The sequence below is a fragment of the Zerene cesonia genome, chromosome 2, assembly GCF_012273895.1.
Source record: "Zerene cesonia ecotype Mississippi chromosome 2, Zerene_cesonia_1.1, whole genome shotgun sequence".
Taxonomy (NCBI): domain Eukaryota; kingdom Metazoa; phylum Arthropoda; class Insecta; order Lepidoptera; family Pieridae; genus Zerene; species Zerene cesonia.
Genome location: NC_052103.1, coordinates 4679028 through 4751116, shown reverse-complemented (window position 1 = coordinate 4751116; position 72089 = coordinate 4679028). Strand labels below are relative to the sequence as shown.

Genomic DNA, 72089 nt, shown 5'->3' with positions numbered 1-72089 from the left:
TCCGTCAAAATAACAAATGCAGAGTGAATTTCGGAGCAAGTTAAAGTAAATATCGCCTCTACGAATGAATTGAATATGTATTGAATGTAGAAAATCCCATAAACATATACTACAATATCTAAAATATAAGTGTTAATGCAGTTTCAAAAAAATCAGATAGTTATTTTGTATTTTTATAACTAGTGACTAGAGGAAAATATTTAAAAACTATGTATATGAGAACGGAACGGCAAGAATTAGGCCAGCTTGCACCTGGCACCACACCAACTCAGAAAACCGTGAAGCGTGAAATAGTTTCATGCCACTGTGTTTCGTACGGTGAAGTTGGGAACCGGAAGCCCGTTTCCTTTTCCTCACCCTGTCCATTCCTTATTTCCAGTTATTAATCCTTTGCTTATGCCTTGCCCTCTAAAAACCGGGCAGCTCATTCGGATTAGCAAAAAGGGTTACAGCTTGTTTAGTATATAACCATTAGGGATGAATAATGTGTGTATCATAAATGACGTACCTTTGTGTTGCTCGTCCTGCAATTCTGTATAAAAACTAAAACACAGAAGATATAAGTGTGTCAATAATAACACAACTGTCGCAATAATTTTCTTCTTCTCTTGGGAATGTGTTTTATTCATATACAATGTACATTCTTCCTTCGACATTACTGATTTCGTTGTCTATTTAAAAAATAAGATTAAATTGTCATATTAAGCATTTTGAAGTAGAGTTGTTGGGTCTGAATAGAGCTTCATATTCAGATAAAGGTCCATGTTACTATATGATGTTTAAGCTGTATTATTAGAATAGGTTAAGTAAACGAAGAGATAAATCTGTTATCGTTCCAATAAACAAAAACTATTTCAATTCCTTATTAAATATACCTATGATTTAGAGAATACTCACAATAAGTAATCAATTGCTCTTTATTCGAGAACATTGAATAGTAATTATATTATTCTATAACATATGTATGTATAATGTATGTGTAATGTAATCTAAAGAAACACACCGTTAATATGTTGAAGTATTTACATAACATTTCCATGTGCCTTATTGCATAGTAAGCAGAAATCGAATTGCCTAATGTTACTGGTATAAATTCGAAGATGTTTAGGAATACCGAAACGTATGTTGCTAATTTAATGTAATGTTCTTCGCAGAAGTAATATTCGGTAATATATCCAAGAAGGCCGATTACGTCTGAAACAAAAAATACTCATAATGTACCTATTATTATTATTTTTTTATAAGAAAATTTGAGACGAAACGAAAAACCGAGGATGGAGGGTTCATAATTATCAGTCCATGTATGTTCCCACCGCTGAGACACAGGCCTCTTGAGGGTTTAAACCATAATCCATCACGCTGGCCAAGTACGGGTTGGCAGATGTTACATGTCGTCGAACTTTCAATTCTCACACATGCCAGTTTCCTCACGATGTTTTCCTTCACCGTTTCAACCATGGTAACGTTATCCACATACACAGATAAATTGAAAAATCAATTTATTTCCTGCACCCTCGCCTGTTCTCGTACTCCGAACCCCCGATATTGATTTTAAGTCCGAGGAAAAACCTATACCAGATGGAGGTTTTTAAGAAGGGTTCATTTGTAAACACCCTATTTTGAAAAGGGTGACATCAATCACACTAAGCAAATATGGTTAGACATGTAGGCTTATAAAATGTCACGTCCTAATGTATATTTACATAATCCTTAAGTACTTATGCGAAATTCAAACTAGCCTTATTGTATCATACAAATGATTGAGTTGTGACATTGGTTTTGAAATGCTTTAAAAATGTAGTTCTCTTTAGTAGGAAATCTTATAAATGCACATATAACCATGCACTAGAACTAAGAATTTACATTATTCCATTTATTTATGTTTTTTTTATCATTATTAAAAGTCTTTTAAACATTTTGTTAATAGCAGCTCCAATATAACAAACATCCCTGAATAAACTAAATTAGCTTTAAGGATATGGGGAAGGATTGGCTGAAATAAATTGAGGTATTCTTGCTTTAACGAGATCCATAATTATTTATTACTGTATGTGGTCTTTAAGAAATTGTAAATACTCTTTATTTTCCACCAGACTTTTAACAATGATCAACTTTTGATCCATTTTTATGATTATTTATTGATCTTACATTACATGTTTTATACTTGAGAATACTTACTCAAAGCCGTAACGACAACATAACCATAAATTGCCAAATCTCGGCGTATTTGAACGTGATATCCATCCCGCACGCGTAAGAGTTTGACCGGGGCCATCCCAACTATCCTGGCCATCCATAACACCTTACCCATAGCCATATTTACCACGAAACTATTCGCTTTCATTATTATAACCCTCTTTTGATAGATATCGCTTATTACACAAGTGGTATAACTGTTCGATGTTCGACAGCTTGGAGGAAGGAAGAAAGATAAGCTTATTCCACCTTTAAGCACATATAACATATAAAACTCTGCCAAAAAATAAATAAATTATAGCAGTACTAAGTTGCAGGTATAGTTATAGATTATAATAGAAATCTTGTGAAATATTTTAAACGGAAGTGGATGTTCCAAGGCTGAAACGACGAATAAATTATATCCGTTGTTGCAACTAGGATAGTGTTGAAGTGTCGATACAATCTGAATTCTTAAAGCATTAATGGAACTGATTAGTTCAGCCAGATATGCTTAATGCTTTTTACATATTTGTGATTCCTTATCTAATTATTACATAATGTACGAGTAGCATATTAATGTGCTCATCGTATCAATCAAATATTAATGTACTAGATTTTAAATGAAGTATCTAAAGCATTGAAGTTAGAGTTGAATTTGCTTTGAAGTTCAGTTATTATTTTTATATAGTAAATTTCCAAAATGACTACAGTTTCCTATCAAACGCAAAAAAAACACGTCAATTTCTAAAAAACCTACTAAAGTATCGAGTAACAAAACCAAAAGCTTGTTGTATAAATATATATATATCTTTTGTACCAGCTTGTACTTGCTTTGATAAACAGAGAGAGAGATAGAGAGAGTATAGATGGCTCTACTATGCAAGCAAGAAATATGTTTACTCTTCTATAAGCGCCGGCATTTCAAATTCATTTCTATAATGAGCCGGGATGTACCCCTAAAAGCGTTATATAAGTTATATATTCTCAAAAAACTGTGCAATGTTGGAATCAGAGGAAAACTGTTCAGATGGTTTAAGTTCTACATTGACAATAGATGCCAAACTGTAGTGCTCAATGGATTCTCTTCGAGAGCAGTTCTCGTTAGATCCGGAGCTCCACAAGCGCCCGACCGAGTACGGCCCCTCAGGCCCCCTCCCTTCATGCGACAGCCCAAGCCGAGGTTCGCGGTCCCCGACAGGGGGGGACGCCCTTGAGCATAAATAATACTGTATGCTGACGATATGAAGATATTAAAATCCATTAATAACGAAAACGACTGCATCGATCTTCAAACGGACCTTAATCGGTTTACAGAGTACTGTTTACGTAATAAACTTGATCTCAACGTCTCCAAATGCTATATCTCCACCTACTCCAGGAAAGCCACCACTATCTCTTTCCCATACACTCTTAATGATACCATTTTAACACGTGTTTTCTCAATAAAAGATTTAGGCATAACATTTGATTTAAAATTTATTTTCGATCAACATATAAACGACATAGTCAAAAAAGCATCTAAAGCCTTAGGCTTCATAATAAGGATATCTTCTCAATTTAAAAATATTAAAACTATTAAAATTTTGTATTGCGCTTTCGTCCGTAGTCATCTCGAATATAATTCACAAGTCTGGAATCCCATTTTTAATACATATATAGACAGAATTGAAAACATACAGAAGAAGTTTTTAAAGTATATACAGTACCGCTCAAAATGTTTTCTACCAGACTACACCAGCCGTTGCAAAAAATTCCACTTCCTGCCGTTATATGAGCGCAGGCGCATCGCTGACGTAGCATACTTGCTACGCATAGTGAACGGATCGGTCGATTGCTCCGAGTTGCTAGGCGACATCGGGCTCCGAACACTTCCCAACTCCGTGCGAGACCCAAAGCTACTTTATATCCCCCCCAGTCATTCCAAATACCGTCAAAACTCCTTCCTAATCCGTTCAAGTAGAAATTTCAACCTTTTAATGAAAGGAATGAATTTCGACCTTTTCAGTACCACAGAGCATCAATTAAAAAAACATATGGCTAATGCCTTTTTCAAGCATTGAATCTGCGGAATAAATTTAAACGACGTTTAATTATAATGCACAATGAAACGTAAAACGAATACATGTGAAAACTTGTAATTGGCCTTATTCTCTTTTTTCATTTTACTACAACTGTACTTATAGCTGTAAGTTTTCTTTTTATTAAATAAATAAATAAATAAATATTAATTTTCAATCCTTGCATGGAAGTTTTCCAGTACTAAAGTAAACCGTAAACGTAGTGAATTATAACAGTTCTGAGACATTTTAATTTGTAAATAACTTTTCAAACTCAGTTGACTTGGATGATAAAATTCAGTACAGATTCTTACTTTTGGAATTGAATAACTGTTATAGTATACGTGATCACAATACCGGTAACCTGCGAAGAAAATATTATGAGTGTAGGAAAGTTTAGTATATAATTTATGAATTTGTTTCATTTCTAAAATGAGTTATTAAAATGTCTTCAATTAGCTTAATCTATACTAATATCATAAAGCTTAAGAGTTTGTTTGCTTGTTTGAACGCACTAATCTCAAGAACTACTACTACTACTACTGGTCCCATTTGAAAAATTCTTTCAGTATTAGATAGACCGTTTATTGAAAAAGGCTATAGGATAAATATGTACCACGGACGAAGCCGGCGCGTACCGCGTATTACATAGAATCTATATAAAAAATCGTGCATCTATTCTATCGATTGATGATTTTTTTTCGCATTTAATCTGCAATCAGCGTTATCTATATAAGAGTGTAGGCTGGCAAAGAATGACATTTAGACCGAGCCTTCCAATGAGGACATGATGTAATTTCTTTTAAGGCGTTTATTAATTAAAATAAGGTATCTCAACGCATACAAGTATCGATAAAATATGTTGAACATTAGATACTGAAGGCATAAGCACCCCTAAATCAAGTGCATATGAGTAATAAGACGAAAAAATTTAAGTCCTAAAAGCGTCCAAGTTTTTAGTTGATATTTAAAAATGATATATTACGTATTTACCGTGATCATAAGAGATCTTGAAAAGGTGAAAATTCCCAATGGAGAAAAACTTTGCTCCACTAAGAGGAGGCTCTTCATAAATATATTTAGATCTAGTGGCATTTCTTCATCGATCTTCACAGATTTATACGCCAATTGACATAGAAGATTCTTCAGAGTTGCTATCTAAAAAATTAAAAGTTCATTAAATTATGGAAAAAATGGGTCAAATGTGAGTCGGACTCGCAACACTGAGGTTTTTTTACAAATAAGATAAAGAGCAACTGCGAAACAAAATTCCCACCCATCTAATTTATGACTGCGCCAACCGTTGTTAAAATTCGATTCATTGTTGTTATAGCAGCAACGGAAATACAAAATTTGTAACAATTTCAACCGTCACGGTCAATAAGATACAGCCTAATGACAGATAGACGGTTAGGCAGACAGACAGATGAACCCTAAAAAAACTAGGAAATGCAAAGATAAGTTAGCTTTTAAGGAATTTATTAAGTTATTTTTGGTCGTCGTTGCAGCCTATTAGGACGTCCACTGTGGGACATAGGCCTCCCCCAAAGATTTCCAAAACGACCGATCACCAGCGGCCAGCATTTTTGGTTAGGCTAATGATAAGATTTAATAATTAAAACAAAATAGTAAATAAAAATCTGCTATTACATACACTCACCTCTTTGGTGACTTTTTGACAGGGTTCGATGAAAACATATATTCTAAAGCAATGAAATATAGCCCATTGAAATTGAATTGCCACTCTCAAAGTGTTTTTAAGCTTCCCTTCGTCTGAGAAGATAGTAAATTTCTACAATATACAACCTATAATATACCATATACCATTGCAGTTAGGGTCTATTTTAGAAATGCAATGCCAACATAGATCAATCTCGTAAATTGTAGCCAGTATTTGCAATTAAAGCGTAAAACCGTATTATTAAATACAAATTTATTCTACTAAAATTCGTAAACTGTATTTAAATTTCCTCATAAATAATTCAATTAATTCATTAATAATGTACTAATGATCACCGTAGTTCCATATAAGACTGATGTTAAAAAAGTTGATGATCATGGATATCACAATAGAGGAGAAGATTAGAAAAGTCAAACAACCATATCCCTTGTTGACCTCCATGATACAATGACACAATGTTATGTAACAGCGGTGTGTTTTGCGCACCACTAATGATCCCTGTGATGACTTGTATGACCAACTCTCATCTAAAAATTCAAGAAATAAACTTTTTTATCGTTCATATTTTTTACATAAAGCTCTTAATGTACAAATTTGGTTAATAAGCACATTTTTGAAATAGCGCCTTTTCTAAATACAAAAAAAAAATTATGGAGGTCATCTCAATTTTAGTGATAGCGACTTTCAGTTAAAAATACAATATTAAAGTACGGGGTGGTAGTCTGAGGCTTCCAAAAGAAGGTTAGCAAATTACAATTTAAGCCAAGAAAATCTTATTTTACCTTTGATAATTTCCGTCAATTTATCCGTGAACATAACAAATGTAGTGTGAATTTCTGAATATAGTAAAGAAAATAGTGTCTCTACGCATGAATTCAATATGTAGTGTATGTAAAAAATCCCATAAAACCACACTACAATACCTGAAACACAACAGTGTTATTTAATGCAGTTTTAAAGTCACTGGATCCAAATGTTGCTTTGACATGTTATGTTATTTTATGTTACAGCGGGAAACCGAGCTAGTGGTACGCCTGATAATAAAGTATCAGAACCGCTCATGAACATTTGTAAAGAAGAGGCTATTAATTGAAGAAAGTTATGCTTCTCGGAATTAATTCAATGCGTAGAAAATCTCATAAACACATAATACAAAACCTATAATATAACAGTGATATCTAATGCAGTTTCAAATAGCTAAATTCAAATAGTTTGGTTGTGAAACAGGGCAAGAATCGAACTTTGTATTGACCTGTTATGTCATGTTACAGCAGGCAATCAATTCTGTGACACGCCTGTCACTACCAATATTACTATCGTCCCTGCACATTTGCAGAGGATAGACTCTCGGCGCATTCATTGCCCACTTTTAAGCGGTAAAGGTAAGGAAAGGATTGACGAGGGAAATAAAGTAACGGACTGGAAGGGTGAGGAAAAGGAAACGAGACCCGGATCCGCCACTCACCGAACGAAACACAGTAGCATTCACATGCTATTTGACGGCGATTTGATTCATCTGGAATGTGGTGCCATCAACGGTGCGAGCTGGCCCACTCGTGTCGAAGCGTGCTCGACTCCCAAATACAAAATAGTTAAAAATATGTAATAAATGAGGTACCTTTACGTTTATCAGACTGTACATCAGTATAATAATTGATACCCAGAAGATAAAAGTGAATAAAAAGAAACAAAACGGTCACAAAAATTTTATTCTTCTCTCGGGAATGTATTTTGTTTGAATGAGATTTACTTTCTTCCTCTGACAGTACTGTTTTCGTTGCCTATATAAGTGCATAAAATATTAAATAATTATTAGTGACCATTTCGATTTTATGTATGCTTGTTTTTTGAGTATCTATTACTGATGAACATTAATTAATTGAATAAATACATATTGAATGCGAATTTTACTATTATATTAAACTAGCAGTCCGCCCCGTCTTTGCCCGTGGTACATATATAACCTATAGTCTTCCTCAATAAATTGGCTATGTAACACTGAAAGAATTTTTCAAATCGTACCAGTATGTCCTGAAATTAGTGCGTTCAAACGAACAAACTCATCAGCTTTATAATATTAATTATAATTATTAATAAAGATGATATAGATAGTACATTAAAAGAATAACAATACCTTTAATAAATTGAAGAATTTGCTAAACATTTCCATCTGCCTTATCGAACAGTAAGCAGCAATCGAATTGCTCAATGTAACCGGTGTTAATTCCATAACGCTTATGGAAATCGAAATTAATGTTGCCAATTTAAAATACAGTTTTTCACTGAAGTTATATTCGATAATGGAGCCAAGAACACCGGCTATGTCTGAAAAAGAAGTATTTATTCGCTACTTTTAAATATCTATTAGTACTATGTATTATAAGGAGGTAAAATTTATGAATTTGTGTGTTTGTTATTTATGTTCATGTTGTAATCACTAGATCTAATTGAACCGACTTGGAAAAAATCTATACTCTTAGAAAGCCCCGCTATTTGTGAGTGTCATAGGCTATGTTTTATTTTCTTTAATAATTTTATCTTCTTATAGCGGGTCAAGCTGAGCGGAGCCGGGACGAGCGGCTTGTGTTTATTACAATGAAAATTTGTGACAAAACGATACACAAAGAAAGGCGAAATATTATTAGATATAAGTAGTATTACTTACATACACGGTTAAATATTAAGGAATTGTAAACAAAATATTTTTGGAACGAAGTTCCTTATCGCGCGTTGTGAAAGGGGGCTAAACGGAAAAAATCTCACGAAAAGTTGTAGCGACACTTTTTCTATTGTAAGCTGTGCGGCGTGTAGCGCCCGACCGAGTACGGCCCCTCCGGCCCCTCCGGCCCCCTCCATTCATGCGACAGCCCAAGCCGAGGTTCGCGGTCCCCGACAAGGTTCCGTTATCAACCCTCAGTTCACCCACGCGTCCGTGTTAAGATGTAGTAGCCCTTCAGGCTGGCATCGAGAATCACCACAAAAAAAATATGTGCGGCGTGCGCATCTCTATCTGTTTCTCTATCTGTTTCTCTATCTGTTTCTCTATCTGTTTCTCTATCTCTCCCTCTTATAGAATCGAAAGGAACTTCGTCCCACCGGGTGTCCCATGACACCTCTCAACTTTTTTTTCAAAGTACCATAGGGATGGGACAAAATTGTGTACACTAAATATTTTAAAAGACCTTTAAAGATACTGCGCTTTTTATTAAAACATAGTTTTCAGTTTTCTAAACTTAATATCTAATATATAAAATTCTCGTGTCAATGTTTTCGTTGCCATACTCCTCCGAAACGGCTTGACCGATTTTGATGAAATTTTTTGTGCTTATCCGGTATCTATGAGAATCGGCCAACATTACATTTCAGACCCCTAAATGATAAGAGTAAGGCAGAACAGCGTTTGCCGGGTGCAGCTAGTATTATATACTTACTTAAAGCAGTTACGATAACATAGCCATAAATCGCCAAATCTCGATGTATTTTAACGTGATATCCATCTTGGACGTGTAATAGTGTGACCGGAGCCATCCCGACTATCCTGGATAGCCAGAGACCTTGTCCCAAAGCCCTGTTCACCACAAAACCGCTCTCTCTCATTATTCAATTGCACTTATTATGGTGTGGACGTTGGAGACAATCTCAGAGCTGGATAACCCAAGCCTGAAATTTTGATTAAATTATGCCTTTGGTATTATTAGTTTTCGATATAATATGATAACGAAGCTGTAATGAAACCGCAGGCCTGGCATGCGCTACGGGATATATCGTGGAAGAAAAATCGTTACCGATAGCGTTCCACATATAAATATTACATTTGAAAAAAAACCCAAATGTGAAATATGTAAAAATAATTAATATGAAATAAATTTCTCTGATAAAAAACTTTAAGCCACTATAACCAATACCTAGTTTTAATTTCAGTAAATTTTATATAATAAGTGAAAGAAATTCATAATTAACCACCGCTACTAACCCACTTACAGCCAATATTTCCGGACCGATTATTATCGTAGTCTAGACCTTCAGTACACAAGGGGGCGTTGTCAACAACTTTGAAAAGGACTGCGTTGTTCATTAGTTTGTATTTCCCTATCTTATTATCTACGTAATATACGAGTAGCGTATTTACAGACTCAACTTATTATTAGTGTTAGAGTGCTAGAACTACTATTATGTATAATTTTTAGTTTTATAGCATTGAAATCCTATCCTATCCTACTATCTACTTCCTACTACCTATTATAAATGCGAAAGTTTGTAAGGATGTGTGTGTGTTTTTTACTCTTTCACGCAAAAATTGCTGAACCGATTACAATGAAATTTTGTACGTAGACAGCTGGACAACTGGAATAACATATAGGCAACTTTTTATCCCGATATTCCTACGGGGTACGGACTTATGCGGGTGAAACCGCGGGGCGCAGCTAGTTCTTTATGAATGAGAAATTTTGTAAAAGTAGAAAAAAATCGACCACGAGGCGGAATTTGAACCCGCCTTGCCTCTCGGCCACCCGTGATCCCGTCACAGTAATCGAATTTCTTCTACTACTATTAATACTACTATTATGTACTACAGACGTGAAATTATAGTTAAATTTGCTTTTTAATTCAGGTGTTTATTTTTGGATAGCGAATAAAAAAACATTTATTTCATTTAAACTATGTAATATTAACAATACAAAAAAAACCATAAGTTTATCTTACTACAGCAGATTGTCTCATATCCTGATTAGGATCGCCAAGATTTAATAATTTCCGTAATTGAATTAAATATAAGAGTAATTGAGATGATTCGGTGATTGAACGAAGCAGGAATTTTACCTTTTTCAACTATATTTTAGAAAGCATGACTTTAACACTAGTGAGTTCTATGTTTACTAGCTTTATTATTTTATTTGAATATTTAGCCATCCAGTATGTTTTCATGTACATCATCAATATAGAATAATATTGTTTCATACTTCGTACGAATACAGATTAAAATAATACAAAATATTAGTACATTCGAATCATGTTTATTTCTAACGTTTTATATACATTACCCGCATTCAATATATTTTATTATTAACCTCTATTAAGCAATACGTTACTAATTTATGTAGCACTCAAGACAATTCCTTAAACATTGGCAAACAAGTCCATGCAATATCATATGTTTCACGACGGCTTTTCTTCCTAAATTTCCATCGACTTCGCTCCGTCTCAAGAAAACACAACCGCCAAAATGTCACGTTGACAGCCACGCCGCTGCCAGTTGCCGTCTATTACGGTGTTGCCAACAAATTGTATACGTTTTCTCACATTAATGAGCGTGAAATGCATCAAATTACTATATAAATAATAATACACTTTTATCGATACATTCGTTTTTAACAGGAATTCAATATTAGTGCGTAAATGTTATAATAGTGTCGAATTATTATTTTTTGTACTATTAGTTGGCTGTCTTGGTTGCTTAAATAATTATGTTACCATAGCAACCGAAGTATGACATGACTATTGTATAAAGGCGTCTTCGTGGGCATGCATTTGAATAGAATAGTATAAGCGTTCAACCATTCATAAATCCTCAAAAGTTTGTCTAACAGAAGCACAATCTTTTCATTAAAAAAGAATCATAATAATCGGTTCACCCAAATAAAAGTTCTGAGGTAACAAACACAAAAAATATACAGTCGAATTCTTAACATCCTCTTCTTTTTCTGGCTGAATGACGTATTTCATGAAATAAAAAACAAATATTTGACATAGTAAATTTATTATTTTAAAATACAATTTTATCTTACTCATTAAAAAGCTCAATCATTTTAAATCCAATGAATATTTACCGACTTAAAAGCTTATGTGCCATAAACAAGAAACCAGGCAATTATGAACACCATCCTCATTGCATAGACATCACAAACTATCGCATGTGTAATATTAGTAGGTAGGATTCCATTCGCCTATGTCGGTACGAAGTGTTGCCGTTGTGAAAACCCCTTGGAACTATATTAAAACTGCACTATAATAATGAGATATGTTATCAATACACCCAAAGTCTGAAAGTAAAAATTATTCCTGCAATTACTTCTAAATAAATGGTTCTATAATAATAAATTCAAAATAAACACTAAATACATGAAGATTGTGTTATATTAAAGTCATTATAATATCAATTTTTTAATTACATTTGATACATTTAATTTAAAAATACTAGTTACAGTTTACAATAAAGAAAAAAGTGTATAAGCCTTTTCCTTAGCGTTGCTGTTAAATCCGTTTCGCAGAAAAATTCACAAAATCCAAAATTCAAGATTTATCATTAAAATGTTGGAACCAAACCTGAGCAATTAAGGATCTGTCTATCGTTATCAATCCCATTGGTTTAAAAGAAAAATTGTACTCGCATAGCTCCATATAAAGGATATCTAATTCAGGATAATGTTGTAGGTTCAAAGTGTCTTCGGTTATAAGATATCCTAAGATCAGTTTTATCTCCGCAATCTAAAAGATAAAAAACAATAACTTTAACTCGGGTAACATATATAACACAACACATTTGCTTCGTCGTCCAACTATAATATAATACTAGCTGTGACCCGCGGTTGAAACCGCGTAAGTCCGTATCCCGTAGGAATATCAGTATAAAAAGTGCCTATGTGTTATTTCAATTGTCCAGCTATTTACGAAGCAAAATAGTACTATTATTCACCAATAGATGTCAGGAAAAAAAACACGAATATGACATTTTCTAAAAAAGATTCCTAGCTAGATCGATTTATCGCCCCCGAAACCCCCTATATACTAAACTTCATGAAAATCGTTGGAGCCGATTCCGAGATTCCAATTATATTCAAGAATTGCTCGTTTAAAGGTATAAGATTTGTGCTATTTTTCTATAAGTAATATTTTATATTGCATTTAATCACGAAAGTAATTTAAAATACAATTGAGGAATAAATAAATTATTACAAACTTTGATCCAATTGTATGCTGTCGAACACCTTCAATATGAAAATGATCATAGTGTATATATTAAATGTAGTATAGTATAAATGTAGTAGTATAGTATAGTATTGATGTAGTATATAGTATAGTATATGTTTATTTTACTAGTCAAGCCCTTTCATTGAATACCCATACTCATACATATATAATTAATTCGACATTTGTAGCGACCGCTGTCTTAGACCGATTTGCATCAAACATAGCATACCACCGCAAGGAAACTGGCTTTTATATAAAAAAAAACCGCATCGATCATAGATCGAATCGGTCCATCCGTTCGAGATCCACGATGTCACAGACACAGTTCGACTTATCATAAAGTTATAGTACTTATGGCGTAGGGGATTAAAATAGCGGAGTTTTGACTTCAAATTAAATGTCTGCAAAGTTTGATGCGATTGGGTTATTTGGCATTTTCTGCAAATATACTTCCTTGAGTTCCTTCCTACCAATATTATAAATGCGAAAGTTTGTGAGTATGTGTAAGTGTTAATCTTTCACTAAAAAATTACTGAACCGCTTGAAATGAAATTTGGTACGTAGATAGCTGGATAACTGGAATAACACATAGGCAACTTTTTATCCCGATATTCCTACAGTATTCAGAGCTTGCAAATGTTTATGGGTAAAGGTCCCTTACCACCAAGCGACCTGACCTGTTGCAAAAAAAAAATAATATGTTTGTTACCTTTTTATCAATCCTTACAAATGGTTCGACCATTAGCAACATGGACATTATGTGGTGCACGAAGATAAAAAAATTGTACGACGTCGCGAAACTTCTCTCATATGTTACACCTTAAAAAGCATTTAAATTTCAAAAAGGCCAAAACCAAATGTACATTTCACACACACAAACGAAACAAAATGGCACTCATACACACACGCGCGCACGCACGCACTTACTCGTACGTATACACACACATGCACGGGCACGCAGACACGCAGACAAGCACAATTGAACACACACGCAGCTTTATTTCGGGTTCAACTTTAGAAATAACATCGAAATCCGTTTAGGAAATTGCGTTTCCACCAGTCGGCTTTTTGTTTCAAGATTTACTTATTACCCTCATTTAATTTTATTTAAATTTTATAACCGCCTTAAATATTTGTATAATCTTTTGGCAAATATTAAATACAACTAATATATTGAATATTTCAAGGTATTACCGTTTTCAATACGGTTTACGTTTATTTAGCATACGTATAGCAAATATTTAATATTTTGCGAAATCCGTTTAAGTGTTACTTTATTCTGTTTTTAGCATTCAACAAAAATTCATCATCTGTGTAAACTTCAACTGAACAACTATCAAGGCTACCGCAACAACCTGGTGATAGACAATCAGACAGGCTGTTGAAGGGATAGTGGGCATTTTTGTAATACAGTAGTACCGTTTTACCCTTTATGTGAGTAAGTGTAATCCCGAGTCCCCTAGTGGGGTATGGGGCGGACGATATTCATCTGTTTCACTGATCGATTTTCTTTATGGACAAGTAGGATCAGTCTTCTGTGTTCTGCCAGACCGAGACATTTCATTTGTGTGTCTCCACCGGTATTTGATCCCAGGACCCGGTTCTATACCAATTAGGCGGCAACCCTTTATGTAAGGAACAAAAAAAACCGTACTTACCATCAAAGAAAACGTCTTTCGAAAATGTACAATGTGTAAGTCTAAAGAGAATACAAATATACATTAGAATCACGGACACCTCGTTCGACTCGTTTATTCTCCAATAAACATCGCTGAATGAATTGAATATGTCTTCAATTGTAACTAGCTTTCTTCTCAAAGATCTGCTGTATACTATTGTTGAACCTTAAAAGATAATTTCCATGTACCTATAAGCTCAAAGCGATAAAGCCCATAGTTAACTTCATGAAAAGAAGAAAAAAGCGAGGAATAATTAAACCTGCAAATTATCAATATATATCAAGAAAACTGTGAAAAAGTCATTCACGAAATGTGACAATCGTCATCAAAAACAATAAATCGTTTTCATCAAATTATATTTACTACTAACTGTGCCTCCACCTCCATGTTATGTCTGTTCAAAACAAAAACATCTTCCTTTGGATTATCACGTTGAAACTAACTTTCAGACTTACATTATCAGTATAGATTAATGAATTAAAATATCAAAGTACCCGGTGGTAATAAAAAATTAAAAAGCGATACTTATTACCATTGGGCTTCATATTGGCGAGTGCTTGCAGATCATCTTGTACGTATTGCAAGATTGGCAGTAACTCATAATATACCGCAAACATTTGGATATGTAATAGGGTGATTGTACTACATAAGAAGTGGATACTTGCGTGGTAGTACAAAGGTATGTCTGTGAATATATAATAGCGTCATTAGACCACATATTGGCAACCGAGGTTTCCAAAAGCGAAGGTTCTTAATTCGATTGAAGAACTTTTTAAGGGTTTTCAACTAATTTGTATGATTATTTTCGTGCTTGATAGGAAGTTGTCATTTGGTCCCATTTTAGAATTTGGAGCGGCAATCCAGGGAAGACAGTGAGATTTTTGTAGAAAATAATTGTGGTAAACAATTGTTACTATAGCACAGGGGCAACTTTTATAGTGGGAGTCGAGCACGCTTCGGCAAGAATTGGGTCAGCTCGTAACGGGGAAGTACCACACCTCCAGAGAAAACCGGCGTGAAACTGCGTTTTGTTTCGTTGTATGCCTCTTCACGTAATATATATAATAACATCGAGTTTTATTAGCCGATTTTGATGATTCCTTTTTTGTTTGAAAGGAAATACTCGTGACAAAGCGTGATCGACTCCTACATAAAAAATGGAGGCTAATAAAAATACAGATAAACAAAAATGCTACTCACTGTAAATCCCATAAATCTCGAAATGAACGTATGTGGCATAAGAATCAACGAACATGCGCGATATAGATATTAGAAGAGCAGCAGCCAAAAATTTTTTCTCATCTTCATTTTTCTCGTTGCCAATACCAATCTTTATCTGTGAAATAGGTATAGATAGAAATAAATATTAATTATTATAAATATACTTAACCAGCTTCAAGCTTTCAGCTTCGTCAGTACCTACTACACTATATTGAAATGTATTACTCCAAATTTAAATGTGATCACATGGGAGGCACTAGCTTTAAAATAAGAAAGAATCGTTAAAATCGATTAATTCGTTCGAAATTTTTGTGGTAACAAACATGAAAAATACAGTACAATTGAGAATCATTTCTTTTTTTGAAGCTGGTTGAAAAAAAACATGGATGTGATAAACCAGGGGAAAACTGAAAATGTAGTAAATATAGGTTCCTAATTAAACATAGTTTCAGGCACCAATTCAAATATGTCTATTTATCCGCAATAATTCAAATATAACAATATCTGAATTATTGTGTTTTTTTTTATCTATTATTATGTTTCTCTCTTTCATAATGCTCGAGTACCACCAGAAGACAATACCCGGTCCTTATTATTATGCCTCCAGCAGAAAGTTCAGAAACTTGCTGCCAGATTTCATTCAGTCCATCTGAAGCATTGTCCAGTATGTTAAGAATAACATCGGTACTTACTTTATTAATAATCATCATATGCTCGACCATTATTTCTGTTCGCTTAAGATTATTGTAATATTCGTAGCCCACGTAAATTGTTAATGCAATTAAATTAAATATCCATACAAAAGTGTAAACGTGTGATATGTTATTAACCCTAGTATTTACAATGGCTCCCCAAGTATCATAGCATATATCTGCTACTGTAAAGATATCTGAAAAAACGTTGATAAATATTAATGAATCATTCGTTTTGTAAATTAAATAAAAGATCTTCTTTATATTTATAAAGAAGACGGCATATAAGTATAATATTTTAATATTTATTTATTTAACTGCAAAGTTGAGTTTGAATGTGAAATGTGATCTATCTAATGAGATAACTGAATTATGCAATTGAATTTGTTTGTTTTCAACGATTCCCGCCACAACATTGCCACAAATATTAAAAACATAGCTCACTCAAAACTGTATATAGAACCCATCCAAAAACAGCATTCAATCGGGACACTCGAATGCGGTATCCATCATGCTCCTTAGTGATGGTTACAGGAGCCAATCCGATTAGTCTTGTCACACGTAATATTAGGGCCAGAATGCTCCGTACTACGCAACTTTTGGGCTGCATAGTCAATCATCTGATATATAAAGAATCAATTATTACTTCTTCTTCATATGTGGATGAGGTGGATATATATACCGTGTATTACCAAATCTGTGTTCACGTTGAATAGATGAAAATATAAGTTATATGCGTTTTGGAAGTCATGTGTACACATAAATGCGTTGACAATTTCTAGTTTTTTTGGTGTCTAAGGTTACTAAGACGAAAGAATTGACAAGCATGAACATTTTAAATTAAATTATCATTTGTTATATATACACATCTTATATCGTTGTTATAGGATATGTATATTTGAGAAAACAAGATGTGCTTTTTTTTCAGATTTATGATCATAATTTATATAAATAAAGCACAATTATTGACTCGATTTTAAATAATTTATAAATTTTACTAGCACAATCTCGTAAAATTTGTAACATGCTTTGAGGGCTTCTTTATTTCTATTTCTCTCAAATTAATTTTAAATTATTTAACTGTTACCTTAACTGAATATTTCTTTTCGTTTACAGTTATCTGCAGTTAATAATAAATTGTTATTTCTACATTTTCATAATATAAACACATTACAGTAACCATGTATTTACGTAAGTTCGATTTAAAATCGATTATTGCTTTCTAATGGAGATTACAAAATATGATAATATAGCATGCATGATTTAAGATAGAGATTATGAATACAGTTTTATGAGTCCCGTAGAATATTACTTCGTTATTGTTTAAAGTATTTGATATTATGTTCCTTAATAAGCTTAGTTTACGCAATAAAGTAAATAAAAACAACATAAAAAATAGTAAAACCACAATCTAATAACACCTTTTTAACCGACTTCAAAAAAGGAGGAAGTTATCAATTCGACCATATTTTCTGTGTTAAGCAAAAATTTATGTTATATGGTAGGCAACACCTCATAACTTTTTATGGGATAAACCGTTAAACGATTCTCATTTTGAACGTTATTTGATTATTACATTCGTAGGTCTTTATAAGGATTTACGTGATTAAATTTTTACATATAGTACTAGAAACACAATGCACTTAGTTATTATCTTATCCATTTATCATAATAATATGTAGCTCTGTACATTATATGGCTTTTATAAATGTGATTCATGATAGTTAAATATTGTTAGGTTATATAAAAAGCCGGTTTTGTTTAAGTCGAAATGGCGATATTAATGGTACAAGTAAGCTTAAGATCAACTCCCAAAAAAATTTTCATCCGTCCGTTTTGTGACCTTGCCAGCCGTTGCTTCATCTAGATTTTTTTTACTTGAAACGCACATATGTAAACCTTTATAATGAACATGCAATTATACATTGCTTGCAATACATAGGCACCATCTCGTACTAAGCTAGCGATCGCGCATTATACTGCGTTCACTGCGATTCAGTCGCGAGCGCCGAATTGCAGTTGTATTTTATGAAATTAGCGGAGACTAATAAAAATACGGAACCATTTGCTATCTAACCTCTTCTGCTGTTTTGGACTTTTGTTATTATTTGAGCAGGGTATTTTCGTTAAGATGATAATAACGTATAAAACGAAATGTATTTTCCTTCTAACAGTTGTCAATCCTGTCCATATCCCGTTCGCCTTAAAAGCGGGAAGCGCATTCACAGAGGCACTACTTCTGCTCATGGGCGGTGGTAACCGCTAACCATCAAGTGAACCACCACCTCAATTGCCCGCTTATGACAAAAAAAAGGATTTAAAAATCATGTATTTACTTTTATCCAAAAAACTGAATAATAAAACTCATAAAATCACCTTCAAAACATTTGCAGGATATTCGAAAAACAAATGAAAAAATCATCACCAGTAAATTCATATTTGTTGTAATATTCAATGTGGATAACTTTATCATAATAATTAATTCTAAACAAAAACTATAAATTAAATACTAATCAAGTAATAAATTTTCTTGATGTTTTATTTTATCTAAATTGCCCTTATTTATTTGAACCCATCTAGTAATACTCGTCATTCGATCGGCAATAAGTTTCATAGACTCTTTCGTCTGTTTATTAACAAGTTTAAAATAATATTAAAATGGTTGAGCATACTCTCCGACCAGATTATCACATAGGGCATGTATTAGTGAAAGCAATGCAGCAACATTCGGCGTTGCTTTATCAGGTTAGTGGGTACATATAAAACATTGACCTTTAATCATTTTGTATTAATAAGGTTTTTTTACATACATATTCATCTGCACACAACTAAAATCCCATAACAAGTAATTCAGTATGAAATTATAATAACCATTCGGCCCTTACATCGCTGCGCGGTATAAAACAAAGTAGCTTTCTGCCGTCTGTGTGTTTGTATGCTTAGATCTTAAAAATTACGCAACAGATTTCTTCTTTCTTTCTTTCGAGCACGCTTCAGCACGAATTGGGCCATGAAACTACCACACCCCCACAGAAAGCTGGCGTGAAATATTAGCATACTACTATGTTTCGTGCGGTGAGTGGGGGAACCGGAGGCTTTCGATCCTTGCGATTTCCATTCATCACATTCCTCCTTTTCAGTTGTCATTCCTTTCCTTATCCTTTTCCTCTTAGAAGTAGTGCCTCTGCGAATGCGTTGCCCGCGCAATGTTCTTGGTGATCGATTACCATCAGGCGAACCACGAGCTGGTGTTGCCTCTATGACAAAAAAAATAAAAACCCTTTCTCACTTTTATGTACAAGTTGAAGACCCTGTAATATAATAACAATAAATATATAAATCCAGTTTATGAATCTGAACGCCTCCTTGGTACAGTGGTAAACGCGTGAGCGTAGAACCGAGGGGTCCTGGGTTCGATTCCCGGTGGGACAATGAAAAAAATAATGTCTCGGTCTGGCAGGACACAGAAGGCTGATCACCTACTTGTCCATTAAGAAAATCGATCAGTGAAACAGATGTATATCATCTGCCCCATACCCCAGTAGGGGACACGGGACTTCACTATGAATCTGAACGAGAATAAATGTGTATGTTTAACAGGAATAATATTTGTTTAATAAGAAATAATCTAATTTTTAGTAATGCACAATACTTTCCTTTCCTATCCACAACATTTTGTCCCAGATTGATGGAGCAACAGGAGAAACAGAAACATTTGGGTCTGTTCTAAGCCGCTCTATTCATTTGTCCAAATGTCTCCGTAACTTTGGTCTGAATGTTGGTGACGTGGTGGCTGTTGGCGGATGGAATCACTTGGATATCAGCATACCGATTTACAGCGCCATTTTTAATGGCATGATTAGTGTTGGTGTTTCGCCATATTACAAATATCGTAAGTACATTGTGAGAACAACTTTACGACACTTATGTTATAGTATTCAATAATAATATTCAGCAAAATTTAACATGTGTGTATTAAATCTGTATTTGTGGAATAATGGCGCCATCATTCAATAAAGATAGACTTTATAACAGAAATAGAATTTTAGATATGAGACCATTCCAGGTGCGGTCTCGGCGGATAGCGCACTTTTTTCTTCTTTGTGTTTAGTTTTGATAATATCGTTATATCATGAAGAAACAAACAGTATGAATAATTTAAAAAGTAATCTGCAGCTATCTATTAAAACAGCCTTGAATATAAAGTAATTTATTTGGATAAGGATAAATTGAACATGTAAAGTACAATACATAGCCTACAAAACTACGACCGGCATTTTAATTGACTTTTCAATCATAAAAAGGAGTTATAATGACAAACCTATAATATGAAGATATGTGGTGTGGAGGACTTTTTTGAAGAAACAAAAAACATATGGAACATTCATTTTGTCAATTGTTTTTGCAGCGTACGACAAACGTCATTTTTCAAAATTCATCTTCCTCTCAGCTATTTAAGCGATAGGCTTAATAGGGATATTAAGTGATACCTTTTTTAACAAGTTTTTTATTTTTCTGAATATTTATATATTTCGTAATACATGTTATTGATACAAAGAGATTACAAAATTTTTGATTACGAAATATATAAAACTAAGCAACCCAGGACTAAAATCTTACGTATATGTAAATTCGGTATTTAATGATTTAGAAAAGGATGGCCATGTTATTAAGCAATAGTATTATTAATGTTAGTATTTTTGGATGTGGGAGTCGAATACGCTACATCACGAATTGGGCCAGCTCGTACTGTGTGTATATGTGGGGAAGTACCACAAGCCCACAGAAAATCGGCGTAAAATAGTAGCAAGCTACTGTGATTCGTAAGGTGAGTGGGAGAGATGGAGGCCCATTTCCTTTTCTTCCCTTCCCAGTCCATTACTTCTATCCAGTCGTCAATCCTATCCTTATCTCTATCCCCTTGAAAGCGGGTAGGCAGCGCATTCGCATCAGCAGTACCTCAGCGAATGTTCATGGGCGGTGGTGATAGTTTACTATTAGGCGGACCTCAGTTCAGTTGCCAGCTATGACTAAAAATAAATAAATAAATAATGATAAATAAATAGCAAATAATATATTTTAATGATTCAATATTTTTACTGTACCATTTTACCATTTACAGATGAGATTAAAGATCTTTTCACCATTACAAAACCAAAGATAGCGTTCTGTGAAAGAAACTTATTTAAAACATACATAAAAGTTACGGAAGACTTGAAATTAAACACAAAAATTGTCGCATTTGGACATGGAGACGATTCATGGTCAGAATTCATTGAAAAGTATGATGACGATGAAGAAGATGAAAAGTTTAAGTAAGATTTTATCATTTTGGTACCAAAGGAAGTCTAAGTCTCTAGTCTAAATATTGAAATAACGTTACTGTATACAATATCGAAAATGTCTTGTTCTTTTCACCTAAGGACCACATAACCAGAATTAGTCGGTTGTTACAAATGAGGCAGTCATTTCACATCGATGTCTGTCTCCGTGTTTGTCTGTCTGTGGCGTCGTAACTCTAAAACGAATGAACCGATATCGTTGCGGTTTTGTTATTCATTTAAAAACCAGTTGCAGTGGTACTTAGCTTGTATGTATCATTTGTGAAATTTCTAAATATTTAGCAATATTTTTCGATATTTGGTACCTACCCTCAATATGGATATCAAGTAATAAGATTTGGCTAGAAAAATAACACACACCATGTCATGGGTCAGGGCTTTCAAATATTTAAATCTTTTACTATTTATGAATACGCATGTGATCTTGAACATATTAACTACATTTTCAGGATTGTAGAATTTGACCCTGACAACACCTGTCAATTTCTTATTTGCACAAGTGGAAGCACTGGGAAAGCGAAGGCTGTTGCGTTTACGCATGCGTCAATTTATACGAAACTAATGTATGATCTTGGCAAATATTTTATTTTGTTTGATAGAATGTAAGTAAAATTTCATTAGTTTACATTTTTAAGATAAGTTTTCTTCTTTCCTCGTTGAAACTACCAACACCTATTATTGCCTTATTTTTGCTTACCCATTATTATTTTCCTGTATTATTAGGGTTGCCTGATGGATATCGCTACGAGGCAACGATAAGGCCGCCTTTTGCTATTTAATTTAAGATTTTTGAACGCCTGTCTATTTTTTGGTTTTGTACACACTAAAGAATGGGATGTATGTTTTGTAATATAGTTTGTAACAAAATGAAGACGCAAGTTTAAACATCGGCATTCCCTTTCTATGTTCTCGTCAGCTCCTATCCATTATTATCATTATCAACCCTTCCGTTATTAAAGTCGGCAATCCAGTTGCGTTGTAAGGCATGCAAATAGCCTTTCACCTTTTCACCAATTTATTCTATTATTTCTTTAATGTCAAGAAACATCAAAATAACATAAATAAGACAAAAAATATATTCTGCGGTGTATGTAACTTACATTGGTTTGCTTTCCTTTCAGAATTGGAACAAATTCGTTACACTTAGCACCAGTAAACTCAATCGGAAATTATCTTGTTATGATTTCACTACCTCTTCTAGGACAATGCAAGGTACAATCTTCAATTCCCGATGATATAAATATTGTTGTTAACATGATCAATAAATACAAGGTATGTGACATTAATTTACTTTATTCTTGTGTTAGGGATTATGAATATTTTCATCGCATATTTTCAATCGACTTTAAATAAGGAGGTAGTTAAGAATCCGACTGTATTTTTTGTCCTAAACCTTTTGTGGTAGCTTTTACTGGATTTCCTGAACGCTCGCCTGGTCTCGAACCCCGACTTATCGATTTTGAAGTCCGAGGTCCTCACCACTGAGCCACCACTGCTTTAATTCGAACGAATGATTCCAAAATATGTTTAGTTGAGAAGTAGATGTTACCTAATTGTCTTATAATTTGAAATAAACAATTATTTTAATTTCAGCCTATATCCAGCTATCTAAATCCACACATGTTGGCAGAGATAATCAAAAGAAAAGATCTGGTCGATCTCACCTGCATGAAGGTGATCGTAGGGGTTGGGGAAAAAATTAATACAAAATTGTATATGCAAGCAAAGGTTCGTTTCTTGTTATAATAAGCTGTTTGAGTGTGTGGGTATTTGTCGGAATGTACGTGGCTAGTATTTTGAGTCGGTCTATCTCTATACCCTACATACAAACGTCTCGTGTCACAATCTTAGATACCATACCCCTACAAAACGGCTGGGGTGATTCTAATGAAATTTTGTGTGCATGTCGGGTAGGTCTAAGAATCGGCCAACATCTATTTTTCAAACAGCCTTTGCCGGCTCAGCTAGCTATATAATATAATATCATTAAAAATTGAATTTTAATAAATCGTTATAAACACAAAAGTTAGTAAGAATGTATGTATGTTTGTTACTCTTTCACGCAAAAAATCTCTGTTGAGTTCTATATGGTACAGAGGCAGATTATAATCTGGATTAACATAGGCATTCAGTCGGGTACTATACGAGTGAAGCAGCTTCCAGTTAGTCTTATTTATAACCATATGCATTGAAAATGCGTTATTAATAAACGATGATGATACTAATATACGCATAAACTGTTTGTATTTATTTACATATAAATATATTTATATTTTCAGGAATGCATGAGTACTGATTCAGACCTATTCGAACATATGGGACAAACAGAAACCGTTGGGCATATCTTTGAATTATCTGCGGACTGCCCAATTGGCAGTTGTGGCAAATCCTTACTGCCATGTTTTAGTCATAAAGTATGAGTTCAGAATATTTAGTAAATGAATGAATAATCAATCGAAACAATTGAATGATATTTATTTGTATAAAGTAAATATCATTCAATTATTGCTTGAATTCCTGCTGCTGATGCTTTAAATTTTTATAAACTAGGTTATATATTCTATACATTATATATACACTTGTTCTATATTCTATACACATATTTTATCGTGAGTAGAAACTATCTAGTTTTTATTTATGTACCGATTCAAAAAGGAGGTCTTGAATTCCACTGTATTTTTGTTTGTAGCCTAAGAACTTTTAGCTGGGTGAATCGATTTTGATGATTGTTTTGTAAAGTGAATGCTAGAGCCTTCGTTGTAGTCTAATTCTGACAACTCGAAGGTGGGTTTAGTTCTTATTATAATACTTGTTTTAGTAAGGAGTCGACATTGACGGTTTACCGTGCTATCTAACTTATATTCTATATATTTTGGTAAATATTTCTCTTCATGCAATCGGTGATTTTGTTTAATATATGGATAATTCCCTTTGTTTTCTAGCTAGTAGACCCTGAATCGGGAGACGAAGTAACAGAACCCAACGTACTTGGAGAAATGTGGATTAAGGGACCATGCCTTAAGGTATTATAAATAAATAAACAATCTTTTTTGGTTCTTGATCTTGTTTCTAGGAACATTTTTGAACCCCAACTACTTGTACACACACACTTGCTTCTTGTCTTCTTCTAGTCCATTCTCTTTTGTGTATTTATTGAGTCGATATTTTCAATATATCGTAACAACTTATATGTTCGAGATCATTGAATGCATGGCTTAAGCAATTTGTTATATTATTTAGTTCTTTACAATTGTTTCGCTATGAAATAGCTATTTTTGCGTCAAATATATTATGCATATTTCATTCACTATTTTTAACGTTTTCTTGTGTAAGAATGTCATTATTAAAAAATTTTAATGTACAATGCACACTTAAAAAAACAGTGGTGGCTCAGTAGTGAAACCTCGGACTTCAAAATCGATAAGTCGGGGCTCGAGACCGGGCGAGCGTGCAGAAAATAAATTGATTTTTCAATTTGTTTGCACATGTTGATAACATAACCACTGCTTAAAACGGTGAAGGAAAACATCGTGAGGAAACCGGCATGTCCAAGTCAAAAGTTCGACGACATGTGACATCTGCCAAACGGTACTTGGCCAGCGTGGTGGATTATGGCCTGAACCCTCATAGGAGGCCTGTGTCCCAGTAGTGGGAACATATATGGCTAATGATGATGATGATGATGTACACTTTATTATTTTTCTGTATTATGGTGATTCAAAGGCGTTTCGAGAAGAAATCTAGTTGAATTAATCAGTTTAAGTTATAAGACTTTGAGTTTAAGAATGATATTTTGAAATTATCAGAATTATAACTCACCCAAAAATTCTTCTTATAGGAATACTATAATGATCCGGAAGAAACTCAGAAAGTTTTTTCTAAAGATGGATACGTGAAGACGGGTGATCTTTACTACAGAGATGAAAATGATTTTTATTATTTCAGCAATAGAATTAAGACCATCATTAAATGGAGAGGTTGTACTGTGAGTTAAATTGAACTTTAATCAAATACAATATTGCTTCTTATAACGTTGTAAGCGTTGGAGACAACATAGACACATACAAATAGATTAAGTAGGTTCGCCAATACAAAAAAAAATGATAAAGTTAATACATCTCAATTGAAGTGTCAAAAATGTTTGTGTAATGAGCCTGGACGTTTTTACAGCCATAACACACAAGAGCAACGTAATTTAGATATGTTATTTTTTATTTTCTTCTTAAATTGTCGTGTCTCAGTTTATGTTTTTTCTTATTTCCTTCATTAAAATGTTCAGTGTTTTGCCTTTTTTGTTAGTTTTTCTGTGTGTTCTTGTGTGAATAAATGTTTGTCTATGTCTATGTTTATGTCTAATCATTATACTTGTAAAAAATCGAGGAGAATTTACCAGGATCGTATTAAACCATAGTATACCATTAATTTAGCAACGGTTTTCAATGGACATTTACTTTATGATAAACACAATGGAAGAAAATTTAAAATACATGATCTAGTCAACTAAAAACTAAAAAAAAAGTTGTTTTCATAGGTATTACCCGGGCAAATTGAGGATGTAATTAGAACTCACGAAGGCGTTAAAGATGTATGTGTGGTGGGTATTGGTCATCCTGAGGATGGAGAAAGACCAACAGCGTGTATTATACGAGAGGAAGGATCCAATGTAACTGCGCAGGAAATCAAAGATCTGGTTGTTGGTACGTTTCTTATGTCATAGTCCACAATGGAACTGACGGGTCGCATGATGGTAAGCTCCGCCATCGCTTAAGAACATTTGGAGAGGCGTAAATTGCCGACCTTACGCCTCTACAAATGGATTGCCGACTTTAAATTGGAAGGATAGGGAAAAGAATATGGGTGGGGGTGTGGTGCTTCCCCACGGAATTCGAGCCGAAGCGTGCGCAACTCCCACATACAATTTATTGCTTCTATATTTTGTTGATCTATATTGATTAATCTGATAGTGTGTGTTTTGTAATAATATTCTTATAGACAAATTTTTATTTTTTTTTTTCTAAGAAACCAAGGGACTTGTTTTCTTTCGTATATTCATAATACGATTTACAAATATATTTTTTATTCACAGAAAAATTATCAGTGAAAAAGGAACTGCGCGGTGGAGTCGTATTTTTCAAGGAATTTCCAATGACTGCAACAGGGAAAATAGCAAGAAAAATTATTGTAGATATTGTCTCAAATACTACGATTGAATAATATAGCAAAAAGTTATTACTTTGAGATACCTTTTACTGTAATATATTTATCTGGGAAAAGAGCACAGGACTAAAGATACATATATCTAAAAAAAAATTATTCAATAAAGCCCGTACAATTTTTATTAATTGAAACAATCCTATCCTATCCTACTATACAATATTATAAATGCGAAAGTATTAAGGATGTGTATGTTTGTTTCTCTTTCACGCAAAAACTTCTGAACCGATTGCACTGAAATTTGCTACATAGACAGGTGGACAACTGGAATAACATATAGGCAACTTTTTATCCCGATATTCCTACGGGATACGGACTTACGCGGGTGAAACCGCGGGGCGCTGCTACTTATTCCATATGTTCCAAATTGTTGGGGGATTTGATATTGCTGTAAGATACGTTCCTTTTTGATGAAATAAAATATGAAAATAAACACAGATGTAAAATAACACGGCACATTTAAGCTAGTTTGTGCGAGGATTACAGAGAAATTTTCATAGACAACCTATATATCTATATATATAAAAATGAAACCCGTTTTCCTTGGTCACGGCATCACGCGTGAATGGCTGGACCAATTTCACTAATTCTTCTTTTGTTGTATTTGTTATTATTAGGAGAAGGTTCTTACGGAAAAAAATATTAAGAAAATCTCTCAGAAATATTGAAAAATGTACATTTAATTTTGCATATTTTAAAAAACGCGAGTAACAAATGTCAATGTCATTCACAGCCATAGATTATATGTATTTATATAAGAAGTTGAAATAGGGAGATGAAAGCGATATAACCTTAAAACCACGCGGGCGAGGCCGCGGGCGGAAAGCTAGTTATAAATAAAAATGAATCGCCAAATGTGTTGCTAAGCGAGTAACTGCAGAACGGCTCTGTCACTTCAATAAATTTTTCTAAAAGTTTTTGTTAAGGCAAGGAATGGAATGAAAGAAAGGTTCCTTGTGGAAAGAAAAAATGGGCCACGGCCAAAGCCGCATCGCTAGCTAGGTATTGGTAAAATAATACGTTATTCAAAAACGTTACATAGACATATAGGTGAAATAAAAATAAGAAACGAGTAGTCAATTTTTATTCTTTTTGCACTTATAACAACATTGAAAGCTCAAATATTCACAAAACCGATGCTTTAAACTGTATACAGACTGTCGTCTCCATAATTGGAATCAAATGAAAACACCATTAATTGTTCATAACAGTATTTCGTAATATATAAAATATATCAACAAGTTAAAGAAAAATCGTACAATTTGATTAGTCTTAAAACAGAAGGTTCTACTAATTGATTTTAAAAATGTTTGATAATACTTGTTTTAAAATGCCTATCATACTTTCAAAGTAGGGATTCCAGGGTTTCAATTTCATTTATTGCGCAGTAAAACTTTATCTCATTTCTTCAATTACATATGTATAATAATATACGCAATCATAATTGATTTAATTGAATAATAATAATTAAATAGGTTATAGAGCATCCGAAGACCTGAAAAGAATATTGATTTACACATTATTGCTATTTAAATTATCAATAATATGTTCGAGAGTCTTATCGCCGAAAGACATAAAAAAACTTCGAAAAAAAAAGGAATTAAATGATATGACAACAGTTTTGTTATCAAATGCACTTCATTTCCCAGTCTTTTTAATTAATATCATATTGATTGACTATCGTCTAATAACTTTTAAATAGAGAACTGTAGTATTTTCTTGTGTTTAATTTTACGCGAGTATTAAACATTTAGAAATTAAAGACTTTAACGTGTAGCGCGGTTACGGGGAGACTAGGAGTAAAGGTAAAGTGTTCGAAACGTCGGATTAATAATATAATGAATGAATCGCGTTTAAATCTGAAACTGCTAGAAAACTTTTTAAAGATTCTCACAAACACTATAACCTATGAGACAAAATAATCCTCACCAGTAGAGTTACCGGGTAATATTTTCAGTTTCAAATACGTACCTTAAATATAAGAGGCCTATTTAAAACGAATAAATCGAGTGGTGAATACGTAACTGCGTTAAGTTTAACTATCATTTTGAAAACTTCTAGCTCATTCATTATTGAATCGAAATCACTCCATCGAAGCCTTATAAGATCTATTATTTCACGAGTTCTGTAAAACTAATGGTTTTGGTTGAAAAATAACAATCATGACTTCCATTTATAAGATTATCACCTTAACATATTAATGAATTAAATCTAACGTTACAAAAAACAGATAGAAAATAGAAGATATAAAGCAAGGATAAAAATCTAATAGTGAATAACAACTAATTCACTATCCTCCACCCGCAGCTTCGTCCGCGAAGTTAAAGGGAGTTCCCACGGGAATGAGATGTTTCACCACGGTAAGAAGTAACCTACGTGACTCTCAATGCCGATTTTTGTGTCTGAAGGTAAAAAGGAGGCCAGATAGTATGGGCTTATTTTAATGTGGTAATTTCATCGCCATGGAAATTTTCCTTGATTACCAGGACGAGTTGCGGGTTCCTAGTAAATTAATAAATGTGCTCTTTACCTGTTGATGGGTTCGATGGCAAGGTTCTATCAATATAAATACCCTGCACACATGGAGGAAACACCAAATAACGTTAGACAAAGTGATACCAACATTGATAAATTCTAAAAATAAAACCAACAATTTCAAATTAAGTACATGTTTGCAAACAAGTTTTACATATATAGGTAAGTTCTACAGCAAATACGGTTGAATATGTCATAGATATTACAACCAAACTTACGTCCTTTCGAAATCAATAATATTTCTAGATAACCAGCAGATATAAATGCAGCAGTGGCCAAGGCAACCAAAGACCATATTGAAACACCGTCATATTTAGTTATCATTTTGACAGCGTCACAAATGGTCAAAAACGATTGGGTGTAGGAGTTAATCCGTATAGCGACTTCTTTTTTTCTTCTTTCGTCTTGTTCTGTTGAAACAAATTGGTCTCAATATTAGCAAAGATATCCCCCTTGGTTATCCGGTTCTGTTCAGGTGGATCACATATTTATAAATATAGTATATATACTAAAAACAGATAAATTGAGGTTTAAAACCAAACCTCACTTGGCCACAGGTATTACTTAGTAAGGGGGCCTGAACCTAATTGCTAACAATTAAAAGACTCAATAAATAAATAAAGAGATTTAACTTTAATTTACTTGCCTCTTGATCTTTATTACATTCGAATACAATTTAATTTATACGTGATCAATTATCCTTCAAGATAATATTTAAAGCAGTCCAATTTAAAATCGGCGATCTATTTGATGTTTGATCTGCAATCGATCTTACGCCTCTCCAAATGTTCATGGGCGGTGGTAGCGCTTACCATCTTCTAGCATTAAAAACAAATATTCAATTTCTAAATAAAACTCTAAATAAAACTCATATTTCCTGTATAGGGATAGTTTACCCTTTGGTATGGAACCCTATAAACAAATATAATCAAAAATTTCATTCATATTTAGAATTACCGACTCGTAATATGTACCTTTTCTTTTAAGTTTTTGTTTGAATGAATGATTTGGGAAAACAATATTTTTCATATTATCATCGTATAATAAGGCATCCAATTTGTCATTATCTGAAAATTAATTTGAATCAGCACCAATATCAAATAAAGAAATTATGACAATATGCCGAAAAGAGAACCTTGATACAATTCACTGAGGCCGTCATTCAAGTAAATAAGCGCACCATTTATTAATAGTATCATTGAAGAGTAAATTAAACTTGCAAACATAATAATAAATATAATCGTGCAATGTAAAAAGAGTACGATGTTGACTCTCCCTGAAAATATACATATTATTTTTATGTATTTCATAATAATAGTAATAATAATTAACTCTTTATTGTACACCAAGAAAAACAATACAAAACAAACACAGCAAAAATAGGATTATTGTAGAAAATGTGGTCTTATCACTAACAAGTGATCTCTACCAGACAACCTGTCATAGCGGGCAACTGAGCTGGTGCAACAGTAGAATGCTAGTAGAATGCAAGTTTTTCACGGAGATCCTGGTTGGGTTTTGGTGCCCCGGTGCGAGCTAGTTCTATTCTTGCCGAAGCGTGCTCGACTCCTACACTCGAAATCAAAAGTCATGTCAAATATCGGTTTGCAGTTTTTTAACGTGAGGAAATTCTGCGTGAAAACTCTACTGAGGCAGCAACTAAGTTATGTCAGACTCTTTCTGGCCTCACGGCGGTAGCCTACTTCCCCACAAGTAATGAAGGATGCCGGGCATCTCTAGTGGAAACGCTCACGGAAAAACTCTCGCTCATTGCCGGTATCTTTTACCTTACCCTTCCTAGTCTTTTCCTCTCGTCAACCCTTTTTTAATCCCTTTCCAATTTAAAGTCGGCATTCGATCTTTTGCCTCTCCAAATATTATATTAATTATGGGCAGTGTTAGCGCTTACCATCAGGCGACCCGCCAGCTCCGGCACCAGTATTAAAAACAAATATTCCTCTCGCGCTTGCTGATCGCGTCTCCCATCATGTCACTTGACACAAGTCTAATGCTACGACAGACAGACATTGTGTACAACGCCGCCGTACATACTCTGCAACTCAGGCAAGGGTACTTGTACATATTATTCTGAGGCAAGGGCTCGTCGGGTCTATTAGGGGACCTAACTTCCCCAGCGGATTCGTTTTGCATCACATAACTATTTTACTTATTATTATAAACGTTACCTGACTTACGTAATATTATCTCCTTGTCTGCTTGTTTCTTGGCGATATACTCCGTTAGTGTCCAAATATAAGATACTAAAAATAAAATCATAAACACCCAATATATGTTCAGCATTTTCTGCTTCAACGCTTCTTTTGGTAACATCTGAAAAAAATTAATTATTTTATTGTATATAAGTTTTGCTTTATACGACAAAAGCATTTTATCTATCGCGGCTCCCAAAAATGTATACTCCAAATATCATAGGGTACTTATTGGGTTCCTTACCCGTAAAGGGTAACTAGGAATAAGCACTATAACTAAGACTTCGCTATCCGTCTGTCTGTATATCTATCTGTCCCGGTGTCTGTCATCAAGCTGTATCTAACGTTATGTTTAGACAGATAAATATCTCTCGGTCTAATTTTCGTCAACCAGAAATTCAATTAATCGAAACCTTGATCAACCTAAATTTTTATGTAAAAATGAAGCAGACAAACATGCATAAGTATTGTTAAAATTATAAGATACTAGCTGCGCCTCGCGGTTTCATCCGCGTAAGTCCGTATCCTATAGGAATATCGGGATAAAAAGTTATTTGCCTATATGTTATTCCAGATGTCCAGCTATCTACGTACCAAATTTCATTGCAATCGGTTCATGAGTTTTTGCGTGAAAGTGCAACAAACGCACACACATCCTTACAAACTTTCGCATTTATAATATTAGTAGGATAGGATTAAGATATCAGAACCTTCTTTAAGGAATTCAAACATTTTATCCAACGCTTCAATCGCCTTGAAGCTGTAAATATTTCATAGTTCACGTATATCAGCATGAAGCAATCAAGTACCCATCTCGTCATGTTCGCGATAGAGGTACGATACTCTGTTGGCTCGCTTTTATGATACAACCAGGTGTGAGCTATAGTCGAAATTTGAAGAATATCTAAAAAGAGAAGAGAGAGTGTACATTCTCCTTGTTGTTCTGCTATGCACATTATCATGCATGTATTTGATATATATTTATTTATTAAAACAATTAGCGATGCTTAAAGTTATTTCATTGTTCGCAAGACGTCTTAAAACCGGAGTGGGTTCTTCTGAGTTCGACTGAATTTTTGATTCCTGTATTTGTTTTCATAGTCGCTAACTCCATGGGTTTTCAATTTGAGAATTGTTACCTCCTCTTGTCGACGTCAGTGGCCTTTTTTTGTAGATTATAATTAATTATTCTTAATTATTTTCTATCATTGAAATTCTTTATAATTGAGAATTTTCTAAAGAATATAAAAAAGAGGACGCGGGATTCGAACCCACGTCTTTTTGCCTAATAAAACAAACAAACACACTGTCGCATCTATACCTACTATCTGGTTAATACGAAGTGAGAGAGTTGTGAAGTAAAGCTAATTGCCTACAAGAAATGTCATAAACAGCACATACCCAAAAACATAACTACAAACATGCTGTATATATAAAAAGTGCGTGAGTAAGTAACACCTGGTGCATTACTTATAGGGGCTACCCCAAACCATCTGGATACGAGGAGCGCCTTTCGAAACACCTCCATTTTTGTAAATACTAAAAATGTAACGACTTTAATTACATTTTAATGAAGGAGCACATTAAAAAGGTTAGGTTAGTTTTCTTGAATCAGAGGATCACAATGATGTCTTCAAGTAGTACTAATTCCAGTGTGTGTGCCGTTAAACGATATATACTCTGTTTTACCCACGCTGGAATCAGTACCGCTTTGAGCTGCCTAAGTAACCCCCCAGATCCTATTTGTTTATCCAGGTTCTGAAGCATTTATAACAACATTCCATTTAATTCCATTAAATTCTAAAATTAAATTCCAAATTTGGCCGGTCGTTTATATATTTAAACAATTTGATTCTATTTAATCTCTATTAAGCTTCTTATATTATTATTTTTTTTAATTATGTGATATTTTAAGGACGTTTTTCGCTATGACGAAATTCAAAATAAGACATGCGAGAACAAATTTTTAATAATAATTTATTTTTATTTATTTAATGCTTCATTGTACAAAAGTAAAAACTAAAACTTGTTGTACAAATTACTCACTAATATTCCGTGTAAACGCGGCCTTATTGCTAAAAAGCAATGTCTGTCAAGCAACCTGGTAGGAGAGGAAATACAAGAATAATATTTTAAATACAAACTAACTGTGTCATTGTTACAGTTAGGTTTCACATGAAATCATCCAATAATCAATAGTCGACGTACAACGCATCTTATCAATGAATATTGATCAAAACACAAACAGAATCTAAAGAAATTATAATTTGTTATCCACATCAAACAGTACGGGTATTCAATTGCGTGCATGTTTACTTTATAATATACTAGCTGCGTCCCGCGGTTTCACCCGCGTAAGTCCGAATCCCGTAGGAATATTGGGATAAAAGTTGCCTTTATGTTATTCCAGTTGTCCGGCTATCTACGTACCAAATTTCATTGCAATCGGTTCAGCAGTTTTTGTGTGAAAGAGTAACAAACATACATAAATCCTTACAAACTTTCGCATTAATAATAATAGTAGGATAGGATTAGAAGGATTAATTCTAGGATACGACCATCGTACGTTATAAAGTTCGCGATGTCAATCTCTTAACGCAACCTCAAAATCCATCTCAAAGGATCTCAAAGGACTTCTGTATCTCAAAGGATATTCGTTTCTGATAACATAAATAAAGTTATTCGAATAGCGTATATAGAACAAGGCATCAAACAAAAACGTCACGAAGTAGGTACAAAATCGATTTATTACGTGATGTATGCAGTGCTGTTTTCAATAGTTTATTTCAAAAGTAATTGATATTGTAATGTTTGACGTATTTTCAATATTTAGCATTAATTATATTTAATCATAATTATTTTATTACTATTTTATATATTACTTTACCAAAAACTATACTTTTGACAAAAATCTGAACTGCTGTCAAATTGTCGGACCTAGGCCAATTTAAATGACTATATAGCAGGCACTAGCTTTCAAATAAAAATATGATAAAGTAACATACACAAAAAAGACTGTTGTATTGTGCGCTCCTCTTATTTTTGAAGTCGGTTGAAAATACATATTTTATTGAAAACGATTATTATAAAAAAGACCTAGGTACCCTTTTTAACCATAGGTAGCATTTTTTTTTTAATTATATAATAATGGACATGGACAAAAATGGAAAATTGAAACGCTTCCCACGCACTAATTATTTATTATTTGTTAACTAGTTAATCCGACAAACGCTGTTCTGCCTTACTCTATCTTTTGGGTATGAAAAATAATATCGATAGATTCTCGAACCTACCCCATATACACAAAAATTTCACGAAAATCGATCAAGCGTTTCGGAGGGGTATAGTTACTAGCCAAGTTACTACACGAGAATTTTATATATAAAGAATAAAAAAATTACTTTACATTCTAATCTAAAACATTATTTGCCACTGCGTTAAATGTCTCTTTCCAATTATAAATTACGTTACGTTACTTTTTTTTTTACCTTGAATTTAAATAGTTTTTTGTAATTAAGGAAAGTAGTTACCTCATTCAATGACTTTCAAGAAAAAATGTTTCAAATAATTAGATCATCATATTTTCTTTTTTCGTGTTTCGGAGTATAATTTTAAATTCGCATGCTAACGCACGTTCGTGTTTTAACCTCCGACATTCAGATAACATTCAATCTTATACCTGCTGTCCTTCGGATTGCGTATACTAGAAGGAGATAGACGTTGTCTTTCATCTAGTAGTATATCAGTTCTATAACTACGCTTTTAGATGCGGTATCATACACTGCTTCAATATGAATAGACGTCTGTAGAAATAATTGATTAAAATGGAAGTTATTTCAAAATTATTTGTACTGACTTTATTGTCATGTGTAATTGATATAAAGACAGGTAAGGCTTAAACTTTATCCCAACGAAATTATAATTGAAATTTAATTATTAATTTGTGTTTCTATCATATTTAAATGAGTAACTTTATTAATACTTACAAGAAATAACGAAATTGATATAATGAAAATGCCGGTATTATGACACATTTTCCTTGAAGTTGTTTTTTTGTAATTTTGATAGGTAATAAATTTAATTTGAATTACGAATTTAGTCAGTACCTACAATTTTGCTGGGAATAATTATTATATTTTTAGATGACATAATAATATTAAAACTAAAATTGACCTCCATTACAAACTGCAATAAGTAAATGTTGTTATCTTTTTAGGATTTTCAGATTTCAGATAGACTAATGCTATTACTGCTTAATTGAATTATTATTATTGTTAGAACGTATCTAAGTCAAGCATGTACAAGTTGTTTTTAAAACAATTTTATCATATATTAACTGTAGGCCTTTTTTTATAAATATAATAGCAGTAACCCCTCGCGTGGTACCTGGGTAAAAGGAGCCTATAAGTATTCATAAATAGTCATATCCTGAAATTGCGATTAATATAAATTAATTTTTATAAATTGAGATCAAAAGATAAGTACAAATAGTTTTTGTGTTATTTTAAGATAACCCATGTGCACCAAAGCAGTTTCCACAAAGGGAGTCTGTAGTGTGCGTATGCAATGCGACGTATTGCGACGATTTCATCAGAGAGGCACCTGAGGAAGGATCTTATGTGACGTACACGTCTTCAAAGGTATAAAACATACTAAAAACAACATCAAAAAGGATCGAATTGGTAACATCCTTCGTTTTTGGGATCGTCGGTTGACAGAAAAGTCGATAAAACAATGTTTGTATGAGTATATAACTAATGTATACATTTTACGCGTTTCTTAGTTGTTTGAACAGCTGAAGGACTGATATATAATATGTATTAAACAAATTTGTAATTAATGTGTATGTTTATAGTGGCACGGGGCATAGAGGACCTAGTGAATGATAAGTTTTATTCCTGATTTCATATTAAACCTTTATCCTACAGGATGGGATGCGCTTCAAAAAAGAAGTACGAAGTTTTCAAAATAACGGCAAGTCAAGCAATTAATTACATTTATTTTATTAACAATCAAGCAATTAATATTAAATACATTTACAATTCATGTTTTGTATTTAATATTAACTGAAACTAACGTTTACGTAATCTCATTTTATAAATAATCGCTTACTTAAAATATACAAATATTAAACGTAACTAATTATGAAACTTCGTAATCATATTTGACACTGTTCATGAAAGTCTGCTGGCAAGAACTTCATTTATGATAGTTAAAACTTGGCTTTCATTTTCATTATCTTCGGTTTTTTTTGTATTTCGAAGTGATAGTAGAAAAGGGATATTTAAAATTTAATAATACTTGCTTTATATAGGAACACAAAAGTAAACGTATTTTAGTGTTAGTATATTCACATACTTTCATTATTCATATAATGAAAGTATTTCTTAATTATTTAAAAGTATTTGCCTAACTATTGATCTTTATCAAGCAGAATGAAAACGTATTTGGAGTTTTTGGACGGTGATAAATATTATTTCGCTTTAATATTTCCAGACTTCGATTAATCAAAGTTGAGCGAATGTAATTCATGTCAATAAAATATATAAACAACTTTACATTATCACCAGGGAGATTTTTTACGTTATTTCCCAGGTTACTTTGGTTAGCTTATATATATAAAGCGCTTTAAGCTAAGCTATTAAACTAAGCTACTTTTTCTCTCAATGAGCGCTCTCGATCTTTGAGGATAGCATGTTATATTAAAGAAACACGTGTTACACCACTTATAACTAAAAATGGGAAGGAATTTATTGATTTTTAGTTAGTCGGATATGTGCCCACTTGAACAAAAATAAAAATGCTTATTAAAAACTTCGACACTTAAAAAAATCTACCCAGGCGGAGCCGGATAGCATAAAATTTCTTAGTTTAAAACGTAGAAAAGGGAAGATTACAACAGGGATTGAAGAAAGAAATAAATAGGATTTTTTAATAATGTCTGTCATAATGTCACTAAGATAAAATGGTTACCAATGTCCGCCAAAATCTGCCCGCGCTTATTGAAAAACCGTGTACTTATCTAGTATAATTTAAATCTAAATGTAAAAGTATCTAGAGATCTTGGCCCATTATATACAAATTATAATTTTTTTCACATCGCTTTGTTTTGCGTTTTTAAATGATGCAGATAGTTTTGACTAATTTATGTGCTAGCATACCGTAATAAACTAATAAACTTATTAACATATATAACAGTTATTCCATTAAATTTTTAATCAACACAACCTTGTCAAGTTAGTACGTAATAATTTTAACACTTTCTAAGAAAAAGTTAAAAAAAACTAAAGAAGAAGTAAAATTTTAGATGAGCAAAAGAGCGGTCACTGTCACGACTCCTTAGAAATCGATCCAAGTACAACCTACCAGAGTGTTGAAGGTTTCGGCAGCGCCGTAACTGATGCTGCTGGGATTAACTGGAAAAGCCTCGACCCAGCATTGCAATATGAAATGATAAAGTGAGTTGTTTTGTTAACTGACATTCAAATTATTCATTCATAAAGACTTTACAGCTTTTGAAATTCCTTTTTAGTCTTCTAGACAACTGAATAGCAATCAACACTTTAAATTTAGATAATTGGAAGGATGGTCTACTTGGTGCAAGATGACCTATTAAAACTTTTACTCACACTAGAAAAAGTTATGCTTTAAGACGTCAAGGTTTCTCCCAGGATTGTATATTATTGTTTTCTATTTCCTTTTGAGTCCTGGTGACTGGTTGTTAAGTTTAAGTAGGAAGGAAAAATTACTTACCCGTGTCCACTTCTTATTTCTTTACATTTTATGTAAGTGATTATCTCTTGTCAATATTTAAGTGTCTTTAATGAGCAAATCATTTAAATCGTAACATAAATAATTAACGTTTTAGTTAGCAGAAAACATCCACATTGTAATCATGTTTTAAGTACAGCACGCGGAAATTTAAAAAACTTTAAAAATACTAAAATTCGTTGTGACGCCAGAATACTCGGCGTTATAAACTAAAAAAGTGGAAAATTGCTTAGAAACTTTTTTACAGATCATATTTTAGTGAAGAAGGCCTGGAATATAATATGGTGAGAGTCCCAATCGGTGGGACTGACTTCTCGACACACCCTTACGCCTATAATGAACTGCCTGAAGACGACATTAACCTTACCAACTACACTTTAGCGCCAGAGGATTACCAATTAAAGGTATACGAACAGACTGTATTAGATTTTTAACTGTGGGAGTTGAGCACGCTTCGGCACGAATTGGGCCAGCTCGCACCTAGGAAGTACAGAAGACCGGCGTAAAATAGTGGCATGCTTCTGTGTATCGTACGGTGAGTGGGGCAGCCGGAGGTCCGTTTTCTCACCTTTCTCTGACTACTCTTTTTTTCCAGACGTCATTCTTTCCTTATCCCTTTATTTTCCACAGTAAAAACGGGCATTTATTCGATTCATGGGCGGTGGTGATCGCGTCCCATCAAGCGAACCACCAGCTCAGTTGCCCGCTATGACATAAAAAAAAATAAAACCATGTCAACATAGAAGTGTATCAATTTTAGTTCCCAATGCTGCACCAAATATTAAACGTATCAGCGGAGTCAGTTCACATAGTAGCAACGACCTGGTCCCCACCACCGTGGATGAAGACCAACGACGACTATTCGGGGTACAGTCGCTTGAAAAAGGAATACTATCAGACCTATGCGGATTATCACATGAAGTAAGTATTGAGAAATATTTAAGAAATTTGGCAATGCATTGGTATTAATATCGGTTCGTAAATCTATCGTTGATGGAGAGAATTTTTGAGTGTAAGACAAATAGAACATTGAAACGTGACAATGAAATTTGCGTTTATAAGGAACGCAAATATATTATGTGTAGAAGGAGTAGGGGGAGGTTAAGTGGAAGCTTAAGTCTAATGGTGGCCGCGGGAAAAAGGTGACAAACTTGAACTTCTACAAACAAACTTGAAAATCTAAAATCCCACACATCCCATACATCTGCACATTCATGAAATAAAACTGCGACCTCTGATAAACGCACGTCAGATCTTAAAAACATGTCATTTAATGGACAAAGAAGGGTAAAATCTCGGCAAACGAAAACAAAAGACTCGAATGCAATTCAAACCAATAGTTGAGTTGATTACTATAACTGAGACTAATCTTAAGATGTATTGTACTTCCACGTACATTTATTCAAGCTTTATTTGCTTAAAGCATGAACCTTAAAGATATCACGCGCTATAGGTTTTATTATGTTAATAAGACAGTTGGATTTTCAAATTATTTTTTTAATTTTATAAATTAAACAAGACAACAGGAATCAAGCTTTTTACAGTTCTGTACCCAAACGGATAAACGGCATCCTATTTCTAAGACTTCGTTGTCCGCATGTCTATCTGTCTTTCCGCCCGTCTGTCACCAGGCGACTCTTGTGAACCGTGATACACAGAACCGTGATAGACAGTTTTAATTTTATATGGATGTATTTTTAGTGCCGCTATACCCTTTCTTAAGTTGCTACGGTTATAAATTGGATGCCAATAAAATAATATAGTATGAGGTGTATAGACCCTAACCTCCGGAACCTAATAACCGTTTTAATTTAAATTCAATTCTAATTTTATAGGGACTATGTTACATTGTTTATGACGTTACCAATTTTTAGAAATACTGTTTATATAAATTCTGCTTTTGTATCAAATTAATTGAGGAATTAACAGAAACGGAGGAGGATCTCATTTCGATCGATTTTTCGTTGTTACTCGATAACTTCGTGGGTTTGCACGTGGGTTTGTTTTTAATATTATGTACTGTATATAGAACATTTCTATTCGCTGGCTCATAAGTTTTCAAGAAAATATTCAATATTAACGCATTTATTTATTTTTTTCAGATTCATAGAAAAATATGAAGCTGAAGATATCCCCATATGGGCAATAACAACCACCAATGAACCTGTTAATGGTGTTTTTAATTTAGCCTCGTTCAATACACTCGGCTGGACTGCGAAGGAATTGGTCAGTAGCTTCTAAGCACTTATGATCATACTTATCACACTATCACACAAAATAAATGTGAGTTTGTTTGTTTAGATGTTTTTCCGTCATTCACGCTGAAACTCCTGAACAGATTTTGATGAAATTTAGTATAGAGACAACGTATGAGCTGACTTGGGTAATAGGATAACTTTTATCCCGATAAAATGCACCCTTGGGATATAACTGCAATCTTGATATACGGGCGGAGTCGAGACGAGCGTCTAGTAAAGTATAAATGTGAGATATTCGGCTTGATTTTTTTATTCTCTCTCTTCTCTCTTCATATACATATATTTTCCTGATACTACAGAGAAGAAAAAAAACAAATGGTGCAATCGCTTTAATGACGTTACTATAAATTATCAGAAATTATTTTTAAATTACAGTTAGAAGGTCGATATGAGAAGGGGTACTATTTTGGGAATTTTATTTTATTAAATTGGGAATTCTACTGCCATGCTTTGACGGATTCAAATTCTATTTACTATACTAGCTGCACCCGGCAAACGCTATTCTGCCTTACTCTTATCATGTTGGCCGATTCTCATAGATACCGAATAAGCACAAAAAATTTCGTCAAAATCGGTCAAGCCGTTTCGGAGGAGTATGGCAACGAAAACTGTGATACGAGAATTTTATATATTAGATTTAAACATGGATATAATTGTGTTTTTAAATAATTACAGGGAAATTGGATACTTAACTATTTAGGACCAACTTTGCGAAACTCAACGTATGACAACGTCAAAATATTAACATGTGACGATCAGCGCTACTCCATTCCTTTCTTCTTTAATATTGTGAGTTGACATCAATTTAAATCGTTATAGATATATGAAATTAATACACTTCTCTATTAATTTGATTGTTATGATACAACAAGCGCTGCTAACAAATCCATTAAAAAAATGTCCAAAAATTACATGGGACTAATACATTTTTTTATTTATTTACTTATATATAGGATAGGTGTGTGATTTCGAATACTTGGAACTCTCCTGATAGTAAAAAAAAAACCTGTAGAAAGGAGGTTCCCTCTTCCTCATTAAAAGTGCTGATTATTATTTTTTTTTACTTTTTTTCAATTACTGTGGTAAAGATTAACTTAAACTGTAGAAAGAATATATTCATGAGTAAATAATATTTATAAAATGATAATAGATATGTGCGTCAATTGTATAACGTTTTATTGACCCTAATACCAAATAAAAAAACAGTAATATGAGTACTAAGAGAAATCGAAATTTTAAACATGAAAATAGTACAAAGTTAGCTGATTCTTAATTAAGTATTAAAATTTAATCATCATCAGCCCATACATATGTTCCCACTGCTGGGACACAGGCCTCCTATGATAAGGTTCAGGCCATAATCCACCACGCTGGCCAAGTGCGAGTTGGCAGATGTCACATGTCGTCGAACATTTGATTCTTGGACATGCGGATGCTTGGACATTAAAACGCTGAAGGAAAACATCGTGAGGAAACCGGCATGTTAAATTTAATAGAACATACAAAATATTTTTTTTTCAGCTGATAAATGAGTACCCAGAAGCAATTAACTACATCGATGGTATCGCAGTTCATTTTTATGGTGATAAAATAATACCAGCTTCTGTATTAGATATCGCTACGAAGAATCATCCGGATAAATTTATTCTTGCTACTGAAGCCTGTGAAGGTAAGCTAGGAGATACATATGCAAGGAATAGGGTTGGTAAATAGGAGTAGACCTTGTGCTACTTCATAACGAAAAATTTTTAGACCGATTAGTGAATTTGATACTTAGATACCTAGTATTATAAAGGAAACCATAACAGATGTTGATGTTCCATATTATGTTACTTATTTATTTATTTATTTATTTATTCTTTACAGTACATATTGCCGAAAAATAAATTGACATTGTAAAAAAAAAAAAACTTACTTCAATTTAAGAAACCGTTATTTTTATGGTAAACGCTACCACCGCATGCAGAGACCCTACGTTCGTACAAATTTTTTTTTTATTGAGATGAATCTTAATGCTAGCCTGAAGGGCTACTACATTTTAGCACGGGCGCGTGGGTGAACTGATGGTTCACCCTGGTAGCGACACGCTCAAGGGCGTCCCCCCTTGTCGGGGACCGCGAACCTCGGCTTGGGCTGTCGCTCGTACAAATAGTTTTCCTATTTAAAAAGGGAAAAAAAAGGGGAAGGGTAGGTACTGGGAAGAGTAAAGAAAAGGGTACGGGGCCTCGGCTCCCCTGTTCTAGTGTAGTTAGTATTGTATAAGTTCAATAAGTTCAATTATTATTAATATTATATTATTATATCTGATGTCGAGGTGCCTAATATAATGATAAGAGTATTGGATTATTTATAAAAATATAACTTAGGTTATATTGGTATATAGAATATAGTACTAAGTCAGTTATTATGGTAATTAATCTTGGGTTTTTCAGGAACAATGCCTTGGGAAGAAGATGTCAGCCTCGGATCATGGAGCAGAGCAAATAGCTATATATCCGACATAATCGAAGTAATGTCAACCTACATAACTCTTATACTTTAGAAAAATATTCCTCAATAAATATTCAAATGCATATTAATTAAATTATAACGAATAGTCGTCACAGACAAAAATAAAAAGCAAAGTAAATATTCATATATTCTTTATATCTGCTCTTATACATTCTGGTTACAGGATTTGAATCATCACGTTGTAGGCTGGATAGACTGGAACATGTGTTTAAATACACAAGGAGGACCGAATTGGGTGTCCAATTTTGTCGATTCCCCCATCATTATTAGCGACGATAAACAAGAGTTCTATAAACAACCGATGTTCTACGCTATGGGACATTTCTCAAAGTTTATTCCTAGAGGTTCGATAAGAGTTAAAGTAAAGGAAAATGGGTCTAATTGTCATTCGTCCATTCAGCATGTAGCGTTTTTGACTCCTAGAAACACGACAGTGGTGGTTCTTGCTAACAGGTTAGTGTTTTATACGTCAACCCAGTATCATTATATGTTCCCATATATGTTCCCACTGCTGGCACACTGGCTTCTAATGAGAGTTTAGGCTATAATCCCGCTGGCCTAATGCGTATTGGCAGATGTCACATAGCGTGGAACTTTTGACTGTTGGATATGCCGGTTTTCTCACGATGTTTTCCTTCAGCTTCGAGCAGTGGTTATGTAATCTTCATGAGCAAATAAATTGAAAATCTTTATTCCTTTCAAACCTGATCTGATCTCGAACCATAACGAATTTTAAGGCTGAGGTCCTCACGACTGAGCACTCACAATACTACTACTCAATGGATACTATTTCACTCCGATTTTCTGTGGTGTGGTACCTTGACCGATGCGAGCTGGCCCAATTCGTGCCGAAGCATGGTATCAGATTTTGAACTAGACTATAAATAAGAAAAATTTTGAAAGAATACAAAAAATTTTATCACGAGGCGGGATTCGAACCCGCGTTTTTTACCAAACCGTAGCAAAAATAATCAAAAATTTTCTCAAATTTCAGAGGAGACCAAAGATCGGTGAAGGTCACGTGTCAAGGTGATACAGTCGCTTTGGATATGAGTGAACATTCTATTGTTACCGTGGAATTTGTAACAAAGAATGAATTCAATAATGATAACTCCTTAGAAGTAACAGATTGAATATTATGTCCTTAAGAGATCTAAAATATTGTCCACAAATATAGTTATTATTTAATTAGCATGTTTAGTGTTTTCTTCTTTTTTTTATTTGTTAATATTTATCTCATGATACATCCCAACCGCCATCTCGAAGCCATTTAATTAAGAATAATAAAGATATACTAACAAAGTCAATACTATAACGCTAAGCAACCTACTAAAATTATTTAAAAAATTTCTTTGATTTAATAATCATTTTAAAGCAAGCATTTACCAGATGTTATTCGTGTTTTCATCACATGTATTTTTTATTTAAATCTTGGTAATCCAATGTAAGATTGTACAACATCGAAGTATTTAAAAGTGTATCCAATAGGACGAACAATTTTTAGAGATACTTAACATTTATATTGTTTTAATTCCAACATTGATTTTCTTATTGTTATCATTGTGTTCTTATTTATTCTCATTGTTATAAATAAAGCATTTCAGAATAGAAGTATTATCCTTTTTTGAAATCCACCTATTTCTGAAACACCAACGGCCAATTTTTAAATAGATTAAGTTAAAGAAAACTAAAATGTTTGGCAAATTTTAATCTAAATGTATAATATCTCTCTTCATCACTATCAATTCATTCATGATTTTTAGATTTGATTTTTTATTTTTAAATTTTATATTTTTAGTTTTAATAAATTTATTTACTTCAATAATTTCAATACATCTATTAAAATTTAAGTTTTATATTTTTAACTTAAAAAAATATAGTCAATTGATTTAGCAAAATATGTTATTCAATATCAAATAAAAAAAAACAAACTAATAACTTTATTCCATTGCTTTATCCTTAAAAAAGGGCAAGATAACAACAAAACATCGTATATATCGTTAAGAAGAAACTTAAGTTTCATATGAACAATGCTACTCATCATTTATAATATAAACAACCAAAACACAGTTGTTTACATGTAAAGCAATCCTTGTCATTGAATAACATATACAAAAATGTGTCTTAACTTGTTGACGCTAGGACGTATAATTGAATGATATTAAATTCATGAATCAGTGCTCTCAAATGGATACACGGTGACTCACATGTCACGTTTATGTGTTGTATATGTTATGTGATTCTAGTTTCTTATAAACGCAATTCCACAACCACAATTTGCATATTGCGATTATATTTTTTTACATTATGAATCAGTTTTTATTACTAATACATGTAATAAATAATTCTCTTTACCACAAAGTGAGTTCGTAAAACTTCGTAAATCATTTCCTACGGCTGCAAATGGGAATGACAAAATAAACTTTTTTAACCAACAACCGAAGATCCGTCTGTGGATATAATATAGACTCTTCAAGTAGCCTTCTTATATTTTCGTCCAAGTTCTAAAATAAAATAGAGATACTGATTAATTGAGCTAATTGATAACAGCGTTGTAAGCAAAATAACGAAATTTAAATTCCAAAATGCAATTTTCCTTATGACATTTTCCATATTTTTTATGTGTTTTCCATTATTATTTTGAAACCACAAATAAAAACACAATATATTTTTTAAAAAATACTCGAATGTACACCCACATTAATTAACTTAACATTTAATATTATGTACGCATAGCCTATTTCACTTACCCACATTAATAACGACATTTCTTCAATAAGATAAAAGATCTAACTGTCTCAAGCAATATACGGTCTATTAAAGCGAACCGGAAGAGTGTGTCGGAGCTACAATTGGACAATAGTTTAATAGCCCCTGAGTAAGCCATTAAATACTACGCATTTATGGGACGAGGTTAAGGTTGAAAAAATAAGTTACACAGATTGGTTATGGATGAACCTATAGAACTATAATTGAGTGAACACTCAAAAGGATTATTTGTATTATATATTTTATAATTTATTCATTTCCATGAAAGAAAATGGAAAAATCAGTAAAGTTACTGTAAGGTATATATAAGGTTTTGTATTATTTAGTTTTGATGCGTTTATAATAGTCCAGTTGAGGTTCAAAGGGTCAAAATCAGCTAGCAAGCAATAAAAATCTGACGAGCCTTATATGACTTACGTTAAAATTGTACCGTTAAAAATTGTTTTAAAATAACCAAGGCTAGAAATGAATCGAGCAAAGCATGCGTTTTTTATGAATATTGATGTACAAGACTTAGAAACAATCCAATTTAAAGAAAAAACCATCATACAGTATTCGAATTATAAGAATTCTTTTGCATAATGAAATGATAAGTATAATATGTTTTTGATATCCTATTACTATTGAGAAAGACAATAATTGTACATAGCGCGGAAGCACTAAACAAATTTCAATACATCCAAAGTCAATAATAAACAGTTACAAGAAAATTGAATAACAGTGCCTATCAGGTCATTATACCAAATCTCTTTAGTTTCCTTTAAAAGCGGCTCAGTCGTATTTCCTAGAAGTCCATTCTAGTTATTTATATTGTCGGATACGTCATACAGAATCAGTCGTGTTTGATCTTTAGACGAGAGAGGTTGTGTTTTCTAAAATGTATCGAATCATTGTTTTGGGAGTGTTGTCACTATGTGGGGGGGCTGTTTCACACACTTATCACTTGGGAGCATGTCCGGTGGTGGAGCCGATGCCGGGTTTTGATATGAATCAGGTATTTGTTGCTATACCGGTTTTTTGTTTGGTTTTAGGTTAAAATAAAAATTTTATGGTATTCTTGAAGTCATATATTTGTATTCTGGAATACTTCATATGTTATTGATATTTTACAAATATCAGTTTATAGTATTTGGCAAAACATTATATTGTTATATAATTTATTTTTGTTTCGGTTCAATATTGTATAAATTTAAGGACTTTATTCAGAAATATTGGTTTCTTAGTAATAATACATTATTTATAATATTTTAAGCCACAAACAACCATCAGGATGAACAAATTCAGAATGATTAGGTCTACCACAATGACAAATATTATACCTTATACTTTACAAGTTTTACTAACTTTTGGCTTAAAGCAAGATCACGTAGATTTTTAGAAACAGATGCTTGATATTTTTTGCATCCCACTATCACACTTATATTATAAACGCTGAAACTATTAAACGGATTTTGATGAACTTGGTACACAAACAGGGTATGAGCTGACTTGGGAGGTAGGATACTTTTTATCCCGATTAAATGCTCCCTTGCGATGAAACAGGAATTATGATATCCGAGCGGAGCCGGGTCGAGCATCTAATACAAAAATAAAAACAAGGCGACATTTTACTTTATCAAGACGTATTAAGTTCGCTTTAAGTTATTAACACGCAACTATATATAATGATGTTTTTATATTATAACAACAGTTTATGTCGTATTTCCGTAATACTGAATCGGTCAAGTGCGAGTCGGACTCGCGGGTTTTGTACAAATAAGCTTAAGAACAAGTGCAAAAAAATATTGGTCAATTTATGACCCTGCCAAACGTTGCTTGACCTCGACTTCTTTATTATTCATTGTTATACTGGCAATAGAAATATACAATCTCATAAAAATGCTACTGGTAACTACGGCGGAGAGACAGACGGACAGACAAGATGAACAGCAAATACTAAGTAATAGCAGAGATACCAAAATACTAAAGATTGTTATTGATGATGTATGAACAATTGTAGCAGTTAATTAAAAAAGTAAATTCTATTTTTAACTATAAACTGGCAATATAACTGGGGACCGTTATCTTATGTACATAAGAATACGTAAGCAAAAGGAACTTGACCCCTGTATTGATAAGAAATATGTCAATGTGACTCATTCACATTGCGCTATAGTCATGCGCTTATTGTATTCACAGGAGAACATCTATTGATTTTTTTATAACACCCGTGGTATAAAGGATAAAAAGTAGCCTATGCGCTAACCTATGCTATGGTCTATCTCTATACCAAATTTCATATAGATACGACGAGCTGTTTTCGCGTGAATGCAACAAATATTCATCCATCCATACTTAAAACTTTCGGGTTTATAATATTAATAGGATTGTATACTATACATGTAGTACGCTTATTGTTATTGCTTTTGTAATCATAATATTAATTTAACGTGTAGGATCATTGTGAAGTGTGAAATATATTTTTATTTTTATTTATTTTCTATGATACAAAATTTTATGATAACGTATTTACTACGTCTTCCGTTCTTGATACGAAGGGTCAAAGGTACCTTACTCTAGTATGACATCACAATTTTGAGCTCACGCTCACACTCGCACATCTAAATTATCTTAATAGAAACCTATCACAAATACATTCTTTTCCAACCCGAAACAAGTACCCATCGACTTTACGTATGATCATTTTTTTATATTTTTATTTAAGATAGATAAATAACATAATACTGTAGGAAGGATACATCCGAAGGATAGATTACAATCTATACTAATATTATAAAGCTGAAGAGTTTGTTTGTTTGTTGGCTTGAACGCACTAATCTCAGGAGCTATTGGTCCAATTTGAAAAATTATTTCAGTGTTAGATAGCCCATTTATTGATTAAGGCTATATATGTACCATGGGCGAAACCGGGGTGGACCGCTAGTTTATTATAACTTTAGTATTATAAAAGTAGAAATACAATAAATTAGCTTTTTGGGTTGTTTATTTCGTAAAAAAAAAACATTTGTTTAAATCTGGAATTATTAAAAAGATTTTTTATTAAACAATAGCGATGGATTTAATTCTACAGAAATGCATATAACCTGCTCGCAAAAATACATATACCTAAAAAAAAAATAACTGTTAAAATCCTATTTTTTATATTTATATATATATATATATATATTGTTAAATGTACCAATATATATATATATATATATATATATATATATATATATATTGGTACATTTAACTTAAGTATTTGTTTGAATTGACGAATTTGTGCATCCGTTTTAGAATACTACAAACTAAACCACTGAACGGACTTTAATAAAATTTTTCACAATGTGTGCAACAATATTCTTTTTAAAGTATTGTTTATATTCAATTACGATAACTAATATGACTGTCCGCGAGAAGCCGGGGCGAGTAACTATACTACTCTGCTAATAGACGTTACAACTTTGAAGATTACCTATTTCCTGAGCTATATATACTTCATCTTATCAATTTGTCTAGATCGACTCAATTTTCATTCTTTACTATGTAAGTATAGCAAGTAACTTTCACATCGCATTTACTATAATTCGTCATGGTATAACAGCTATATATAGTGATTGAATTCAAAAAACTCAAGAGAAATACGTTGTATTTCTTAAATTGCTACAGCGCGGCTTATTTCGATTCAGGGGACGTAATGTTTGATAGGTTAAAAAAAACAGTGTTAAAAAATTAAAAACTAATTGAGTATCGTCAAACAATTTCAGATGCTCGGAGTGTGGTACGTCATTCAGAAGACTTCAACCGCATCGCATTGCATCACATACAATTTCACCAGAACCGACGAACCGGGCACATATCAGCTTCAACAGGATTCGCAGCATTTCATTTTGGGACTGACACCACTGAAGCATGATTATAGGTAAGATTTTATAACAATATCCATAGTTAAAATGGTAGACGAGCGCGCTTTGTCACGAATCGGGTCAGATCGCACTGGGGAAGTACCACACCCCCGCAGAAGACTGGCGTGAAATAGCATTCTTCTGGGTTTCGTATAGTGCGTGGACCGGAGACCCGTAGGCCCTTATCGTTCCTTTTCCTCACCCTTTTTCAATCCTTCTTTTCAATCGTCAATCCTTTCCTTATACCACTTCCACCGCAAATGTTCATGAGAGGTGGTGATCGCTTATCATCAAACGCACAGGAACTCAGTTGCCCGCTATGACATAAAAAAACCAAGGTTAAACATTCAATACGTTTTGATATTCAGGAATAAGGAAAACATTGCCTTTAAATGCAGGACAATTCGAAGAATTCTACTTCCTTCTTTCTTAAATTATAAACGTGAAAATTTGTTTGAATGTATGTTTGTTGCTGTTTCATGCGAAAACCAACTATCGGATTTTGATTGTACTTGACAGTGATGCAACTTATGTACCAGAATGACACATGAGATGTATAAATACTTACTATTGTTCGCGGGTGAAATCGCACAACACAGCTAGTAAAACTCAATTTGATTGAGATGTAGGTAGTTTAACAATTTAATGACGTAACAAATGTAAAAATGAAAACAACCTCACAACAAATTAAATACATATAGACAATGTTTCCGTTCACACGATTTCCAATGATCGAACAATGGAATATTAGTTGTAAATAATTATTACAATTTAATACAATGAACACGACTAGTCTCTAGTTATTCTTTATCTACAAAATAATTATCTGTGTTTATATGTAACTATATCACCATCATCATCGTAATCAGCCCATACGTTCCCACTGCTGGAACATAGGCCTCCTATGAGGGTCAGACCATAATCCAACATGCTGGCCAAGTTCGGGTTGGCAGATGTCACATGTCGTTGAACTTTTTGATTCTTGGATATGCCGGTTTCCTCACGATGTTTCCCTTCACCATTTTAAGCAGTGGTGATGTTATCACATGTGCAGATAAATTGAAAAATCAATTTATTTCCTGCACGCCCGGTCTCGAACCCCGACTTATCGATTTTGAAGTCCGAGGTTCTCCACTGAGTCACCACTGCTGTTTTTTTCGACTTTCTTTTATTTAATAAGATTCTCTCCTTATTTGTTTCATTGCTTTGACCTCTTCTCTTTAGATAGAACAATGGACTATTCGTCTATATTTCTTACTCTTATTAATCTAATTTACAGATATACTGGAGTACTGACCATCCCTGATATTGCAGTTCCTGCCAGAATGAAAGTCAGGTTTCCTTTAAGTAAGTATAATATTACTAGTAATGAATTGTTAATTCGGTTTTATACACTTAGGAAAGCTCTTAAAGGGAATGTGCTGAAACTCAAACTCAACTGTTTATGAATAGTTTTTTTTTTTAAATTGCTACCAATTCGGAAGGTCGCTTCTACCGAGAAGAATCTACAAGAAACTCAATAGTTATCCCTTTAACTATCTTATTATCTTAAACCGTTTTTGAGGTCAATTAAAGTCTTACAATAACAATTTTAAAAGATCATTTAAAACCATACCCAATATAAATATTGTACCTACCTGATTTCGAATAGTTGTTTAGGAATTTTGAATGGTATATTATATTAATAATATTATATTTATTACAAATATATAGAAAAGTAATAATATTTCTAAATGTCGAACCTTATGTGCATACTAACTATTCCTAATTTAATTACCTAGCTTAATTATATTGCTCACTAAAAGACCTTCGTTTATATGTCCTAAATACCAAATAATTCAACATTGTCATGACTATTAATTCAAAAAATTGCATAGCTTTGCTTTCATTCATTACAAATACCTTTTTATGTGACACTCAAAGATTATAAATATAATAATTTATAAGACACTCTGACCCGACAAACGCTGTTGTACCTTACTCTTATCATTTACATAATGTAAAATGGGCGTTGGCCATACTCACACCTACACGATTTTCTGATAAAATTTCATGAGAATCAATCCAGCCGATTTGGAAGAGTATGGTAACTAGCATTGTGACCCGAGACTTTTATATAATACTAGCTGCGCCCCGCGGTTTCACCCGCGTAAGTCCGTATCCCGTAGGAATATCGGGATAAAAAATAGATGTTGGCCGATTCTCAGACCTACCCAATATGCTTACCAAATTTCAGAGGAATCGGTCAAGCCGTTTCGGAGGAGTATGGCAACGAAAACTGTGACACGAGAATTTTATATATATAGAAGAAAGATAAAGGTATGTCCATTTTTTTCAGGTGTTGCTGGATCTGCAACGTATACAGTTATATCCACTGACTATAATAAGTACGCAGCTATTTTCACATGCCAGAAGCTCGCGTTCGCGCACCGTCAGTCGGCTACCATTCTCTCAAGAACTAAGGAATTGGACAAAATGTTTGTGGACAAAGTGAGTTTATTAGAATTACATTGATTCATGAGGACTTGTGATTTCTTCCTTCTATTATTAAAGAACAATCAAATAGGCATGGATAACAAGTCAAAGATCAGTAAGAAATGTTTCGCGACGTTATCTGAACCTACAAATATTTCTTACTTATTTATACATTTCTTAGAAATATGGAACTATAAGAAACTATAAGTAATAACTATAACTAATAGAACTATAAGAACTTTTATAATCTATATATATATAAATTACGTGTCAAAGATAGGATAGCATATATTATTTCGATTACGATTTACTTTGGGGGAGGTCTATAGTGTCCAACAGTGGACGTCCTAAAAGGCTGAAACGACGAAATTATTACCCGAGCGAAGCTAGAACGTGCAGCTAGCAATGAAACAAATGTTATTATGAATTATTCCGTTGCAGATGCGCACTAAATTAGCTTCATTTGGTGTAGACCCATACGATCTATCAATTATATCCCAAACTGAGTGTCCAAAACACCCCAATGGTACCAGCGAAGGAGTCAACATTAACATCGATCCTGAGACGTTCTCTTCCCACAATATTGGAGAGGCTGTGAGGAAAACTGGAGGCGTTATCGGTGAGTAAATTTCACTTTTAAGATTTCATACACAATAGTTAACTGACAAGATTGAACGGTCAAACTGAGCTACCGTTTTTAATATTAATTATTAATTTATATATAAGAAAATAAGGGATTTTCGTTTTATCTCCTGATTTATTATAAAAGAGACCATACGTGCAGTTGTGCGTAGAGTCATAATTTATTCATTGATCAATAAATAATTACAATACTCAAATTAAAATACTTATTTATTCAATTAGACTACTTATAGAAACACTTTTGAATCGTCATAACACAATTTTAAGCTTACACCATATTATCATGTGTACCGCTCGATTTATATCATAAAATTATTAAATTGACTATTGATAATATCAGCATAATATGTCATGTACTTGTCAACCAAATAAATCCTATTTTATTTCAGCGGACGGTGTCGAATATGTAGTGGATGCCGGTAAGAAGGTATATCATAAGGTAGCGAGCAGCAAAGAGGATCTCACGGAAGCGCCGGCTGGAAACAATCGTGCTATGAATGCAGATGCCGAATGGTTGCCGTAGAAACTGAGATACATACTATTTTATACTCTAGGTTATATTATAATTAGGAGAAAGTAAAAATGAATGTTAGGTCATTGATCCAGAAATATAACACAGCAAATCTTGTGAAGATATGAGAGGAACATGATTGATATCTAAAGCAATACTCATGTAATAATTTAGACCATAAAGTTTAATTATATAATATGTTTTCTTTTATTTAATGCAACAACAATGACGATGAGCCATTGTTGTGATACACCTCAAATAGAAGCTTATATAATTATAACTATAAAATATATCTACATTGCTTTGGTTTCTCTATCCATGATATAATTTTAAAAAATAAACGCTAACTTAAGTAGTATAAACGCGAGAGTTCGTAAGTATAGATCGATGGATGTTTGTTACTGTATCATATAAAAACTACCAAAAAGATTTTAATGAAACTTTTCAATAATATAGTTTTTACTTCAGAATAAAACATGATCTTTATAAATACTTGCCCGTGGGTTCGTCCGCGCGTGAAATCTAGCTAGTAAATTATACAACTAACAATACCTAAGTCATCTATAATATGTCATATGAAATTTAAAGCCCAATTACTATGTCATAAACCATACATAACTATTGCAAATATTGCTAAATGCTTGCCCATTACATTTAACACCATTCGTTTTATCCATCATACATTATAGTATCACAGATCGTAGATAACTCCGTTTATATTATTAGTAGATATTAGACCTCAGGGGGTCCTGTATGCGGTACATACGCATGTGACACTATATTCAATGAAACAGACAAAGATTTACAGGCGCTAATTATGTAAATACTAAATAGACAACAAAATAGATGTTAAAAATGTTCATAGACTTAACTTTGCATTGTTATATTTGCGCAGCTGACATATACCGATCCATTGATGCAGGCATTTTGTATGAAAACTTAATCTATAGCGGAAAAGATGGACCAGTTATCACTCAGGAATGTACATACATCTTCAAGAATTCATCTGATTGAAAAAAATGCGTTAGAGATTTTGTATTTAAAGTGAAACTTTTATTACATCGTCTCATTTTTTTTGGTCAGTGTATCGCATGTCGCGTGACGGTCGGCCGCGGAGTAGGGATAAAGGGAAAGGCGCTCGTCAGAGCAGCCGAGGCCAATATGGCGGCGTCTATAGTCCCATCAGCTGACCATCAGTTAAATATCTATAATGTAAAAAAAGTTTCACTTTACCGTATTTTCATGAAACCACGCAATCCTTTTTTCCGTAATCAGCTTATGAAAAACTACAAAGTTCATTAAGCAATGTATACAATATTTAATTCTATTTATTATATCAAAGTGTTCGCTTCAATAACATTCGTGTTCTTCAAATTGCTCTTGCTTGTTTTCGAATGGCTTGTCTCTCTTGCTCTCATCGTGTCTATAATTCCCAAGAATGGCGCCTCGACGAAAAGGTGGAGCACGATTGCCGTTAAGAAAGAGATGAAAACATTTCCGAGGGTAATATCGAGCTGAAAAAAAAACAATTAGTATTCATGTGTTACTATTTGATATTCCAGGTACAGATCTACATTCTACACTTACATAATACTGTATACCAATTTAGACATATTGCTTCTGTTTAAATTATTATATAGAAGCAAATTGTTATCTTTTGATAGTAGTAAGTAAAAAGTAATAAAGTATATCTTACTAAATGTATGATGTTGGTGCGTATCATGACACTGGAACCAGCTATCGATCTAAAAAAGACCTCGTGACAGAGGTAAGCGCAATAGGAAATTCTGCATAATACCGTCCAAGCGCGTGCCTCCAAGAATCCACGAATAGTGTCTAAAAATAGTATTAAAGTTAGCAATTTTATCAACGGTTTTGCAGACATTTTCGTACAACAGTCCAACTGATTTTTGTCGTATTATCAAGTATCAACTGCAGTTCCACCAAAAAATACCGAAACATTGTAAACTTATATTCAATTTTCGTAGGTACATATTTATATAATATACTGGCGCAAAGGAAAACTATAAAATAACGTTAAAAATAAAAAGCTCTTATCTCACCCTCAAATCGGAACACGCATCCAAATATTAGTACCGCGAAACATATCCCAAATAAAGGCTTCAGCAGTACAGAGAACAGAACTCGTATGTATATAGAGAGACGTGGACCGTCACCGTAGGCGGCCATGCCTGCCAGAGTGACGGCAAGAGCCGCTGGCACAGTTGCGTAGTACACGAGGAGGTACCTCTGAAAATAAGTAGTATTTCACCGTGAGATTCCAGTTCGCTTTGTCATGAATTTGACCAGACTCACTCGGAGAAGTTGAAGAGCACCACACCCACACACACTATTTATCTGAAAAAGTATGCGATTGCAACTGTGGACTCAAGGTCTGTATCCTTTTCCTTTCTCATCCCAGTCCATTTCCTATTTTTCGTTGTCAATACTTTTCTTATTCATTCATGCTATTTCTACTTAACTTCTGCAAATGTTCATGGGACTGGAGTTTGCTTACCATCAAGCGAACTAACTGCTACCCATTTGTCAGAAGTTTTATAGTTTCTAATCAATTAGATGAATTTTAATTACTGCCTTAAGTTAAAAACCCAGTGTTCTGTCTGTGTCGATTTTTCACCGACTAAAACCCAACTATGCTTTGGTCAGACTTTGGATTTGTAAAATCTTCCTTCGATCACAGAATTCGAGGCGTACGAAAATAATTTGGGATCAAAAACTATAAATAATTGACAGCCTATATAATACTAACCTTATACTTTTTAATATCAAAGTTGCTATTTTGTAAGTAATAGATAATAAAACCGAGGCTGAGGCCGACGATGAAACCAGGCACGTTAGTATGCGCTGGCTTGTACACATTCACAAATGTTGGATCAGTGACGAACATGGTTCTAACTGCTCTAAAATCAATTGAAGATAAATCGAAAATGTTAAACAAACATTATTAATATTTCATTTATATTTTTTGAACTAGAAATTAGTAATGACGATAACAGAAAGTCAATTAATAGATGTATCTATTCTAGTCGAACGTGAAAACATAATGATCTCAAATTGGACTTAACTTCTTTCAGACAAAATTATGCGAAGATCAACGTTCGGAACTGGTGGTTGTTTTTTTAATTGAATCAAAAAGTGTTTTATTTTGGAAATCTTAAAGCTTTAATACAGTTCCATATACTTTATATTGTTACCTCTTTAAATACAAAGCATAAATTAAAATTATATGGCTCATGTTCAGGAAGTACGTAGAATAACGAGCGATAACTTACTCAAAAGTCAGAACTAATGTTCCATTCAGATCTTGGAAGTAAGTGTGAAAAGCTGGCGCTATAACTCCAATCACGAACAAACTAATCAGAGCAATTCTCCTGATAAGTCCTTTACACAACACAAAGACGATCAATCCGACTAAATGCAATTGCAGATCTGCTGCCAAATACCTGAAATAATTAAAATGTTACATTAATTTACTGTGCCCAGCGGTTTCACTATCATACAAAAAGAGGGACAAAATTTTCATACAATTTGACATCTTTAGGATTAAAAAAATAACCAATATTTGACGTTGTGTCTTCAAATATTATGGGTAATGTTATCTCTGTGTACTTTACTATATGATTTGTTGACACGAGGAAGCGTATCAGACAGAGAGACAATCCGACTTTCGCATCTTTGGTATAGATATTTATAAATATGGAAAATGGCTGTTCCAACAAACAACAATCTCGGAATAAATCTCTAAAACCATAACATTGAACGACATAATGCTAAATAGAACATTTTTACTTTAAAGAACAAAAGAAAATTTGTGTGGCGATTGGAGAAAATCAAATAGGAAAAGTCCTATTTTTGCTACGTGATGTAATCGTGTCTGCGAATTTTTTTGAAAGAAATCTTACCAGACGTGCGGCATACACTGGCCATTGTTATAATAATTGTTTACGTAAATGAGATGGGACCACCATGATTGCCGGCAGTCGTTCACAGCGTCATTCACTACTCTCTGGAATAAAGCGATTATTATGTCATAATAAAGTCCTTCTTATAAATGATAGTGCGGAATAATGCAATAAATGAGGGGGTAAAGTTGGTGTCAGGTCATAAAAAGTTGTTAGACTTCAATATGTAGGGTCTCATTATTTAGGTACAATATATTTTTAAAATGTGTCTAGTCTTTCCATATACATATTAGCTCCTTAAAAATTTGATAAATAAAACATCGTTAGCTCTTAGAAACGAAGGTCGTTTAATTTTTTTTCAAGCTTTTAATTAGGTACTGTAAATAAAATATTATAAAAAATATATAGTTACTATTAAAGGAAATAATCTAATGTCATCAACTTGACCCTATGGTATAGGTAATTATGTAGTTATTTACTATTATAATTTTATGTGTGTCCTTGTCAGCTCAAGTTGTATATTACTACATATTAAATAAGTCAAAATTTAAATAATAAACAGACAACAATTCACCTTCAAATAGTAGAAAAATTTTGAGTTCTTATGATATGTGAATAAATATTTTCTTGTCTATAAGATTTAGTTACGTCATGTCTAAAGTGTACGAGTTTAAATGCAATTTGATTGAAATTAAACTTATTACAATATTGATTTATTTGCCTAACGCTGCCAAAAATTGTAACAATAGAGAAGTAACAGAAACTTCATTACTAATAAAATAACATCCATTATTAAATATTTCACATCACCTTCCAAAATGGACCCGATCCAGCGTATCTGAGCCATGTAGAGGTAAATGCTAAAACTACTACGTACGGCGGCGTCAATCTAGGAAAAAAATCAGAATAAAATGTAAACGAAAATGCAAAAAGAAAAGCAACATATAGATTGTAAATCAAACAAAAACAAAAAAACAACTATTCTTTCTTGTAAATAGATAGGTAGATTTAGAGAACAGATTCTTATTAATACATTGCTAGATATGTCACCGTATGACTAATAGTGGCTCTGAGGATCGAGACCAGACGAGCGTGGGAGACGTAAATTGATTTTTCTATTTGTCTGGACATTATTCAAATAAATAATAGATTGTTTCAATTGTAAAAAATGTTTACCTCAACCATCGTATACCAAATCGTTTCGGTATTTCAAGCCAATTCAATGTTTTAGTCTCAGACGCGATTTGCAGATTGTATGAAAGTAATAATCCCGAAATTACGAAAAATATTTGAACAATAATTGTGCCGTTGTATATAAATTGATAAACCACATTGTCATGACTCTGTAAAACAGGGAGATTATGACTATAAATAAGATCATAAAACCATCACCAAACTGTTTGTCGAAGGAAAATTTTATTTTTAATCTAGGTAATTCAATGTTTTTTGCAAATACATAGAAATTATTAAAAAATTCGATTTAAAAATTTTTGCTGTCTTGTTTGCCCAAGGATTTTTTAATGTCATAAGCGTGCAACCTAGCTGGTGGTTCGCTTGATGGTAAACGATCACCACCGCCCATCAACATTTACAGAACATTCGCCCGCGTTCAAGGGGAAGGATAAGGAAAGGATTGACGACTGGAAAGAAGGCATGGACTGAGAGGGTGAGGAAAAAGAAATGGGCTTCCGGCTCCACTTACCCTATGAAACACAGTAGCATGCTACTATTTCACGCCGATCGGATCTCTGTATGGGTGTGGTACTGCCCCGATACGAGTTGGCCCAATTCGTGCCGAAACGTGCTCGACTCTCACATGTATGGCATAGGATTAATACTATCGTATACACTTCCTCGAGCCTCAAAATATCTCTGTACCAAATTTCATCCAGATCGGTTCAATGGCTTAGACGTGGAGAAAAGACAAACAAACAGACAGTTACTTTTGCATTTATAAATTGTAATTTGTAGAGATAACTCCCGATCAACGCGAATGTGAGCACATGCCCAATAATAATGAACTTCCGCTAACATTTGATTATTTAGTGAAATTATGTATTATTCTGTTTTTTTTGGTAAGAAACTGACTCACCATCACTTCGACTTACCAATTCCAAAAAGTATACATTCTGACAAAATATCACCAATGGTAATATTGAATGTCCAACAATAACCAGCGATATTGTTAACGTTCTGGAAAACAAACATTATTATATACATTCAATACATTATTCATCCTTTCATATGAATAAGAGCATATCTCCGCATCGAGCCGCTGTGTGTCCATTCCAAAATAACATCCAGACGGATAAACAATGCAAATTAATAACATTTTATGTACACATATTACTGCTTTTTGTTTGCCTTGTAAACAAAATGACTTTTGTTTTACGTGAATAAATACATATATAATTACTTTTTTTATGATGAGAATAAATATGCTGATAATAAACGATATTGATTTCTACCAGTACACGAAATAGAAGGCCTGCCAATAGACGACAAACTTAGCATAGGTCTTAATATATTATTTAATTGTGTTTTTATTGCTGACCTTGAACAACCATAAAAGCTGCACAAACTAACTCTTCGAGGCTATAATTCTTTACGGTTTTAACTAGACATCGTATTCTATGCATATGTATATTAATTAGCATATCAGCGCTAATTGCATATTTTTTCGTAAAATCCAAATAAACTGCATATCATCTCTATGTTTATATTGTAAACATAAACATAGAAATGATATGCATACATTTTTGGTGTATTTGCATGTTGTATGACCGAAAACTTAATTTGAAACATCGAATTGCGTCTTCGATGACTTGATTGTTTATTCTTTCAAAATTACTAAATAATGCTAATGTAATTCGTACATGATTTAAGCATAAAATACTTATACAATGATAATGTAATGTTTATTTATCTCCAATAACTTTTTGCGATAATTTTTTGTGGTCGTATATTGTTTATTTATTTTTGTACAAAAGGTTGAACGTGCAGGACATAATTACACAATAAACATAAACAATTTATTCAGACAACACGAAAACAAAGAAACCGACATGTATAAATTAGTAAAGAAAAAAAATAACGGCATGTGTAATTGTTTCTTTTAATTAATTGCTCCGCCCAATAAAGCAACTCCGCCAATATGACAGTGCCAACACTGAAATTTTGTTCAGCCAGGCTGATACGGTTTTAATATTTAATATTTGGAACTGGATGAAATAACTTGTAAATATAATGTTAAATGTCTATACTCACTTCAATGCATCCAGACATCGCAATCGGTTCTGGCGAGGATCTGATCTGGCGCGGACATTGAAGAGTTTTGAGCAATTTCTTGATAGCGAAAAATTTATGAAATATTTATGAGCTGAAAATGAAATTCTATTTTATTATGCTTTCTAAACTGTTGAAATCCATATTGCTGAAAATGAATTACCATTTTTTACGTTACGCCTTACATATAGAATATCGTAAAAGCTTGCTATTATGTTGATCATTATTATAAATAAAACCAGTACAACAACTGCTATATCTCCACCATCAATTACCATTTCTTCGTTGGATTTCGTACATTGAAAGTTATCAAATACTTTGGCTTTAAGTTTGTATTCGTTCCATAAAGACTCGTTCAGGCATCCCTCAAGGCTATCTTTTGTGCCCAATGCTTTATCTTTTATATATTCCCGACATGACTGCGTTAAGCATATTCCGTAATAAGGTTTTGTATGGTTGAAATGGCGATCACTGTTTTCTGAATATTCCTGAAATTAATTATGCAGATTGTTAAAAATAAATATATGCGTCAGTGGCATTGAAATATTATTACCATTGTCATCTTTGAAATCTCTACTAATATTATTAATAATTTGAACATTTCGTCTATTACGGAATTTGAGTTCAATCGACAGATATTATATATCAAAATAACCTTAACTTCCGTTGACAAAATATTTGTTTTCGTAATATTGGAAAAATTGGCATATCAAAGTAATTATGGTAGATTTTAGAGATTCTTACTGGTAACATATTAAATAAATTGGTTTGTAAAACACCATTGCATAGATTATACACATATATACAGGCACATCATTGCTTCGTAGACAGGAGAAGGTTAATTAATCGTGAATTACATATTTGTATATGGCTCTAACTTTAAACCCATTTCAGTATAATTTTTATAAATTTTGTAATAAAATCTCATAGATTAATTCACCTTAACTAGTTCTCTTCCGTTATATGTGTATGTGAAATATTTGTTTGTTCATTTTACTCTAAGCTAAGGTCAAGATTCACTTCACGTTGTTGTTACTTCCCGCGCAAACGGCTCGACCATTTTGGACAACGTTAGTGTTTCTCGTCCCTTTGTCTTTTTATTCTTATATTTGAATATTATAGGTAGTACTGACCTAAGATACTACTAATAAATCTAGTTTGAAATACATTAACGCTTCCTATTTGTGATAACCCTAATAATGTCTATCTATATTCTGTACTACATGCGCCACGCGGTTTCATCCGCGTAAGTCCGTATCCCGTAGGAATATCGGGATAAAAGGTTGCCTGTATGTTATTCCAGTTGTCCAGTTACCTACGTACCAAATTTCATTGCAATCGGTTCTGTAGCTTTTTCGTGAAAGAGCAACAAACACACACACATCCATACAAACTTTAGCATTTAAAATATTAGTAGGAAGTAGAATAGTAGGATATTAGTGGGATAGGATAAAAATCGTAACACATTCTTTGGCAACTCGGCCTTTTATCGAGTGTTGCTTGTGATTATTATAAAATCTATTACCATATTGTGATTTTCATTGTGTGTATATTATTTATATTAATTCACATCAAAGATTTAAAAAACAGTTTCAGACATAATATCACATGTCATGATGTCAGTTAAGAATGCTTCTCTATTCCTTATTTTTTTCGGATGTTAAATTTGTTATTAGGTAAACTAAATAGAATTACTTATAAATTTACGATGATAATAATTTCTAGTAAATTATCTGGCATCTGTTTTCAAGTTATTGAGCCCAAATTTTCTCACCTGAATCATCGTAAGAAGGTCGCTTGGGGCATCTGACACTAAAGAGAATTCCACAGCACAATAAAAACCATCAGGCTCGTTTAAACATTTATCATAATCATCCAAACGAAATTGTGACGGCATACGATTGAATTCCGTTACTGAAAATTACAAAAATCACACTAATATTATAAATGTGAAAGTTAGTTTGTTTCGATGTTTGTCCGTCAATCACGCACGATTGAGCAATTTACACTAATATTATAATGAGGAAAAATTTGTATTTTTATTTGTTTGTTTGTAATGGATAAAGTCGAAAACGACTGGACCGATTTTTTCAATTCATTCACCATTAGAAAGCTGAAACTTCACTAAGTCACATAGGCTACATATGTACCACATCTGGCGAGGCGATCTGCTAGTCCATGATAAATTCAGAAATTTGACTTTGAAAATATAATTTACTATTGATATTTTTAGCATTAGGTATATTACTTTTCTCTTATTATGTCCCATAAAAGTGGTCGAATTTGCTTAAAGTGTTTGAAATGTAAGACTCGTTTTTGTGTATCTACATGGGTATTATTATGAAAATTAAACCAACAAATTATGAAAAGATACAAAAGTATTTATGAATAAATGATGCATTTTATTCACGCGATTTCGATACTATTGACAACCTGTTACAAGGTAAGCATAACCGGTAGGTATTGGGTAATCATACATAATTACACTTCACGTTACACAGCTTCAATTAAAATTTGTGCAAGCGTGCTAACTGCTAATAATTAATTAATAGTGAAGCATCTGACTGAAAATTGGTTAATTGTTTAAAACATATTTAAAAAAAAATCCGAATACCATAATTATAAAATTATATATTTTGTGCCAAACGTGGTTATTTATTTCATCGTTTTACTTTTAAATTTTTTTTTAGAACCGTATATTTACCGTTTAATCTGTAAATCACGGCATAGCTGCTATGCAAAATTACAATAAACAAAATCACAATCTTCATTATTGTACGAAATTAAATTATACAACTTATATAAATTTTACAACTTATATCCACTCGCGAGGTCTGGTATTACAACTTCTATATACTCGCAAGGTCTGTTAACAACTAAAAATGGATTTCTCGTTATTGCTTAGAGGCATAAGCTCATTGTCATTTATGTGTTACTAGCTGCGCTTCGCGGTTTCACCCGCGTAAGTCCGTATCCCGTAGGAATATCGGGATAAAAAGTTGCCTATATGTTATTCCAGTTGCCCAGCTGTCTACGTAACAAATTTCATTGCAATCGGTTCGGTAGTTTTTGGGTGTAAGAGGGACAAACACACGTCCTTACCAACTGTCGCATTTATAATATTAGAAGGATAGGATTTATTTTGAACAAACAACATTAATGACGTAATATTTCGAATTCTTTTTTCAACATTTTTTTTTCTTACATTATGGCAATAAGTTTCAACTATTTGCCAGTGTCAAGTTTATAAAGGTAGGGAAACAAATTTTATTTAAAGATTAAAGTATTTTTTCAACTTTCTTCCTCTCAGACCTCAACCACGTACCTAAGGATAATTCAGAAACAATTCTCTAACAGAGGTTCTAAAGATTATTTATTACTTGGGGTCACTGTAACGTAGTGATTGTTAAATAAAAGGTCCGAGAAAATATGATGAGCGGTTTTATTGAACAATGAATAATGGCGCAATCGTACAAGTTTTTTTTTTATAGCTAAGCAGGCAAACGAGCAGGCGGTTCATCTGATGGAAAATGATTTCCGCCGCCCATTAGCACCCGCGATGCCGGGGGCACCGCGAGTGTGTTGAAGCCTTTCAAGAATATGTAAGCCCTTTTTTTGAATGTTTCCTTGTCGAAATCTTTGGGAAACACCGAAGATGGTAGGTCATTCCACAAGATTGTAGTTCTCGGCAAAAAATGACGAAAAAAGCGCACTGTAGTAGACCGCCAAGCATCCAGATGGTCAGTGACAAGTGTCAAAGAATCAAAGTGACAACAGATAATATATGAAATGAAAACTATTTATTATCTATGTTTATACTTCACAGGCAATAACAATCATATGCTATAATTATTTACAAACTAGTATATTACTACGCTACACAAATGTCATAATTCCAACTATCGATATTTTCCGTGTATCATGCAACGCCACTATTAAAGCTCTTTACCAAAGATAAGTGTATGTGCTAGTGAGCGAGTCGAATTGGGCCAGCTGGCACCAAGGAAACACCACACCACCACAGAAGTCCCGCATGAAATAGCATACTGCTGTGTTTCGTTCGGTGACTGGGGAGCCGGAGGCCCATATCCTTTTCCTTTTCATTCCCAGTCCTTTCCTTTATTCCTCTTGTCAATCCCTTTCCAGGTTGAAGTCGACAATCCATTTGTAGGTCGATTGCAGACCTTACGCCTCTCCAAATGCTCATGGGCGGTGGTAGCGCTTACCTACTTCGCTTACGCTCCCAGGTGACCCACCACCTCCATTTCCGACGACATACAAAAGTATCTATACATTGCGTAGACAGAGTAACTTGTACAACATAGTATTAGGTATTTATTATAAGCGTGACATAAAACATTTTTATGATTTTACTTTAATTCGTTTGTAGTTTGTATACATAGAACTATTAATAAATTTTGCTGATTTGTTTAATATCATAATGTAATATATAAAACCTATATATCAAACCCCACTTGCGAATAATTTTCAAATTCCGACATTACACAGCAATAACGTTAAATCTTAATTAATTACCATTTACATCGCTTAAATGCAAGTCATTGTAGATATTTTCATTATTTTAAAGTCTGATAGTACTTATCTTTTTACCCTAATGCGTCAGAAGAAGGTTAAAGTTATTAATTGTACTAAATGCTTAATAATGATATTTAAAAATAATGCTTCTAATAACATAAAAAATTAAACGATGTTTTCAACATATAATAAAACGTTACAATAAAACGTTAATTAAATAGACCTTTGAATAATTTGTACCACACCAAGTTTTGTACAGCTAATAATCGTCGAGACATTCACATAAATCACCCCGCTGCTTTACCGACGGTTTAAAAGTGTGCAAAAGCGTCATTTTCTTTTGCCTCATTAAACGATTTGTACCAGTATTGCTCTTGAATTTTATTTACAACCGTTATACCTAAAGGCTATACCAGTATAGTAGAGTCAGAGTTAACGTTGTACTATATTAGTAGTACTATAACATAACATCTGCTATCATGTATAGGGCATTATGTTGTTAGTTTTCGGAATTTCTTCTTCATTAAATAAAATATAAGATTTGTTTTTGATCTGATTAAGTTGAGCTGAGTAAGTTTGAGTTTTCATCAAAATCGGCTCTTGCCTCTTTCTAGTTTTTCTCAGATTCGCAAATCGCCAACCAAGACCAGTGGAAAAAATCTATTTGAATACAACTCAAAGGTGACTAACGGACTGACTGACAAAGTGATCTAACGCACAGCCCAAACCACTGGACGGATTGAGATGAATTTTAGCATGCAGGTAGATTTAATGACTTAGGACATCCGCCAAGAAAGAATTTTGATAAATTCTACCCCCAAGGGGATAAAATAGAGGATGAAAATTTGTACCAAGATAATCTATTAGGACCGCGCGGGCGAACCTGCAGGCAAATATTGTGTTGTAACGTCACATTTATACACAGTTAAATCCTTTTCTTCGGGCTTTTTAATGTTATTATTCATACTAACCTTCCTCTTCAATCACTATTTGTTAAAAATACCCCATTAAAATAGCATAGCATACAGGCATACAGACGGCCTAAAGCGAGCTTTGCTTGTTACTACCAGCTTATGTAGTGATATGTTATATGAAACTTACAGTTCTTATGCTGATTGCATCTATGTATATTGATAATATTATACATATAATATATGTAACTAGCTGCACCCGGCAAACGCTGTTCTGCCTTACTCTTATCATTTAGGGGTATGAAAAATAGATGTTGGCCGATTCTCATAGATACCGGATAAGCTCAAAAAATTTCATCAAAATCGGTCAAGCCGTTTCGGAGGAGTATGGCAACGAAAACTGTGACACGAGAATTTTATATATATAGATTATCTTTTCATGTGGGTTTAACCAGCCAGGTGTCTATTGCTTACTTGATAAAAGCACAAATGTTATAAAGAAAAAAAATCAAAAAAATTAATAAATATTTTATTTACAACAATCAAGAAAATAGTCAATTTAGGTACAATATATAACAACCACTTTTAAGTTTTTACATAAAAAAATGGAAACTTATTTTTAATTTCTAATTTTAGAGCCTCTTTAATGTTGTAGGAATATACAAGGGGGTAAATAAAGAGAAGGGAATTGTATATAAAGCAACAACAATTTTGTTTATTTATCCAAAAATAGAATGAAAAGTTGTGCCTTTGAATCCAACATTTCCAGTAGGCTCATCTTGGAAGGTTATATACATTCTGAAAAAAAATTTAATGAATATTTGAACAGTATTCAATCAAATTATTGGCATGAATATATATTACTTCTTTTCCATCATCATCCATCGATAATAATATAATCAGTACATATAAATTACACAACACCTGACCTGCACTTGTTCAGAAAATTACTTATTTTTGTAAGAGTAAATAATATTTTTATTAAAATTTGTCTAAAAATCATACAGTAAATTTTGGTTACAGCACTGAGAATATGAATTTCAATATATTATGATGAGTGATTCAAAAATGCTAACCAGTTATGAGTATCATCACCAAACAACTTTAGTGGAGTGCATGTTATCAGTATGGAATATAATCAATTTTAAAACACATGATGTCATAGTTAGCCAATGTTGATTAAGCAAGTTCTCATAATATCCCGGTTATACAATGTGATTGTGAATTTGAGACACGTGCTTATCTATCCATATTGATGATTCTGATGAATTGGGTTATTTGAATGATTTTTCATTTCTCATTAAACAAATTAAAACCTTGCTATTTTAACCAATGGTATTATATAACATACAGTTTCCAATTAATCCATGCTGACGGAGTAAATAAATGGATTGTTTATTTTTATACTTTTTCTGACTGAGACATCTTGGTGATTAATGCTTATGTATTCATAAATGAATATTTCTTATTACGATACATATTTTTAAAGATATACTAACCTGTCTGGAGAAACGCCCAGTTCTTTTTCTACCAAGTCAAATAAAACTTTTGCATGCTTTTTATTTTGTTCCACACCAAGAGATCCAATGGACATAAGGTTTGCAATTGCACATGGCTCCATAGTGCCACCAAAACTCATGGGAATATCAGGAATTACAGACACAACGCAATACTGAAAATTAAAATAGCTTTATTTATTTAACACTTTATTGTACTGGTATACAAATAAACCTTAAATATTAAAACTTTAAACTAGACCAGCACAGAAGGCGACCTTATCACTAAAGAGTGATCTCTTCCAGGCAACCCATTGTGTATAGAAATAGTAAAAAGCAGGAGGTAGGTATTAAGTACGTAAATATTTTAACTAGAATACATATCACATGTACATATAAATATACCTTTAAATGATTTTTTATATTGTATATTCGCTTTATATTGGCTTTATATTGTATATTCAAAAAAACCTCAATTATATATTATATTATTCAATTATTCAATAATAATAATATATATTAATCAAATTTTAATACTAATTGATGGTCAAGTGGTTTTCGTTATTTATTTCACAAAAATGCAATGCACTGTAACTTACTTAACAATTTTAATTACACACGATTCTATTAAGTTTTCAGGCGTAAAATATAAAACGTAACGTAAAGTAGATAAAAATCAAGATAACAAATACAAGTTATTAATAAAAAAAAACTCGTGTACCGATTCTGGTTTTCCTAGAGCTTTAGCCAAAACTGGAACTGCTTTTACAACAAAATCTGATGGAATTTTTGATTTTGGAACATTAGTTTCGATACGGAAGTGAGGCATTACGGTGGTAGTTTTTTTTCTGAAATAAAATGAAATGAAATACATGTTCAAAACGTAATTAATAATAATAAAAGAATTTTATAACAACATTCTCACTAAGTATCAAACCTACTCAGGTTAAATTAAAAAATAATAGGTATGAAGCAAAAACTATTCACATACCTTGCAAAGCCGAGTTGAGAGTACCTAGTTTACTGCACAGTGGACAGATCAAGTAGATCAGTATTATTATACTACTCTGAAGTAGATATTGTATACTGTTCTCAGATAATATAATATTCTATAATCTATAAAAGTCAGAATAATGTTGCGGTACCATCTGTATAGTACAGATAATGTTTGGCGTGTGTTATTGTGTTACTTTACTCTATGGATTATGTATTAGAATGTTAGGTACCTACTTACTCTGTGGATGGAACTATCAAGTGGCCGGCTGGCAAACAAAAATTAATTTTGTATAAACAAATCGTTTGTTCGTTGTTTGGCTGATAGTGTATAATATATACAGTCTATATGCAGTAGTGTGTACGGTGTAATATTTTATTTTATCATTATGACATATTCAGTTCCTATCACAGTCTATTCTTATTATAAAATCATATTCATTTTATAAAATAATGTCGATTCACATCTGCCAGGCGTCCCGTGACGGCTTATTTTTTTTTTTTTTGGCGAAGCGTACGGTCGATAAGACCTTACGCTATTTCAAATGTTCATGGGCGGTTGTAGTGCTTACCCACAAAGTCCACTGTCAACTATAAAAACTTGACCCAAATTGTATAAATAAATTTACATAAAATAAAATGTTTCAACTGAGTTATCAAAACCAAAAAAGTTAAAAACATAATTTTTTTAGATGCTGGCAAGATAAAAGAACAAACCTCACTGCTTATCACAGCTATCCTTCTTGGCTTAAATAATCCTTTACATTAAGCTCAACTGGAAATATGCTTCGTGGTTCGTCTTATGGACGTATAAACATTCATAGTTAAAAAATATCTATATAATCTATGGAAAAAAAATTGCGATAAAATTGTCTATAGTAGGTTTTTCACGCAGTACCATAGAGTATCAAACTGAGTGTTGGTGCACTTTGTCAGTTGTTAGTTGTTAATGGCGTATTTACTGTGTTAAATAAAAAAATTAAGTAATAATTGATTATTTCAGGTATAGGGATTATAAATTAGGTAGATACCAGTAAAATACCTTTTGAATAATACAATAAATTATATAATTAGGTGAGTTATCCGAGTGTAATACAGAAAATAACCACTTCAATATTCTAAACAATTTTCATTTGTCTCATTGGAAGGTAGATCAAAAGATTTTTTAAAAATTATAATATACTAGCTGCGCCCCGCGGTTTCACCCGCGTAAGTCCGCATCCCGTAGGAATATCGGGATAAAAAATAGATGTTGGCCGATTCTCAGACCTACCCAATATGCTTACCAAATTTCAGAGGAATCGGTCAAGCCGTTTCGGAGGAGTATGGCAACGAAAACTGTGACACGAGAATTTTATATATATATAGATAGATAGATAGATAACGATCCACCAGAGATGAAGTTTTAGACTTACCTATGTAGGCAAATATTTATTCGAATGACTATTATTTTAATGATTAAAATAATTACAAATTGATACCTAATTTATTTTTATGTTTCACAGATGCAAATCATTCAGAAGAATTATTACTTGAAAATAGATTAAAGATATATATATCTTGCTAACAAAGAAAATTATGGCTAGAAATTTGAATAAATCAAGATATTCAGTTAAGTAAGTTAATTTTTATTTATGATTACCTCTTCATGAAAAATATATATAAAAATAAACATATATATATATATTCAGAATCAGGCCTGAAATAGTAGCATGCCATCGGGTTGCAGTGGGCTCATCCTTCCCAGTCCATACCTTCTTTCCTGTTCTCAATCCTTTTCTATCACTGATTCTTTTAAAGCACCCTATCTCTGCAAATGTTCATGAGCGGTGGTGATTGCTTATCATTGGTTACCACTTTTATATAGGTACAGTAGATCTAGATAGTACCCCAAGTCCGCAACAATGGTGCAAACTCACAATCATTGCCTAATTATATTCTAAATATATACATAAAATATATTTTTTACTTTTAACTTTTAATAAACAATTAATCTTCATCTTGTCACAACTAGACCAAATTTAAATGGGATAATGCAAGGTAACAAATAAAAAGTGATTTGTCAAAAGCGGTCAAAAGGAAATTTTTGGGTTATCCAAGCCAAAAAAGTGTACAGTTGATATGATAACCTCCTTTTTTGAAGCCGGTTGTAAATTGCGCGAGTCGCACAGACCTCGCCTCGCGGCCTCGGTTTCATTCCTAAAAACCCCATGTTCACGCGGGTGAAAACGCGCGGGAAAGTTGCTATTTTGAAGATCAATTTTTTTTTGTATTTTTTATCTTCGTCTCATAGTATGAAAATCAAATTTTTTTCATTATTTATTTCAGTGTCTCAAAATTAACAGTGCAAAAGAATCCCGTTTTTAAAAGGCTTAATAAGGTAATCACTACAATTAAATCATAAATAATAAATTACACTATCCTTCTATACTAATATTATAAAGCTGAAGAGTTTGTTTGTTTGAACGCACTAATCTCAGCAACTACTGGTCCAATTTGGAAAATTCTTTCAATGTAAGGCCCATTTATTGAGGAAGGCTATAGGCTATATATACCGTGGGCGAAGCCGGAGCGGGCCACCAGTGTAGTATAAAGCGAAGTCGTCGCCCGCGTCTATCCCTATGTATGCTTAAATCTTTAAAACAACTCGACGGATTTTGTTGGGGTTTCTTTATTAAATAGAATTAATGATTCAAGAGGAAGGTATATACCTATACTAATATTATAAAGGTAAAGAGTTTGTATGTTTGTTTGAGCGCACTAACTTCAGGAACTACCGGTCTGATTTGAAAAATTCTTTCAGTGTTAGATAGCCCATGTATTGGGGAAGGCTATAGGCTTGTATAGGCTATATATGTATCTCGGGCGAAGCCGGGGCGGATCGCTAGTATATAGTAACATCTATTAAACTACTTTGAATCTAACGCGTGCGAAGGCGCAAAAGCTGCTTTACTTTAACAATTTATAATTATCATGTCTCCTTATAATTTATTATCAATAGAATGGATGGCATTATCGTAATATTGAACCTTCGAAAAATATTTACTTCATTCGAAAATGAAATAGTGCCACTTTAGTTCAAGTTTCCGTACTTTGACTTCGGCCACACTCGGGCTCAGCTTAAATTTAATTATTATCATACATATTATTCAGTTTTCGAGCTGTCGATTCCGGTGTCCGCTGTCGCTACTGACTAAAATACAACAAGAATGTCTCGCGTTTGTTTTGTAAACACTCTCAATAATGTAGGTATTATGGCTGTATTGTGTATTGTATGGTGTACCAATAACAGTTCCGAGTTAAGAAAGTTTCGTTTTCTTTCGCCGTCATTTAGCTGTATTATGAA

The 72089-nt window shown here is 33.0% G+C and overlaps 6 protein-coding genes across 8 annotated transcripts in view; 4 read left to right on the top strand and 2 right to left on the bottom strand.

Moving 5' to 3' along the window:
• The first annotated feature begins 19135 nt into the window (after positions 1 to 19135).
• LOC119835675 (luciferin 4-monooxygenase-like) lies at positions 19136 to 27033 on the top strand. Its single transcript, XM_038360646.1, has 10 exons — positions 19136 to 19222; positions 20162 to 20369; positions 21600 to 21792; positions 22941 to 23091; positions 23413 to 23493; positions 24099 to 24152; positions 24762 to 24842; positions 25658 to 25804; positions 26351 to 26516; positions 26906 to 27033. The coding sequence occupies exons 1-10, from the start codon at positions 19136 to 19138 to the stop codon at positions 27031 to 27033; spliced, it is 1296 nt and encodes a 431-aa protein (XP_038216574.1).
• An 8503-nt stretch (positions 27034 to 35536) lies between these two features.
• Positions 35537 to 44890, top strand: LOC119834826 (lysosomal acid glucosylceramidase-like). The gene is made up of 12 exons (XM_038359339.1): positions 35537 to 35666; positions 36288 to 36418; positions 36707 to 36752; positions 38086 to 38236; positions 38797 to 38953; positions 39310 to 39470; positions 40652 to 40775; positions 41483 to 41596; positions 42329 to 42476; positions 43240 to 43316; positions 43482 to 43771; positions 44313 to 44890. Exons 1-12 carry the CDS (start codon positions 35603 to 35605, stop codon positions 44449 to 44451), a joined length of 1602 nt encoding a protein of 533 aa, XP_038215267.1. The 5' UTR covers positions 35537 to 35602; the 3' UTR covers positions 44452 to 44890.
• A 2020-nt stretch (positions 44891 to 46910) lies between these two features.
• Positions 46911 to 53796, top strand: LOC119834378 (apolipoprotein D-like). The gene is made up of 6 exons (XM_038358726.1): positions 46911 to 47081; positions 49834 to 49988; positions 51251 to 51318; positions 52310 to 52461; positions 52888 to 53065; positions 53478 to 53796. Exons 1-6 carry the CDS (start codon positions 46965 to 46967, stop codon positions 53609 to 53611), a joined length of 804 nt encoding a protein of 267 aa, XP_038214654.1. The 5' UTR covers positions 46911 to 46964; the 3' UTR covers positions 53612 to 53796.
• A 106-nt stretch (positions 53797 to 53902) lies between these two features.
• On the bottom strand, positions 53903 to 63663 carry LOC119834367 (nose resistant to fluoxetine protein 6-like). Its single transcript, XM_038358714.1, has 13 exons — positions 63512 to 63663; positions 62582 to 62721; positions 60971 to 61295; positions 60790 to 60901; positions 59631 to 59715; positions 58699 to 58865; positions 58333 to 58411; positions 57523 to 57626; positions 56893 to 57063; positions 56370 to 56520; positions 55663 to 55849; positions 55296 to 55435; positions 53903 to 55113 (listed from the first exon to the last, which is right to left on the bottom strand). Exons 1-13 carry the CDS (start codon positions 63576 to 63578, stop codon positions 54931 to 54933), a joined length of 1911 nt encoding a protein of 636 aa, XP_038214642.1. The 5' UTR covers positions 63579 to 63663; the 3' UTR covers positions 53903 to 54930.
• Positions 63664 to 66769: 3106 nt separating this feature from the next.
• LOC119834462 (macrophage migration inhibitory factor-like) lies at positions 66770 to 68899 on the bottom strand. The gene is made up of 4 exons (XM_038358832.1): positions 68742 to 68899; positions 68472 to 68598; positions 67754 to 67926; positions 66770 to 67052 (listed from the first exon to the last, which is right to left on the bottom strand). The coding sequence occupies exons 2-4, from the start codon at positions 68577 to 68579 to the stop codon at positions 66974 to 66976; spliced, it is 360 nt and encodes a 119-aa protein (XP_038214760.1). The 5' UTR covers positions 68580 to 68598; positions 68742 to 68899; the 3' UTR covers positions 66770 to 66973.
• Positions 68900 to 69647: 748 nt separating this feature from the next.
• LOC119832668 overlaps positions 69648 to 72089 on the top strand; it is a 4321-nt gene continuing 1879 nt past the window's right edge. Inside the window, exons 1-3 of one of the 3 annotated variants that reach the window (XM_038356387.1) lie at positions 69648 to 69891; positions 70249 to 70359; positions 71072 to 71123. In XM_038356387.1, coding sequence (XP_038212315.1) covers positions 70322 to 70359; positions 71072 to 71123 — 90 coding nt within the window. In that variant the 5' untranslated portion in view covers positions 69648 to 69891; positions 70249 to 70321. The remainder of the gene's footprint in view (positions 69892 to 70248; positions 70360 to 71071; positions 71124 to 72089) is intronic. The other 2 variants (XM_038356379.1, XM_038356395.1) reach the window with 2 other exon arrangements.

What these genes read in the sequence shown, in the direction of transcription:
- LOC119835675 (XM_038360646.1), top strand. Translation starts at nt 19,136, where the DNA reads ATGGTTGAGCATACTCTCCGACCAGATTATCACATAGGGCATGTATTA. An exon ending in ATTCGGCGTTGCTTTATCAG is followed by an intron (nt 19,223 to 20,161) that starts GTTAGTGGGTAC and finishes ATTTTGTCCCAG; the next exon opens with ATTGATGGAGCAACAGGAGA. An exon ending in TTAAATGGAGAGGTTGTACT is followed by an intron (nt 25,805 to 26,350) that starts GTGAGTTAAATT and finishes TTGTTTTCATAG; the next exon opens with GTATTACCCGGGCAAATTGA.
- LOC119834826 (XM_038359339.1), top strand. Translation starts at nt 35,603, where the DNA reads ATGGAAGTTATTTCAAAATTATTTGTACTGACTTTATTGTCATGTGTA. An exon ending in TTGCAATATGAAATGATAAA is followed by an intron (nt 38,237 to 38,796) that starts GTGAGTTGTTTT and finishes ACTTTTTTACAG; the next exon opens with ATCATATTTTAGTGAAGAAG. An exon ending in GCTGGACTGCGAAGGAATTG is followed by an intron (nt 40,776 to 41,482) that starts GTCAGTAGCTTC and finishes AAATAATTACAG; the next exon opens with GGAAATTGGATACTTAACTA.
- LOC119834378 (XM_038358726.1), top strand. Translation starts at nt 46,965, where the DNA reads ATGTATCGAATCATTGTTTTGGGAGTGTTGTCACTATGTGGGGGGGCT. An exon ending in CCACTGAAGCATGATTATAG is followed by an intron (nt 49,989 to 51,250) that starts GTAAGATTTTAT and finishes TCTAATTTACAG; the next exon opens with ATATACTGGAGTACTGACCA. An exon ending in GAAAACTGGAGGCGTTATCG is followed by an intron (nt 53,066 to 53,477) that starts GTGAGTAAATTT and finishes ATTTTATTTCAG; the next exon opens with CGGACGGTGTCGAATATGTA.
- LOC119834367 (XM_038358714.1), bottom strand. Translation starts at nt 63,578, where the DNA reads ATGAAGATTGTGATTTTGTTTATTGTAATTTTGCATAGCAGCTATGCC. An exon ending in ATGTATACTTTTTGGAATTG is followed by an intron (nt 58,866 to 59,630) that starts GTAAGTCGAAGT and finishes CCTGTTTTACAG; the next exon opens with AGTCATGACAATGTGGTTTA. An exon ending in GCACCAACATCATACATTTA is followed by an intron (nt 55,114 to 55,295) that starts GTAAGATATACT and finishes TTTTTTTTTCAG; the next exon opens with CTCGATATTACCCTCGGAAA.
- LOC119834462 (XM_038358832.1), bottom strand. Translation starts at nt 68,579, where the DNA reads ATGCCTCACTTCCGTATCGAAACTAATGTTCCAAAATCAAAAATTCCA. An exon ending in CTCTAGGAAAACCAGAATCG is followed by an intron (nt 67,927 to 68,471) that starts GTACACGAGTTT and finishes TTTAATTTTCAG; the next exon opens with TATTGCGTTGTGTCTGTAAT. An exon ending in CTGGGCGTTTCTCCAGACAG is followed by an intron (nt 67,053 to 67,753) that starts GTTAGTATATCT and finishes ATTTTTTTTCAG; the next exon opens with AATGTATATAACCTTCCAAG.